The following is a 61553-nucleotide window of genomic DNA, read 5'->3' on the forward strand; positions in this document are numbered from 1 at the left end:
TTCCTCGTCCCCAGGAGGGGGTGAGGTCATGGGGAAAATAGATCTCAGGACCCGGGTTCCATTTTTGAGTGTGTGTCCCTTCAATTGAGCCAGGTGCTGGGCTAAACCCTTTACATGAATCATCGCATTTACCCTCCCAAGAGCCCAGTGGGATGTGTGATATTCCGATCCTGATTTCCCCCAGAGGAGGAAACTGAGGCTCAGAGAGATGAAGTGACTCTTTTCCTTGCTCCTTGAACCCTCTCTCATTCTGCCTCTCCCTTTCCCTCTCCTTCCCGGCCATCATGCGTATGTGCGAGTTTGTGTTTGTTGGGGTAGGGGGGACTACAATCTCCCTGGGACACACACACTGCCTTGGGATTAGGCATTATCATTCCTGCTTGCAAGCTGCCCCTTTGCTGGGGGTCGGGGCAGTGCAGGGAGGACGGGTTCACAGCAGTATTCTGGCATCGGGAGACACAGGACTTAGCTCCCTCACCTCAGCTAAGGTGTGAGGGGAAGGGAAGCTTGGAGCAGAACTTTCTTCTCCTGCCCCACCCAGTGCCCTGAGCTACACCCCCTCCCCACACCCCGGGATCCGGCACCCCACGTGTTCGCTGGGACCCCAGCGCCCCGGGCCTGGCCCTGGGCGCTTCGTGAACGAGCATCTTCCCAGCGTTCTCATCTGTCTGTTCATCCTCCCCTCCCTGTCTCTTTCCTGCCCTCCCCTGTCCTTGCATCTCTCTCTCCACCTCCGTCCTTGGGCTTCGTGTGAGGTTCTCTCACTGGCTCCCTCAGCCTGTCTCTCTGCCCCTTTCTGACTCTCTCCTTCTCTCGCCTTGTTCCCTCTGGGTCTTCTTCTCTTTCCCCTCCTTTCAGGGTTGATCTCTGGGGCTCCATCTCTCCCGAGATCTCTAACCTCACCCGCATCCTCTCCAGCCTCCTTCTCCTCCCCCTCCTCCTCCTTCTCCTCCCCCTTCTCTGTTCCTCTGTGTCTGCTCTCACCACCCCCTTCCCCTCTCTCCCTGTCACTTGTTTAGTCTTCTCCTCCCTGAGCTTCAGTGGAGCCCCGGCTCCTCTCAACCTCCTGTGTCTCCTCCCCGGGCACGTGGGCGGCGGCAGCGGCAGCCCGCGAGAGGCCCCGCTGGATGACAGCCGAGCCCAAGCCTCCCTCGGAGCTGTCACCAAGGAAATCACACACCAGCGCCTGAAATTCAAATCAGAGTTTTGCTGAAGCTGCTAAAACACATCAAATACTATCTTTGAAGTCCCCTAGCAAGCTGGTCATTGCTCTTAAACGAGTCTCTGTTGGAAATGAGTGTTGGGCAGAGGGTTTGGGCAGGGCCACCATCCCCGGGCCTGGAGTGGGGGCCCCTCCCTGCCAGGCCACCCCCAGACATGCCCTGTCACATGGTCCCCCCTGGGGGTTCCCTGGGTCAGCCGCCAGCCTCACCAGGCTGAGATCCCGCTGCCCCATAGGCTCCCCACCTCTCCCCAGGGGATCAGCCCGCGTTGGACTTGTGGAGAGGCAGCAAGAAACAGAGGAAGGAGTCCCGGACGGAGAGCCTGAGGCCCTGGGGGGAGGTGTGATGCGGGCTCTGCACAGATTCTTCTTCCGGGGCCCCGTCCCTCTGCTGCTCCCTGGCAGCTGACTCCACCCCTCGGGGCTTCCTCCACGGGCCGGGGTGAGAGTATTTACCCACACCGTGTGGCAAGGGTGAAATGAGCCATCACATGACTAGGGCCAGCACACTGCTCAATAAATAACCACCATCACTTCAACAGTAAGAGCAAAAGCGTGGGTAGTCAACCAGCATCTTCATCAACTTACGCACCAGGCCTGCCTCTCAGAGCCGTGTCTACGTCCACTCCTTCCATCCTCAGAACAACCCTGGGAGGAAGCTGCTGGGATTATCCCCATTTTACAGAGTTGTTAAGCAGCTCAGGCTCCTCCCCAGCGGCTCTCCCACAGCCTCCCCTGCTGGCCCTCCTGCCTCCCCAGTCCCAGGGTCTGGAGCTCTGTCCCGAGCCTGCCCTTCGCCGGTGGCCTGCACTTCAGTTTCCCCGCCAGCCTTCCACCCGCCCTTGTGACAAGGTGTCTGCGGGCCCCTCGCTATTCCTGCTGCCTGCCTGGTGCACCCTCCCTGCCCGCCGGGCCTGCCTGCTTTTCCACCATTGCTGTCCCCCCACCAGTCTGACCTTTCCCACTGCAGACCATCCTTTGAGTTTGGTCTTGTCACAAACTACCACCAGCGAGGACAGGAAGTTTTCTGCTCAGGAACTTGAAAAGTCCTTGGACTCTTCTTCCCGTTGTCGCTGAAAGATGATCCCTGGAAAGGGCAAAAGTCATGAGACTGAGATGGGAAGATTGAGCCCCGAGGCCCTTGGGAATGTGAGAGGGACCTGCTGTGTTTGGAAAAGGTACCCAGGAGGGCATGGCTGACATTTGGGCACCGGCCCTGTGCCTGGCACTGTAGAAGGACAGTCCCCAGCTGAGTGTGGCTCTGGCACAGGGGTGGAGCCCACTGGGCAAGCAGCCCCATGGAGGGGTCTTGGCCCCAGAAATGGCCACATGTGGCAGGCCCTCGTCTGCCTGAAGAGCCAGGAGGGCCCTCAAATCATGCAGTGGGAACCAGTGGGGGGACATGAGTGTATGCCAGAACCCCGCCAAACCTGAGTTTCCCTTGGAGAGGACACCACCCCAGCTCTCCCAAGTTCAAGGTGGCCGGAGAAGGCGCCCAGCGTGGACATGTCACCGAGATGAGTTCTCTGATGGCAGAAGTTCAGGAGGCTGGGCAGCCTGAGGACGCACCCACCCAGGGCGGGGAGCCAGGGAAGGCGTTTTGGACACCTGAAGTTTGAGTAGTTTGAAGTTGAGTTCCCCAGGCGAAGGGATAGGGCAAGGGGAAGAGGAGTGTGCCAGCCGAGGGACCGGCGGAGGGGCGCTGGGGAACCACGGCGGACTGCGGAAACTGAAGTTCAGTGTGGTTATTGCTTAGTGTGGGGACGGAGGAGTGGTGAGACCTGCGGCTGAAGAGGTAAGCAAGAGCCAGGCCACAGAACTCTCTCTGGGGGGAATTGACACAGAAGAAGGGATTTCTGAACGCTCTTGAAAATTCACTCTTACAGAATTTGGTGGCTGAGTTCAGACTAGCCAGACTTCCCTGAGTATCTGCTACGTGCCGTGTACTTAGCACTATGTGAACAAAGATGATTGTCAACAGAGGAAACACCCCTCACAGAGCCTCCTCGGCCCAGCGGGCCCCGCAGGCTCTGAGATCCCACAGCCGCCAGGCCATCATCCCTGGCCAGGCTGCAGGGGCCACAGGCCAGCCAGTATTCACCACGTGATTCAGACAAACATCACGGATGCTCTGATGACCAGGGCAGGACAAGGACTTTTCAGATAAGGAAACTGACACGAAAAAGGGGGACGCCTTGGTCATACAAGAAGCCAAGGTCACACAGGAGTTAGTGTCAAGGCCAGAACTCAGAGCGCAGACTCCCCATCCAGGGCTTTCAACTCAACCAAATGAGCCTCAGACAAAGCACGAGGGTCTCGGTTAGGAATCTCCCTGATGGCTGCAGCAACTGAATGCATTCAGCCAACACACATCTCCCGGTGCCTGCTGTGTGCCAGGCACTGTGCTGCACGTTCGGAGGCTGTGCTGTGGGACAAGCGGGGGGAGGGGGGAGATATTAGATCACATCTGACCCACAAGAAAGCCGTTTCAGAAGGATGCAGGGGATGAGTGAGTGCTATGCAAATATAAAGTGCTATCTGAAAGAGGAAGAGACCGCGAGGGATGCAGACTATGGAAAGATGCCTGGGACCCACCCTGCACCCCTTTCTCCCCATCCTGAGGCCAAGGGCACTGCTGAAACCATCTGCCGGGGTTCCCTATCCTACCCTGCTGGGCTGCTCGCTGAGCCTGTGTGCGTGCATGCGTTTGCACACGTGTGCATGGCTCGTGTGTGCACGTGTGATGAGCAGGCGCTGCTGACAAGTGCCCCAGGTGTATTTCGGGGGCCGTTAAAGCTCTGTGTTTAATGGCCACAGTGGTCACGGCTGTCATCCGGGATTTCACGGGCTCGTTTACATCTTTAGCTTCCTCCTTCGGAGACGACTGCATCATCCCCAGCACCCCAGCCCCTCGGCAGTGGTGGGGAGAGGAGGTGGGGTCAGAGCGCTGAGCTCCCACGTTGGGGTTCAAAGCTCTGGTGGGGGAAACAGGCTGACAGAACAAGCCCAAAGCCCAGACTGAGGGCGGGGCAGGGCCTTGGGTGGGATCCCCAGCTGCTGGCACAGAGCCAGCAGGCTGGAGGTGGGCTGGGCCAGAGGCAGATCTGAATGTGGAGATGGGGACTGGGGACAAGCGGGAGACGAGATCCGATCTGGAAGCCGGGAGGTCACAGCTGGGTGAGGTCAGGAACTCCAGAGTCAGCTGAGGGGTTGACAGAAATGGAGCTGAGAGAGTCCGAGGAGTGGGCTGTGAATTCCTGGCTGCACTGGGAGGGGCGGCCCCTTCCTGCCACCAGCTAGAGGCTGCTCGGATCTGTCAGGGCCCCAGAGGCCCCGGGCTGCTGGGAGGGGCGGCCCTGGCTACAGTCTGACTTACCAGGGCTACTTCCAGCTAGAGCTCGGGACCAGCCCCCAGAAGCCGAGATACCAAGGGTAGGATGTGAGATAGAACGTAGGTGATCAGGATCCCTGAATTCTTGGCTCACAGCAGCCACTTACCTGCCGGTACCTTTGAGCACATCATTCCCACCTGGAGCCCCCATTTCCTCCTTTATAAAGTGGGTGATCATAAGGCACTCAAGGTAATCATAAGGTGGATGAGACAGACAAACGGGCATTTACCACACTCTGGTGGGTGCCAGGATGGAATGAGGCAACATGGACACAACACTCAGCGCACACCCTGCACACCTTGAGAATTTACCCCAGTGAGCTGTTAGGATGATTAAGGGGTAAGTGCCAGGGACACTGGAAGGGGGGTACCCAACGCAGACTTCTGGGCTTCAGTTCAGAGAAGGCTTCAAGGAGGAGGCGATGTCCAAGCTGAGACCTACTGGAGAAGTAGAATTAGGCCCCCTGGGGAAGTGGCAGGGCGAGGGGTGGGTGTTAGGAGACAGAGGCAAAGGCGTGCAAAGGCCCAGTGCAGATAGGAGAAGAGTGCAGGGTGTGACCACAAAGGACAGAAGCCAGGCCACAAAGGGCTTCGCTTCTCAGGCCAAGGAGCCAGGGCTTTCTCCTGGGACAGTGGGATGGCTGCAGGTGGTAAGCAGGGGAGTGTCGCACTTTAGAAAGATTACCCCGCCTGCGGGTGGAAGCGGGATTGGAGGAGTGGCAAGGAGAGAGGGAGGTGATGGGGTTAAAGAGGGGGATGGATTCACTGGGTGGTCCCAAACCAGAGCAGGGATGGTGGCTGGGCGATGCCTTGGGCGTCTGGTGAGGAGGCTCGGAGAGGCTGAGCCCCTGCCCATCGCTGTCTCCAGGCGAGGGGCCAGCCTGCCTCCCCCTCATCAGCACTCCCTCCACAGCCCAGGCCTGTCACCAGCAGCCCCAGGAAATATCCCCCTGGAGAGGCCCTGATGGACCTGTCACCACAGTGCCATCCCGCCCAGCCGGCCCCTCACTGGGTAATCTGCTTTCACCAGGAACACTGTCCTTCAGCCTCCCCCGGCTCCCAGCTCAGAGCAGGGAGGGCAGGGCGCACAGGGCTGAGAAGCTGTCTTTCTTCCCTGAACAAATGACCTTGGGCCAGGGCCGGGAACAGCTTGGCCGGAATTCAAACAGCCTGGGCCTCCGGCAGCCCTGGGCTCTTACCCCCTCTTCCAGTCACATCCCAGGGAGTAAATCTACATCTGGGATAATTACAAACTAAACTGGACTCTTGGGAGCTCCTTCTAAGTGACCCCAGCCACAGATGGGTCTCCAGCTTCCGAGTTACACTCTGTCTCCTTCCCAAGAACCCCGCCCCAGGGAGTCGTCTGGCTGAGAGTGACATACACTGGTTTGAGCGTCAGGTATCCTTGGGTTCACATCTCATTTCGGCTACTTCCTGGCTGGGTGACCTTGGACAGCTTGCTCTCCCTCTCTGAGCCTCCAGGGAGCCTAAAGTAAATGGTATGATACCCCTGCAAGCCTGGTGTGGGGTGACTGGAGAGGGGAACTGCAAAGCATCCAGCCCCCAGCTGGCACCTCATAGATGACGACCCCTTCTGGCTGCTCATTTCCCCTGCCACTGGGAAGCAGGACATAGATCCACCCCACCTCTCCCTGAGGCTGGCATGTGAGCAAGCCCCCTGCCTGATCCCCTCTCCATGTCCTGGCTGCTCTGTGGTGAGATGGCCTCCCGTGAGGGCCATAGCACTGGACGAAGAGCCAGGAGATTGGGTTCTGGTCCCAGATTTGCTGCTGGCTGTGTGACCTTGGGGAAATCATTTGCCTTCTCTGGGCCTGTGACGCCTCCCCTCCTCCTCCCCACATGCACACCATTACCGCCCTGTTTAGCTCTCCCTCCTTTGGGCTCTTCAGTAGCTTGTCGGTGTTGCCACCATGGCCATGAAAGGATCTATTCTAGGTCTCTCTGTACTGTCAGACAAGCAGTTCCCGCAGCGCCGTTGGTGTGCACCCCCCCTCCAGCCTGCAGCACAGCACCCACTCCTCATCCTAACACTTCTGGGCCTCAGAAAATTGGGTGGAGAGAATGGGATGAAAGTGCAACAGGTTCCTTGCCCGTATGACAGAGGAGCAAACAGGCCCAGGAAGGAGGCCTGGTGTAGCACTGGGGGACACCCTTCGGTTTGGAGCAGCAGCGACTGAGGCTGCTCGGTGACCAAGCAACGTAGGGCCAGGGCTTCCCCTGTTCTGCGGTGACTGTGGTGATGGCAGTGGTCGTGGCAGCTGGGAAGGTGGCAGCCGTGGTGCGGGTGAGAGTGGCCTCCGTGCTGGTCACGACCCTGGCTCGGGCTCCTGTAATCAGACCTTCCCAGGCAGTGAGGGAGCCCCTGCCCCTCCCGTCACACCCTCTGCCTCAGCGGCCTTAATGAAAATCAGACACAGATCTTTAGAGCTGCTTAGCATTTCAGTACATTCAATATTGGGTATTACCAAGTCACCCTCCTAAAGCTATTCCCTGCTCTGGAGACGTGCCATCACTACCCACCCACCCCTAGCCCCACACTCACACCCACCCCCAGCAAGTCATGTCACCCAGGCACTCTCATTCTCCTACACACACACACACACACACACACACACACATAGGGTCTCTCTCTGTGTGTGTCTCTCTGCGTCTCTCTCCCGCCTTCTCTGTCTGACTCTCTCCTGCAAACACCCGCAAACACAGAGAGCTGCTCCCATCTGTCAGAGTGCTGATGTGGGCTCATCTCCTCCCAACAGGCAGAATGATGATAAGGTTATTTTTTAATATCAGGGATATTAATGCTCCTCTTTCTGATAATGAGCCACAGCCCGATCCCTCCTGCTCCCTGAGAAAGGTCCTGGGGCCGGGCGGAGAACAGTGGGTAAAGGGCTGTGATGCATGAGGGCCTCCTGTGTGCCAGGCACCCTTTTAATCACCATACCCCTTAAAGGGCAGGCGGTGGTGTCCCATTTTTCAGACCGGGACCTGAGGCTCAGAGAGGTGAAGTGACCTCCCAAAGACACACAGCTCAGGGAAGGGCCAGCACGCCCCCAGGGATAACCCACAAATTGTTGCCCAGTATGGCATCTGCTCTCCCTCGCTGCCAACCAACCGCGAGTCTGGACCTCCCACTCATCTGAGTACCCCCGCTCTCCCCTGTCCCAGCTGCCTCAAGACGAAGCCCATGGGCTCTGGAACCACAGATCTGGGTTTGAATCCCGGGTCTGCCGCTTTGTAGCTGGGGCATCGTGGACAAATAATGTCCCCGCCACCCCCACCTGATTCTCCTCATTTATAAAGTGTAGATAATAATAGAACTTATTTCAAGGGCTGTTATTAAGATTAATAAGAATAGCGAATACTCTGCCACATCATCCTAGATGTTGAGAGCCCCTGGAGGCCTCCCCCACGTTGAGCAGCGCCCCAGAGAGGTAACGTCATTTGCCTGGAGTCACACAGGCAGGTAGTGGCAAAGAGAATCCAGCCCCCATTCCAGGTCTGGGCCAGGCCCCCAAAAGGTGCCAGGACCAAGGCAAAAGTCCTTATGGAGGTGGTCACGTACGGGATATTGAGGATTTGGAGTCCAGCAAGAGCAGAGGTGGTCCCTGCTCTCACAGGAAGGTGCAGGTGAGTTTCCTAACTGAGCCAGGGTGTGGAGGTTCTGCAAGCGATCTGACTTGGGCCAGGGCTCAGGAATGGCTTCCCTGAGGACGATCAGGGGGTAGTGGAGGTGGGGCGGGGGCCGTCCCAAAGGCAGAGTTGCAGAGGCAAAGGCTGTGTGTGGGAGGGGGCACCACCACCACGCATTCGAGAAAGTGCAGACAGGGAGGAGGTGGTGCCTGGAGAGGTGACAGAGTCCAGACCACCTGGACAGGGCCTTGCAGGCATGGTAAGGATTTGGGTCTTTATCTGGGAGAGTAGTGGAAGGCTCTGGAAAGGTTCTAATCAGGGGAGGGGAGGGCATGGGGCAGGGCCCGGCCATGATATTTTGCACTGACCAGTCTTTCTGGCTGCAGTGTGGTGCACGACTGAAGGGGCTTAGAGAGTGTGCACGGGGGCCAGTGATGTGGGCCCCGCAGTTGTCGCGGTTGGAGCTGATGGGGTTCAGGCCTGGCTGCTGGCCATAGTGAGGGGAAGATGGAGTCGAGATACATTTGAGTGGTAAAATCAAAGGACCTGGGGATGTCCTGGGTACACAGCTGCTGGAGAAGGAGGAAGGCGGATAAAGCTCAGGTTCCTGACACATACAACTGGGTGGATGGTGGTGTCGGACAAGGACCAGGCGTGGGACAGAGAATCACGGAGTGTGCATCTGGGCAGGGTGTGTTTGGGGGACCGTGGAGGTGATAATGGACAAAGAGGAACAGAGAGGAAAAAAATAGAGTCCGTGAGGACAGATGATTCCTTCAAGAAGTTTGCTGGGAAGGGGAGGAGAGAGGGATGGGCAAGGGGGATGAGGGATAAAGGAAGGGTTGGTTCTGTTTTTTCAGGACAGGAAAGACTTGAGCATGAAGGATGGAGCCGCCCAGACCTTTGAGGCCCATCCCAATCTTGTCATCTTTCCGCTCCATTCTGCTGCTGGCCAGTGGTTCCAAACTGTGGAAGTGATTGATTATATGCAAACAGGAGGAAGCAATTAGTCTGTGCATGCCTGGTCATTAATAAGCCTCTTATGTATTTATAACAACACCTCATTTACCCTCCAACCTGAGAACAAACATCCAGAGACCAGCCAGGAATAAGCGGAAGAGACCTCTGAACAGCCACAACCATTGACACCAATCTCATATATTCTTTACTCATGGGAAAGTCCCTCACTTAGAACCTGTTGACTCTTACTTTACATGCAATGCTAATAAACATTCATTTTTTTAAAGTCCACAATAGATTAGAAGCAGCAATTTAGGGGGCAGTTGGGAACTGCCAGAGGTGGGAGCTCTACAGCAGAGAGCAGAGGCAGCTGACAGCCTGAGAGTGAGGGAAGAGACAGAAATGCTATTAAGCAGAGAAGCCCGGGTTCATTTAGTGGACAAGGGAAAACAGGTCCACCCATCTCTGTAGCCCTGAAGGCACCTCTGTCTCCTCCTGTCCCGCAAGCAGTGGCTTGACTAACTCATCTCTAGGTCCTTTTCCACATGAAGATTCAATGATTCTGTGTTCACAGCAATGACTCTAAGCCCCTGAGAAAGGGCTGAATTACATTCGGTATTTTCTACTTCAAGAGGACTTTTTTTTTGAAATATTTTAAATTGTAAATTTTATTTTAAGCTTTGGTGCCTACAGTTCCTGAAATATTCCCTTATGTGGAGGGGGATTTTGTAATTGCCTATTTAATGATCTGCTTCCCCGTTAGACGGAAACTCTGTGCCGGGGGGGCCCCCCCATCTTATTCCCAGCATCTGGCACAGCCCTGCAGGAGGGGCTCAATACATAGCTGTTGAATTACTGAATTGATTAACAAAATTAATATTACATACCGGCAATTGCACTCAACAAATATATTATTACACTTAATTCCACCTATTTTTACTTTTTAACATAGCTACTAGAAAAAAATTAAGTTACATATGTGGCGCACGCTATATTTCTATCTGACAGGGCTGTCTTAGGCACTCTTGCCCTGGCTCTAGAAGTACAAAATTTAAACACCTTCCCCGTGGTCCGGGTGAATCTCTCCTATGTAATGTAAGCTACTTCCTCACTAGTTCCTGGGGGGCTTCCTCCCCTCCAGCCTGGGAGCACATCACAGGCAGGGTACTATCTTATGACCTGGGAACCCCAGCACCAGCCCAGTGGAGGGTCAGCTCCACGCTCCCTTCATGCCCATTGCAATTCGGGAAAATGGGTACAGCAGGCACATCACAGATGGGAAAACTGAGGCCCTAAGCAGGGAAGCAACATGGGTTTCATGTTAGGAAGCCGGCTAAGATCTCCAATGGCTCGTCCAGGCCTGGGGGAGAAGAAGAAGTTTCTATGCAAATGTGAGGAATGCCCACCCCCTCCGGTCCCCTCACAGAGTGAGCCAGGCGGAGGGTGAGGAGGGGCAGCGGAGTGGGGTTTCTCTGCAGGAGTCTAGGCCCTGAGTGGACAGTTTGAGGCAATAAGACATCCAGGGCAGGGGCTAGGGTGGCTCAAGGATGAGCGGGGTTTAACCGCTGGCCACTGAACCCAACCCCACACACTCACGCACACCCACCTCCCGCCAGACACCTCTTCTACCTGTGCCCGAAGTGGCGCCCTGCAGAGCTCATCCCTCGGGATGCAGGACAGCCCGGCTCCAGGCCCCTCCTTTAAAGTACAGAACGCCTTCCAATCCTAGCTGTCTTTCTAGGTATCCAAGCACGTTTGCACCTGTGAACTCACATGAGTCTCACAGCAACCCTCTGAATTGGTGGCATATCCTCATTATGCATTATTCTCGTTATTCTCACATAGTTGGAGAAACTGAGGCTCAGAAAGGTACAGTGAGAAGAAATACTCTTGGGAGAGTATTTATTCCAGGAAATGGAGAGTGTAATGGGCTTGTCAGATGTTCCTGCAACTCCCCTTCCAACTCCCAGAAGGAAAAGACAAGGGTCGGGGAGGGGCCCTCAGGTGGGAAAGGACTGGCTCAGAGGCCTGCCTGCTTGGTCAAGTCCAGCCCTTTCCACCCCACCTCCACCTTGCTCCATAGAGTAAGGTCCCAAGGCGCCAGTGTGCCAATGGGAGCGGGTGAGCGCTGTTCAGATTCACCCCCTGGAGAGTTGAGGTCAAGCTCACGTAGCAGATCCGGCTAGCGCAGCTGTGCAGCGATCCAGACAGCAAGGTGTCCTGTAACCCAGAAACGGCCTTCCAGCAACGACAGCCTCAAGCACTGGGTCAACAGGGTGTGGGCTTCTGCCCGTCTGCTCATGATTTGCTGGATCATTCAGCTAACGTCCCCAGAGCACCTACTGTGCGCCAGGAGGATGCAACAGGACCCAGCCGGGACCCTGCCGTGGGCTTTCAGAACCCAGTGCGGAGAGGAGACACATTCCACAACCGTCACAGATCCCGCTCGTGCGCCTCACAGACTTTCCCACGCCGTCAGTCAGCCCTCGCAAACCTCACTCTCCTTGTCTTTAAAATGGGGTGAAAGCCCCAAGTTGCAGGGATTCCATGAGAGAGGGATGCAGAGTCCAGCCTGGGATGCGCACAGTGAGTGAAGTGAAGTGAAGCTGGCGGGGGCCGGGGAGGGGCGCTAATGGCTTCTTCCTCCCCGTTGGCAGGCTGGCAACTTGCTACTTGGAAACCCGGGACAGGCAGAGGGGAAGGTGTGGAAGGAGAGACCCCAGGAGAGGGTGCACCTGGGCTGGGGTGTCCTGGGAGTATCAGAGTTGCAGAGAGACAACTGAAAGCAAACCGCTCTTGGCCCGCAGAACGTTTGGTGAAATGAATTTCTTATTTTGTCAAAGAGGATTCAAAATATGGAGCAGGCCCCTGACAGAGAGCCACCCCTCACGCTCACCAAGTCCTTCAAGGATTCCCCAGCTTCCTTACCTGCAAAATGGACAAAACCCAGGTTTGGCTGGCTCCACCTCAACCTGGGGGTGCAGAACCCCAGCCCCCAACAAAGCTTCCTCCACCAGCAAATATTTCTGGGAGCCCTGGCCAGGGTGTGGGATGCCCATGAGTGCCGTGACTGCATCCTGCACGGTCTGCATCTTTCTGCCCTACCTTGCCCACTGCCCCAGTGGCCCAGGAGTGAGGTGCCAGCCAGGGACTCTTCTGTCTAAAAGAAGCCAAGAAGGAAGGTCTAGAGTCCTGCGGGCTGTGGCCACCTCTCCACAGCTTTGCACACACTTATTATTAAAATGTTTCCATTAGCTGCCAACTTTAAATATTAGGAGACACCGCATAAAAATTCCAGATATACAGCTTCTCTTGAAAACGCAGAAAATTGGGCTCATACCCCCAGGGCAACGTTGACTGGAGCTGGGAACACTTCCCTTGGCAGGTTTCATTAGCCTGCCTGCCTGTCTCACATGGGCAGTTGAGTTTGCCTCTCCGGGTCTAATCCAATCTGCTCCCCTGAACCCCAGCCCCCTTCACAGCATCCCTGAACAGTCTCTAGCTAGTGTCGGTTTGAACGCTTCAGCTAACAGGGGGCTTACTACATCTTTGAGGCAGTTGGTCTGAGCTGTTAGAAAAGGGCTCCTAATACGAGCCGTCTTCCCCTTTCTGTAACAAAGAAAGACGCACAGGAAAGAAGTGGGTTTTGGAGTCCAGCGGATCTGGATCTGAGCACCTCTCTAGCATTTAACCAGCTGTGTGATCTAAGGCAAATGATGGCCGTTCTGCACTTCAGTTTCCTTAGCTGCACCTCCCCTGCGGGGCTGTGTGAGGCTTAAAGTAGCGCAAGTTTATAAAGCGCCTAAAACAGGGTCTGTTTTACAGCACACACTCCCCAAATGGCCTTTATCATCCCATGTAACCTCCAGCCGTTGGTCCAACTCTTCCCCAGTGAGCACAGGAGTGGAAGTGTATTCAGAGGGGGCTGAGCAGTGGTGTGCACCAGCTGGAAGGCAGAGCAGAGGTGAGACTTGCCCCAGTGGGCACACACTTGCCAGCCAGTCCCCAGGAGCTGCAGATCTCTTATCTGCTTCCTGGACAGCTTGGCCCACCAGGTGCTCACCGGGCTGGAGGCTGGTAGGTCAGGCTTCAGGAGGGAGCCCCACGACACCGTCCTCCGTCTACAGCCTGCAGCCTTCCCAGGATGAGATCTCTAATCCTGGGAACGGAATTGGAGTGAATGAAGTCAGGGGAGGGGAAAGCAAGGAATAGTAACCACCATCATCCAAGCTGGCCACCTGGCTGTGTGCCTGGCAGTATGCCGGGCACTTTACCTGGGTCCTTGAATATAATTCTCAAAACCACCCTAGGACATAGACACTCTTGTCCCTGTTTTACAGACATGGAAGTTGAGACTCAGGGAGGTTAAGAAACTTGCCCAAGGCCAGCATTGAAACGTCTGCCTGGTCCCTGAGCCTGAGCTCATGATCACTGCACTCTAAGGCCTCCCGAGACTCGAGACTCGGGGTGCCCAGTCATTGGGATGGGGGAGGGGAGAGAATGTTTAACTAGAAGTGCTTCTGAGTTTGCCTCTGAGCCTCTGTCCGTGAACTAGTGTGTGTGCATCACCCCACGAGGCACTCTGAGGGGGCGCGTGTGCCTGAGGGTCACGTGTGTAAGACAGAGTGTGCCCGCGTGTGTCCACGCGGGGCCTCCCCGGGTGGGTCCGTGGGTCCCGGTGTCGCGTGGCGTCCGAACCGTGGCTGGGTGTGCGGCGGCTGAGTCCACGTGCAGACGTGGGGCGGGCGAGGGCGAGCGTGCGCACGGGCGGCGGGCGGCGGTGTCCGCGGGTCGGTGTCCGCGGGTTGGTGTCCGCGGTGCGGGCTCCGTGTCCCCCCCCCCCCAACCCGCCTCGGTGCTGATTGGCTCGGCGCCGTGACGGGCCGGCCCCCGCCCGGGGCGGCGGCGGCGGCGGGCGCGGGTGCCCGCGTGTGCGCTGCGAGTCGGCTTGTGCGCCGGTGTGTGCGCCGGTGTGTGCGCCCGGCAGCCGGGTGTGCGGGTGAGCAGGGAGCGCGCCGACGCGCGGGCCGCCGCGGCCGAGCCCAGGGTGCGCGGCGTCCCCGCCAGCCCGGCCCGGCCATGGCCCCCGCTCGGGGCCGCCTGCCCCCGGCGCTCTGGGTCGTCACGGCCGCGGCGGCGGCAGCCACCTGCGTGTCCGCGGCGCGCGGCGAAGGTGAGCAGCCGCGGCGGGGGCGGGGCGGGGCGGGGCGGGGGCGAGGGGCCTGGGGGCGCGGCGCGCGCAGCCAGAGCGAGGCTCAACTTCCTTTCCCTCGACCCCGAATGCCAAAGGAGCTGGGATCCCCGGGTCTGGGGGGGCAGGCGTGGCACCGCGGGAGAGACCTGGGGTCAGGGGATAGAGCGATGGCGATGGGGACAGGACGGAGGGAGAGGGACCGGAGGGCTTGAGGATGAGGGACAGAGACACAGGGTCAGGGACAGGAGGACAGGACTGAGGGATTCGGAGCCGGGGACAGGGAACTGAGGCTCGGACACTGGGGATGAGGAGACAGGGCGGGGGGACAGAAGACAGGAGAAGAGGTACAGGGCAGAGAGGAGACAGGGCAGAGGACAGGGGTGGGGACAGAGGACAGAGAGCAGAGTGACAGAGGGACACAAGGATGCAGGGTGAGGTTCAGAGAGCTGAAGGAAAAGGGGCTGCGGACGGCATGGAGAGATGGGGACCAGGAACTGGGAAATGAGGACCAGAGAACAGGACTGGGTTTGGGGGAAGATGGGAATGAGGGGCAGCGAATGAGGGTCTTGGGAGTGGGCCGGGCTGGAGGGTTGAGGACTGGGGGAGAAGGAGGGACAGCAACCAGGGAGTGACAGCCGGAGGGGAGGCAGCTTTGGTGGGCACAGGGGAGAAGGAGCCAGTGAGGAGGGGGCTGAGGGGGCTGCAGACGGACTGAGGCAGGAAAGGCCCTGGAGAGCTGCGTCTTGTCCGGAGTCAAAGCTGGGGCAGTCCGGTCACTCAGGGGACACAGGGTGGGGGTGAGGGCTGAGCAGTCGGAACCAAAAGGGTCTGGGTGTCCACACACCTACGTGCGAGCGTGCACGCGTGTGCACACACACACATACATCTTAGCCCCACTGGACCCTCCAGGTCCAGCTCAGGATGCCACCCTGGGTTCTGCTCCTCACCCCAGCCCCTGCCCTGGACCTCCTCTGCTTTTGCAGCTCTGCCAGGAGGAGGCTAGACCTGGTGCTCTGTGCAGGATCCTGGGACTGACATCCTGGGTCCAGAGCTGCGTTCTCACCCTGGCAGGATGAACTTCCAGGTTCCAGGAAGCTCCAGAGCCAGTGTTCCTCATCCACGCTCAGATATACCACAGATCCACCCCTCACACACGAACGGCTCACAGAGATGCAGTCGTACCCACAACCAAACATGCACAAACAAACACATGTTAGGATTCACACACATAGACCCAGGCCTGTAGAGACTCATGTGCATGGACAGCCCCCTCCCCACGCCATAGTCAGATGCACGGAAATGCGGCCAGTACACGTGTGCACACATATACATGTAAAGATTCATGCACATGAAAATATGCACATCCGTGGGCAGACACCACACATATAAAAAGACCCTCAAACTTGCATTCATGTCCACAGAAATGCATGTGCACAGAATAAACGCACACAGACATAGATAAACTCATAATCTCCAATGAAACGGGGGCCACATAGGGAGCAGGGACCCTAGCAAGGGAGCTGAGGGGAAGAGTGCACAAGGGGCCTGGGAGCTCTTGGAGCTGTGGCCTGAGGACACAGTTTTCCCAGGGCTGGGTGGGGAGAAGGGGACAGTTTCTTCACCCAGCAGGATTCTGAAGGGCCCACATCAAGGCTCTGGGCATTGGGTGGTGCATCCCCAGCTCCTTGCTTCAACTCTCTTCTCCGGCGAGGAGCCAGCACCCTCCAGAATCCCAGGCTGGCAAACCCCAGAGCCCCTGGGGAGGGGACTTTGACCAGGCTCCCGAGCAGAGGACAGACCATTAGCCTGGGAGAGAGGATGTGTCCAGGGAGGGGCGACAGTTGGGGAAGAGGCAAGGTCTCAAAGAGAGGAAGGGGGGATATCTGTCAAGGGTGAGAAGGAGGGAGACGTTGTCCAAGGGCCAGCCCATACCTATCTGATCAACACAGCAGGGTACCCATGGCTGGACATGGGTTTCCCACGCAGGTCTGACAGTCCTGGGTGGAGACCTGGGGCATGGGTTCCACGTAGAACAGCCAGGAGTCGCTGGGCTGGTGCAGAGCCAGGATCGGCCAGGGAGACTGTTGGAACTCAGGGAGGGGGCTCTTTTCCCAGCTGGGGTCCTGCAAAGGTGACAGTGCCCCAGGCTGCCCAAGTGCCCATATGCCAGGTTCCTCACAGTGCTGGGGACGGTCCTACACCTGCAGAGATGCCCCTGGGCCCCACCAGGCTCGAAGCCTTATCACTCTGTGGTGTGGATTATCCACCACTTAGGGGGTGATCTCCGAGGCATTCACATCTTGGCTGACATTCCCTGGCCACCCCGAACTCTCCAGCCTCACCATCATGCGCTGCGTCCTCAGGGAATGTAAATCAATTTAGGTATTAGTCTCAGCGAAATGGAATGGGGGAAGGTGACAGTGCTGGAGGAAAAAAAGAAATCGCATAATGCCTTCCACAGTCGAACAGGAGAGGCTTAGGAATTATCTGTGCTTCTCAGAGCAGGAGAGGGACCCGTTTGATCCCCCAGAACAGCCTGGCAAGTAGGCCCAGGAAGGATGCCTACAGACATCTTGCTGATGAGGAAACCGAGGCACAGCGGGGTTAAGTGGTTGCTTCGCTGAAGGCCCTAAGAGACCATGGGTCCAATCCTCCCACTTACAAGTGGGGAGACAGGCCCAGAGAGGGTCATTGACCTCACAGATGTCACACAGACCTGCAGTCCAGCCGTGCAAGAGGCAGGAGAGAGCCCAGCCCAGGTGAGCAGAGGGTTGGCATCTCCAAGGGGATTCAGGCCCAAGCTGGATGGGCTTAACGCTGGGATTCTATCCAGCCCTGCTGAGCCCTCCTGTGGGCCTGGAGCTTCCCATGAGAGACACTCTGTGTTCCCCCCACAGAAGGGGACATGAGGTAGGGAAGAAGGGGACAGAGGGGGAGGAGGGGAGGGGATAGACGGAGAAGGGTCTGGAGGGAATTGGAGCAAGCTGCCCTGGAATCCTATAACTCTTCCTGAATCCAATAGAATCGACTTTTGACTTATTTTTGGATTATCTGAGCCCCCTGGCTGACTGATCAAGAAGTAGCTGCAGGTGTGGTTGGGGATTTCCAGAGGGGAGGGAAGGGTCTAGAAAGTGGGGTCTGCAGGCAGTTGCCTCTAGAGTCAGGGTGTTAAGGGGGAGAAGTCCCAGCGAGGGACATTCATTGCCCCTCGGTAGGGGCAGGTCTGAGCTGTATCCGGGTGATGCTGGCGAAGGGCTGAGACCCCATCTGGGATGTGGGTTGGGGCGGGGGAACCCACACGTCCCCTTTCCCCACCCTCTCCCCAAACTGGGCCCTGCTGGTCTGGGGGAAACTGCAGTGCGGCCCCCTCCCCCTCCCCCCAGCCAGCAGGAGGAGAGAGCTCGCCTGACCCAGTTTTCTCTCCATTGCCTGAGAGGGAGGGAGGGAGGGAGGGAGGGAGAGAGGGAGGGAGGGAGGCGGGAAGGCTTCTCTGCCTGTGCCCCTGGCATGGGGCCGGCTGGGCTCGGGGAAGGGAGATCCCTCTGCGGACATTCGCTCCATCCCCTGATCCCACCTGGCCCCTGGGGACCCCGGGGAGGACCTCAGAGGCCCCTTCCTGGTTCGGCAAGTCCTCTCTCCAGCCAGCCTCTGGGGCCCCTGACAATGGGTGGGGAGGGTGAGAGGAGGAAGAGGAAGAAAATCAGCAAATAAGAGCATCTTCACTCCAACATTTCCTGAGGACACTTGTCTCCATCTTTGAGGGGCGGGCGCAGAGCTATGCAAATCTCAGGTAGAAGGACACCCAGCTTCTCTTCGGGAAAGTTCCAGGAGGGCCCCATTTGAACCCTCTGTGACCTGCCGGAGTCCGCAGATTGGGTTGTTTGGAAGCCCCTGGTTGCTGGCTGGGAGAGGGGGTACATAGAAGAGAAAGTGAAATGAAAGCTGTGGGCCTTGGAGCCCAAAGCCCTTTCATCGGCTAGATCAAAGGAAGCAGGGGCCCAGAGAGGTGAAGGGGCTTACCCAAGGACACACAGCAGTTAGAGACAGTGCTGAGATTCAAGCCCTGCTCTTCACAGTTTAGTGCATCTTTATCACCTTAAAGTGAGTGGGTGGCTCCTAGGTCCCAAGAGAGAGGCAGGAGGGCCAGGACTTAGGGAACAGGAACCAGCTTTAGTAAGGCATTGACTCCAGACTTTACAGTTTACCCTCGCCCACCCTTACATATTATTATCCCCATTTTACAGATGAGGAAATTGAGGTTCGGTTAAGTGCAGGTCACCTGCTACCAAGTAGCTGTATTGAGATATGAGCCCAGTGATGTCTGATTCCGAAGGCAGGCTCTTTTCTCCTCTGTTGTTGGTACTTTGCAGGGTCCCCTTTGAGGATCTGGCTTAGAGTAAACTTGGCTTTCAGGCCAGCGCTCCTTCCCACCACAGTGACAGCCCAGAGGTTCTGCTCCTTGGGCTCAAGCTACCAGGGCTGGTGGCCTTGTCTGTCGTGCTCTGGATGCCAGCCCGTCAGCTACACCTGTGGGGCTCCAGGCACGTTCCTGATCTTCACTGAGGCTCAGTGTTTTCATCTGGAAAATGGAGATAAGAATGAACACCTTTCAGCCTTGTTGTGCGGGCCACAGATGAGGCATCTCAAGCTCCCCTAGCAGAGCCCAGCACATAGCAGGTGCTCCCTACGAGGCAGCTCTTCCTCCTCCAAAACCCTCCACGTCCCATGTGCACAGAGGACCTGTTGGTGCGAGGCACCCACTGGGAGACACTGGTGATGGGAAAGCTGGGGCCAGTCCTCTGCGGGGAGGTTTGACCTCACAGCACGAACGTCGGTGGGTGCTTTTGAATGCCATCATGTCCCATGAGTGGCCCAGGTCATCTTCACAAGCCCCTGTAAGGCAGGCATCACTGTCACCCCATTTTAGGGGAGGAAACGGGGGCTCGGGGAAGGGAGGAAACTTGCTCAGGGACACACAGCTTCTGACTGACAGAGCTGGGATTCTGACCCAGGACTCCCGGACTGCTGGGCCCAGCTCTCAGCCGCCCCACTGCACCACCAACCAGGGTAGCCTGGCACTCGGGGCAGCTTGTATTCTGGGAGGTGAGAAGGTTATGTTTTGGCTGTGTTGGTGGAAGAAGGCTTCAAGGAAGAGAAAGAACTTGAACTGAGCCTTGAAGGATGGGGAAGTGAGAAAGGACCCAGAGACTGGAGCTGGCGTGTTTGGGCTGAGAGCAGACCAGTGTGGCCAGGCTGGGCTGGTCCTATGGGACTGGGGAAGGGGGGCCCAGGGGTCTGATGTGCTCTTGTTTCCTGTTCTGCAGTGAATTTGCTGGACACGTCGACCATCCATGGGGACTGGGGCTGGCTCACGTATCCCGCTCACGGGGTAAGTGATGGGCAGTGGGGCCAGTGTTGTCCCTCTGTGAGCAGGGAGAGGCTGTGACTCACGGTCTTATCATCAGACAGATCAAAAGGAAGCAGAGGCCCAGAGAGGTGAAGGGACTTACCCAAGGACACACAGCAGTCAGAGACAGAGCTGCTAATTTCTTAAATTTAGTGCATGCAGACCTTTGGGATTCCAGAACCAACCCTAGTGCCGCCTCCCGATTCTCCAAGTCTGAGACTTGGATGTGGATGCTTATGTCAGTGTCCCAGGCCCATCTGGCCTCCATGGTCTTGGCACTGTGCCTGGCACACGGTGCGCCCTCATTAAACGTATTATCATTATCATTGTTATTAGTGTGTAGTATGGTTACATCTCAATAAATTTCCTCCTGCAAACGTGCTCAGAAACGCACACACACAAGCACACGCATCCCCACCATAGACACAAACGCATCATACACCCAAGACTTCTTTCATGAACACTTTGGCAGCCCCCATGCCTCTGGAGACAGAGGGATAATAATATATTGATGATGATGATGATGATGATGATGATGATGATGATGATACTGAGCTGGTATTTGAATATTTCTTTACTTTGGGGTAAGATTGTCCTCTGGGCTCTCTGTGGCCTGTGACTGGGGTCAGGACGAGCCCAACCCCTCTCTCTCTGGGGGTCTCGTCCCCAGGTATCAGTAAGCTGAGTCTGCTGTCATCAGCCCCAGTGCACCAGGCTTCAGGGAGCTGGAGGGGCAGGCCAGGGGCCCCGAGAGCCCGGAGGACCCCCTTCTCTGCCTGAGAAGGTCAGCCCTGCCTGAGGACAAAGGCTGGGTCCTGGGATGTCCCTTTACCCCCCAGGGCCTCAGTCTCTCCCTGTGAAGCACTCTTTTGTGTGTCCCACGTGGCTGTCTCCCGGGATGAGCGTGGGTGTGAAAGGGCTTTGGCACGGTGAACTGGCTCTGCCAGTGGCAGGGGCTGACCTGTGAGCAGGTGGGCTGGGTCAGCATCTCCCCTGAGACCCAGCAGCTAGGAAGGAATGGGCCTGGCTCCCCGGGTTGGCTCTGGGTGTCTCTGTCCCTCTGTCCCACTCAGAGCTTAGGACTTGTTTTTTAGGGTAACAAGAAATTGGAAGGGTTTTAAGCGGGGGGTGAGGAATATGGCCAGACTTGGGTTTTGGTCGATCACATTGGTGATCTAAGGTTCTTTTGTTTGCTGGGTGCTGTAAAGAGTGGCTCAGGGAATTCCCTGGCGGTCCAGTGGTTAGGACTCCGCACTTTCACTGCTGAGGGCACAGGTTCAATACCTGGTCGGGGAACTAAGAGCCCGCAAGCTGTGTGGCACAGCCAAAAAAAAAAAAAGAGTGGCTCAGAGTTACCTCATTTCGTTTAGGAGTTAGAACAAATAACTTATCTTCACATAGCTCTTCACAGTTCATGGACATTATCTCATTTCATCCCCACTACCAATCCTGCAAGTGGGTGCAGCCACCCCATTTCACGGATGAGGAAGCTGAGGCTCAGAGCAATGAGAAAAAACTTGCCACCGTCAGACAGGTTCCAAGCGATGGATGCAAACGCAGATCTCTCTGGGCCTGGAGCCCATGTTGAGTCCCTTGTGCCACCTTGTGAAGGGGTGGGAACCAATGCTGCATTATCTACTGAGCCAGGGACCACCTCCCATCATTATGGGTCCTGGAGATTGGGCTTGCCCAGAGAGGAAAGAAGGTTTCCAAACTCTAGATCTTGAACCTGTGCCAGGCTGGCGGGTGAAACACACAGATGCCCACATCCAGTGGGTCTGGGGAGGGGCCTGGGAATCCTTTGTTTAATAAGTGTCAGCTGGGTGGAGAGAGATGGTCCTTGAGGTTCCATCCACCCTTCTGATTCTGGAGTCTGTTAAGCACCCTGGGTACCAGGGTCATCCAGGGCTGTCTCCAGCATCACAAAGTTATCAGATTGTCCGGCATGCCACAAGGCCTAAAGCCAGCGGTGCTGGGTCTGAACGAGCTGGTGCTCTGCCACCTCTAATCAGTGTGACTCAGGCCAGTCACTTTACCTCGCCTCCACCTCCTCGTTTATAACACAGGGATGATCACAGAATCTGCTCCAAGCAGTTTTCATCCGTGAGATGATGCAGGAAAAGGACAATCGTACTGGCGAGAAACCAGACGCTCCGAGAGCTTAAGCATCTCTGCTAAGGTCAGGGGAGTCTGGCCCCAGAACTCATGCTTTTTACCAGGCTGCGCCCCTCTCTTTTGACCCCTCCTTCCACATACTCGGTACTGCTCCACCTTACCTGGTGAATTAACAGCCATTTGTGAACTTTCCTCTTTATTGTCTCGCTTGATGAAGTAGATGAAAGGGGCAGGCATTAGCTACCCCCTTTGACCTATGAGAAGCCCAAAGCTCAGAGAGGGAATGTGATATACCCAGGGATGCACAGCTGATTTGCTGCATTCTGTTCCGGGAAGGGGACAGAGTTCCAGAGCGGTGGTGGGGGTTGGGGGAGGAGTGTGCCAGGGGGTAGAGAGGTGGCTGGGGTGGGAGGGCCCCAGGTGGAGAACAGGGCTGATTCCGCCCTTTCCCACCCTCCAGGAACTTATGCCCCTCTGGGTGTCTGCAGCAGCCCCTGGGCTAAGCCAGGCCGTTGGCACTGGTAGAGCGGCTGGAGCAGACTCAGATTGAGCTGATTAATTTATCCGGGTCCCTGGCAGGAAACAGACAGCGAGCAGCTGGCTGGCTCTTGGGTGCTCCATTAATTGTGACAATGACTTTAACCCCAGATGTGACTCAGTGCTGCCCAGAGCCCCGGCTGCAGAGTGGGGTGCAGCGTGGGGGTCCTTCTTGGGGTGGGGGGGTGCAGGAGGCACGCAGGCTTTCAGGTGAGGCTGGCACGCCCTGGACTGCTTCCCCAGGGGTCCCTAGAGGCAGGCACGGGTGGGCTGGGAAGAGGCTGCCAGTTCTGCATCATAACAGTCCTGTTCCTCGGGTGCCTTCTGTGCCAGGCCCAAGCTAAGCACTTTGTAGGCATCTCCTTTCATCCTCTCAAGCCTCACTGAAGTGGGGCCTTTCTGAGCCCCTCTTACAGATAAGGGCACTGAGGACTGGCACATATGACTGGCCAAGACGAAGTCAGACCGAGGGGCTTTCGTCAGGCAGGAAAGACTTGAGATGCCCACAGTCCCCACTCTTGCGCTTGTGGGACAGCTCAGCACCCCACAGTTTCTCAGAGCCGCGTGAGGCATGGTCTTTACCTCCTTCCTCCCCTCCCCCACCCCCTGCTTAAGCAGTAGCATCTCTAGTTCAAGGACAATACACATAGAGGCCCAAGAGAGAAGATCAAGGCACTACATCTCTGGTGGAGCCAGGACAGGGACCCAGAGCCTGTCCCCCCCCTCTGCCCTTGGCCACCAGCCCCTCCTCAGAACCCTCCAGAGTCCACTGAACTCAGCCCAACAGTGACTGCTCCTGGCTGATCAGCATTCTGCAGCTGAGGAAGCTGGGGCCCAGAGAGGAGCAGCAATTTGCCCAAGGTCACACAGACATTTAGAGACTGACCCAGGCCCAGAACCCAGGCCTCTCGACTTTCGGATCATTTCACAACACTGTGTCTTCAGTATGACTCTTCTGTGTCCAAACTGGGCTTGCTGAACATTGCTTACACTTCCCAGCTTCTGCTGGGGCTCGTCCCTCCCGTCCCTGAAAGAGGGTCCTGCTTCAGCCTACAGGAAGTTTCGCCATACCCTACATGCCCACTCCCTTTGGTGTGTCACCCTCCACACCTTGTCTGTGAGGATGTGAGGTGCTTGGGGGCAGGGAGTATTTCTGGTGTATTTCTTTCTTTTTTTTTTAAAAAAAAATTGTGATAAAATACGCTTAACATAAAATTTACCATCTTAACCATTTTTAAGCCTACAGTTCAGTGGCATTAAGTACATTCACGTTGTTATATGACCATCACCACCATCCATCTCTAGAACTCTTTCATCTTCCCAGACTGAAACTCTGTATCCATTAAACCGTAACTCCCATGCCTCCCTTCCCCTGGCCCCTGGCAAGTACCACTCTACTTTCTGTCTCTAGGAATCTGACTTAAGTACCTCAAATAAGTGAAAGCATACAGGATTTGTCCTTTTGTGTCTGGTTTATTTCACTTTGCATAACGTCCTCAGCGTTCCTCCACGTTGTTGCAAGTGTCAGAATTTCATTCATTTTTAAGACTGAGTCATATCCCATTGTATAGATATACACATTTTGTTTATCAGTTCATCCACTGATGGACATTCGTGTTTCCACCTTTGGGCTGCTATGAACGTGGGTGTGCAAATCTCTGTGTCCCTATAAATAAATAAATATTTATTTATTTATTTTTATTTTTATTTATGTATTTTTTGGGTCTTAGTTGCGGCACGAGGGCTCTTCGTTGCAGCGCGCAGGCTTCTCTCTAGTTGTGGCATGCAGGTTTTCTCTCTCTAGTTGTGGCACATGGGTTCCAGAGCACGTGGGCTCTGTAGTTGCTGTGTGCAGGCTCTCGTTGAGGCACGCGAGCTCAGTAGTTGTGGCGCACGGGCTTAGTTGCCCCGCGGCATGTGAGATCTTAGTTCCCTGACCAGGGATTGAACCCACATCCACTGCATTGGAAGGTGGATTCTTTTACCACTGGACCACCAAGGAAGTCCCCCCTGCTTTTGTTTCTTTTGGGTGTACACCCAGAAGACGAATTTATGGTAATTCTATGTTTAATTTTTTGAGGAACTGCCATAGTGTTTTCCACAGTGACTGCACCAGTTTACATTCCCACCAGCAATGCACAGCATTCCTCACCAACACTTGTTATTTTCTGTTGTTTTGATAATAGCTAATGGGTGTGAAGTGGTATCTCATCGTGGTTTTGATTTGAATTTCCCTAACGCTTAGTGATGTCGAGCATCTTTCCATGTGCTATTTAGCCATCTGTGTATCTTCTTTAGATAAATGTCTATTCAAGTCCTTTGCCCATTTTTTAACAGATCTGTTTGGTTCTTTGTTGTTCAGTTGTAGGAGTTCCTTACATATTCTGGATATTAATCCCATATAAGATATGTGATTTGCAGATATTTTCTTCCATCCTGTGGGTTGCTTTTTCACTCTGTTGATAGTGTCAGTGATGGTCACTGGTTTATTTCTGAATCAGTGATTCCCAGCCAGCACCTGGCACAGGAGCAATCATACTCAACTTTCCCACATCCTGGTACCCCCCTTGTGTGGGATCCAGGCCAGCCCGTGAGCCCCCAGCCTTAGGTTGGGGGCAGGGGGAACATCACACACAGCAAAGCAGAGGGAGTCCATGCATCAGACAGTCACTCAACAAGCACCAATGCAGGGGTTGCTGCTGAAGGATTTGAGGCGGGGGGTGCAACATAGTCAGGTTCATGCATTAGAAAGGTCCTTCTGGCAGCTGATATGGAAACTGGACCAGTGGGCTCACTGATTTCCCCAAGCAAGTCACCCCACTCTGGGAGTGACGGAGTAGCCGTGTAGAAATGAGGTCAGAGCTTTGTAGCTTTGGCATCAGTTCCAGTCCCAGCTCCATCACTCACTAGCTATGTGACCCCAGACGCGTGGCTCTATGTCTGAGCCCCTCTGTTCCTCATCTGTGAAAAGGCAGCAAATAACACTTCCCCAGAAGAATGTGACACTCTATGAGATCACTTCTGTAGGGTGCATGGCATCTGGTTGACCGTCCACTGGAAGGTCAGCTCCTCGAGGCTGCAGAACATTCCGTCTTCTTCCCCAGGAAGCCACCAGCACAAGTGCATGTGGCTCGTGGTGAGAGAGGGCCAGGTGCTGCCTCTCATTTCAGCTGGCTGTGCTCTCTCTGCCCGCAGTGGGACTCCATCAACGAGGTGGACGAGTCCTTCCGGCCCATCCACACATACCAGGTGTGCAACGTCATGAGCCCCAACCAGAACAACTGGCTGCGCACCAGCTGGGTGCCCCGCGACGGCGCCCGGCGCGTCTACGCCGAGATCAAGTTCACCCTGCGGGACTGCAACAGCATGCCTGGCGTGCTGGGCACCTGCAAGGAGACCTTCAACCTTTACTACCTGGAGTCGGACCGTGACCTGGGCGCCAGCACACAGGAGAGCCAGTTCCTCAAAATCGATACCATCGCAGCCGACGAGAGCTTCACCGGGGCCGACCTGGGTGTGCGGCGCCTCAAGCTCAACACGGAGGTGCGAGGTGTGGGCCCCCTCAGCAAGCGTGGCTTCTACCTGGCCTTCCAGGACATCGGTGCCTGCCTTGCCATCCTGTCTCTCCGCATCTACTACAAGAAGTGCCCCACCATGGTGCGCAACCTGGCCGCCTTCTCGGAGGCGGTGACGGGGGCCGACTCATCCTCGCTGGTGGAGGTGCGGGGCCAGTGCGTGCGTCACTCCGAGGAGCGGGACACGCCCAAAATGTACTGCAGCGCCGAGGGCGAGTGGCTGGTGCCCATTGGCAAGTGCGTGTGCAGCGCGGGCTACGAGGAGCGGCGGGATGCCTGTGTGGGTGAGCGCGCCTCTGTGCGGGTGGGCCGGCAGCTGGGCTCAGTCTGGGCAGGGATGCTGGGGGCCGGGGAGCAGGGCTGGCACAGTCAGCAAGCTCCTGGGTGGTACACACAGCACCTGGGAAGATGCGTGAACCTCCAGTGTTCCTGTGTCACCAGGCCACCCACGTGTGTGTTGTGTGTGTGTTGTGGGGAGGGAGACACACCACAACCAGGTGGACCCTCCGTGGGCATCGTGATGTACCCAGAGAGGTACATCTCTGGGCACCAGTGTGATTGGGAATACTACTGGGTACATACCTGTGCTAGGGAACAGTGATGTGACCTAACATGTCCAGCATTATTCTAAGCACTTTTCACATATTAACTTATTTAATCCCCACAACCATCCAGCGAAACAGGAACTACTATTATCCTGGCTTTAAACATGAGGGCACTAAAGCACAGAGAGGCAAAGCAACTTGCCCAAGGTGACACAGCTAGGAAGTGGTAGAGCTATGATTTGAACGCAGAAGTCTGGCTCCAGAGTCTGGGCTCAGAACCACTAAACTTCTAACCTGTTGGGCAGGAGGAGGCGTGGATTGGAATCAGGGCTCAGGGTGAATGTGTGGCATACAGGGCCATTGTGAGGTTATGCAGGCAGGGGCACCCCGGGAGGACTGTCTGGGGTGGGTATGTCACAGCCTGCCTGTGTTCAGGGATGTAGGGGAAGGGACGGCCAGGAGCACTTGGGTCATGAAATAGCACCTGTTCCCACGGTGTACTGCTGGGGTTCCCATGTCACAGACCAGGAGCCGGATCCGGAGCCCAGGCTGTGTGCCTGTGTGTGTGGTCAGCAGAGCCCTATGTGGGGGCAGTGCAGCCAGGCATCCTGACAGCCCAGGAACACTGGGAGGGCTGGTGTGTGCAGACAGCTGGTGCCCCAGCAATTAGTGGTCTCCACCTGGTTGCCCTTCCTTGATCTCCCCAGGGACTAGACGCATGGCAGCTCAGCCACTCAGAGCTCAGTGAAGCCTGCTTCTGGGACCATTGGTTCTCCTGAGGGAGGAGATATTCCTGGGCAGGATCAGAGAGACTAGGGTCTGTCCCCAGACAGCCTCGGTGAAAACTGGGACGGGGCCCTGAAAGACACTAGAAATATCCTCTGAGCCCTTTGCTGGTACGACACAGGCCCTGAGACCACAGTTAGAGGGACCTTCAGGCCTCTCAGCACCATCCCTCTGCCCTAGGTGGCAGGAAGGCGCCTTTGTGCTCGCAGGACTGAGCAGGACACAGGCTGACAGTTTCAGGTGATGTGCAAAGTAGCTTCAGAGTCCAGCCTGGTCCAGCTTGGGAGTTATCTTGCCCCGAGATCTCCAGGACTAGATGCTTCTGTCCAGCTACCAGGCCCTTTCTGGCCCCTCTCTGGGGCTCTCTGATTTCCTTAAGAAATCTTTTTTCATACTGCCAACTGCCACGAGTCTTCACTCTCCTGGACCCTAAACCCCAAAGCACCTTCTGTGACATTTGCCTGTTTCTGGATTTGTTCTACCCTCTGTGGCCTAGTTTTCCAGGCTCTCCAGGCCTCCAGCCTCTCCTGGTTCCTTCACAGACATCCCTGTACTTCTCAACTTCCCTCTGGGTAGTAACAGTAACAACAAACATCCCTGTTGCCTATACAGCTTGCAAGGGGATTCCTAGCACATCCATTCATTGGCTCGTTGTAACAAGGCAGGTATTACAATTCCATTTTACAGATGGGGAAACTGAGGCTCAAGAGGTAGTGTCCTGCTTAGGTTCAGAGCTGGTGAGAGGTGGAACTGGGCTCTGAGTCAGGTCTGTCTTACTCTGAGCCATGTGTGTAGGCTTTTCACCTATCCCTGGCCCATCCTGACTGCACTCCCTGCTAGAGCCAGCTCCCAACATCCCCTTATTCAGATGGGGATATAAAGTCCCTTCGTGACAATTTTTTGAGTGTTTGCCATGTGCCAGGCACTCTAATGAGCACTTAGTACACATTATATCAGTTACGCATTCTGTTCAGCATCTACTGTGTCCCAGGCATCAGGGATAGAGACACAGGGCATCCCTGCCTTCGGGGAGTTCACGGTTTCTCATCCTTACAATAGTCCTCTAAGCTAGGTGTTACATCCCCATCTTACAGACATGAAAAACTGAGTCCCCTCAACTTAAGTGGCAGAGTAGGGATCTGATCCCATGTTGTCTCACTCCAGAGCCCTGAACTGCTTCCTCTGCCCACAAAGCTCTCTGCGAAGCCCCCTGGGGTAACATTAAAAAGGTTAATAACCAGGACAGTATAAGCTGTAACAGTCGGGCGGGCTAGCCAGTAGATACCTGCTCAAGGTCAGCTGCCCCCAACCCTGGATTGAGCCAGTGAGCACAGCAGGCCACTTGTTTGTACAGCGTGAATCCTTGCCCTGAGGAGGGAGACTGGTCCTCCTGACTTCGGGGTTGGGGCCTCACTCAGAGGTACTGCTCCAGCCTCCTTTTTTGATAGAGATGGGAAGTGGAGCCCAGAGAGGGAATGCATCTTGCCCAAGGATCCACAGCATGTCAAGGGCAGGACTCTTGGTGGAAACCCCACGGCCTGAGCAGGGAGACCTCCTCAGAGCTGGGAGAAGCCAAGGCCACTCCCATTTCCTGACGCTGCTGGTATGTTAATAAAAAATAATGAAGAAATGCCAAAGCAGGGTTAGGGAATTGCAGCATATTTTGAATTTTACATTTAAATCACAATGCAGCGTAATTATGCCAGTTGCAAGATAATTACAGGTTTTATAAAAAATATTAATTCATAGTGCACTGCAGGCAGTGACGTTTGGGGGCGGAATGCCGGTTTTAAATTGCACGAGGAGAGACTTTTCTTAACCCTGTCGGTGGGCTTCTGTGATTGTCTGTTAACCTCCTTTGAAGAAACAGCACAGGTGCAAAACTGAGGCCCTCCCCGAACGGGAGACCTGGGCCAGCGGCCCTGCAGTGTCGCCCATCCCCACCCCTCCCTAGTGGGTAGCCCGAGAGTAGGAGAGGATGGGGGATGAGCAGGAGCTGGACACAGACTGGGGGTGCCTTTGCTGGGCTACTTGAGATGGCCTCTCAAAGCTGGAGCCCCCTGCCCAGCCTGAGCGGGGCCTCCTGAGACCCGAGGGGCCCTGGCCTTCTCCATCGGGCAGTTCTGTCTGAGCAAACAGGACTGGGAGAGGGATTCCCGGCTTCCCCAACCCGAGTGCCCCCCCCACTCCGCCTTCCTTCTAGTGATAGGAGAAGGGACCCAGAGCTTGAGGCCTGCGGCAGCGGCCAGGCCCATGGCAAGAGCCACCCTCCCAGCTGCCAGGTTCCCATCTCGCTAGTCTCACCCTCAAGGCTCCCCTCAGAAGTGGCTGGGCAGCAGTTGCTTTTACGGAGAAGACAGTAAAGCCCAGGAGAGGGGACCAGCCCAATCACATGGCTTTTTAGAATCCTTATGGAGACCGCACTTGGGCCTCAGGGACCCACGGAAGAATGTCAGAGCCACGTGGAGCTAGTCCAGTTTACCAGTGGGGAAATGGAGGCCCAGAGAGGTGAAGTGACTGACCCAAGGGCACACAGCTAGGAGTGGTTGATTGAATCCCACATCTCCCAACCCCCTGACCAGAAAGCTCCCCACACTACCCCATTCCTGACCCAGTGACCTCCCCCGACACGTGGCTGCATCCCCCCCACCCCCTCCAGAGAGAGGAAGGACCTCTCAGAGCATCACCCAACAGAGCAGCCCCCAGAGTCTCAAGTCCTGGCTGCCGTCCTTTCTGTCACCTGGACACAAAATATAAACCACCCTCTGCGGCCCTAATCATCTTTCTATAAATATCAGAGCATCTCATTTCGGAGGGGCAGCGTGAACAACAAGCTCTTTTGCCTTCCTGACTGTGTTCAAAATCTGATTTAGAATTAATTTCCTTTGGTCGGCCACTGGCAGACACCTTATTTGTCAAATCTCAAGCTCTTCGTGGGGGAGAGGAGAGAGGTGGCCAGGGTCTCCGTCAGCTTGCCGGCCTGACAGGCGGCCTGGGCAAGGTGCCCTCGGCAGGGGCGGGAGCCCCTCCTGGCGCACGGCCGACACCGGGCACTGCAGACTCCGGAAGTGCCCTGGGTCGACGGGCAGGGCCGGGCCCCAGCCCAGAGACGCTCCATCTGTCTCGGCCATTAATTCCCGGCTCTGCCTCCAGGTCTCCGGGCTCCCTGAGGCCTGGTGATTAGTATACTTATTCAAGATTATTTTATTTTCATTGAGCGGATTAATCTAGCCTTGACACTTTATAGCCATATGGATATTAGCGGAGCGTGTGAGAACCGCCCACCGGTGAAGTGGCAGGATGGCGGGGCTGTCTATAAGCAGAGGCCGGGTGTTGAGAGGCTGGTGGGGGAAAGGCTGGGGTTTGCATCCTGGCTCAGCGGGGACCCTGGGGCGAGGCACGCAAGCTCCCCAGCCTCTGTTTCCTCTCTGCCAAACAGATGTATTCATGCTGACTGCGTACAGTGGTAATGACGAGTGCCAGGCGCTGTGCTCGTGTGAATTCACGTGTATTCACTCTTGTCATCCTCACAACAGCCCTCGGAGGTGGGAACTATTATTGTCCCCATTTTCCAGATGAAGACACTGAGGCCCAGCAACTTGCCTAATGTCACTTAGCCTGGGGGAAGGGGCTGGAAAAGAAAAGGAACCCAGGCAGCCTGCTCCCAAGTTTCTGCCCTTTAACACCTGAGGACTAGCAGAACTCTGAATGGTCAGGGACTCAAAAAACAAAGGCTGTCATGTTGTGCCATGCATCACACCAAGATGGCACCGCATGTGTCCTGATCTGCCCCTCACTGCTCTGACAGCTCCTTGAAAGCAGCACTAGCTCTTATTTATGTCCGGTCCGTGGCTCAGTAAATTTGGGTGAAGGAATAAATAAGGAACAGAATAAGCAAACGGTTCCCGAGATGTTGATCAAGGTGGACCCGATCAGTACAGTGAGGAAGAGTGTCATTCAGTTCAGCCACAGGTTCGATAAATGTTTGCTGGTGAAGCGCAAAGCCTGTTTCCCCTGTCTGCTTCTTGGGCTCAGAAGGAAGCTCTTAGGCTGTGCCCCGGGACTGGGCCTCCCCGGGGGGCTTCTGGGAAGAGGAGGGGAGATCACAGGGTGTCAACTAGGACCCTCCCCACAACCCCAAGCACCCAGCCCCCAGTCAGGCCTGAGCCCTCTTGGGGTCTCCCCAGGGGGTAGGAAAGAGGTCTCAAAACTGAGGCACATTCTCGCTGACTTCCCAACCTATAAGCCCCTTCCGGCTCCACGGCCTCTGAGTCTGGAAGCAACTTAAGGGCATCATCATTTCTCCTGATTTCAGGTTTTCTCTCAAGTTTGTAGAATTTTACAAATTAACCTAATTTTAGCTATTATGATAAAGAGGTACAGTCAAATAAATGACATATCTTTGCAAATGAAGCTTCTCTCAAGCACTGAGTTTTCTAGAACAGGACTTAGCGGAGAGAGATCCCAGTGAGTTTCCTGGTGGTCCCCGTGGCAGAGTGGTTCAGTTCCACAGATGGAGCTGGGAGCTGCCCGGCTGGGCGGCATTTGGTCCTCCTGAACCCCTGGGTTGTCTTTCTGCCCAGAGCAGATATTGGCTGGATTAGCTCACTTTGAAAACTCCCACCAGTGTTGACAACTTCTACCCTGAGCCAGACCCTAGGAACTTTGAGATGAATAAGGCGGCCCTGCCCTATTCACAAGGATCTACCCCCAAGGAGAGAGAGTCAGACACACAGATGAAAAAGTACAGCCATAATGTTGCAGGTGGTGAGACCGAACAGGGATGCAAAGATGGGGAGGGGAGGGGTTGCTTCTGTGTGTGTGTGTGTGTGTGTGTGTGTGTGTGTACATGTGGAGATGTGGATCAGTCCAGAAAGGCTTCATCAAAGACACAGTTAAAATGAATCTTGAAAGAATTCGACAGGGTGACAAAAGAGAAAAGGCACAGCATGTGCAAAGGCCCCGAGACAGGAAACAACTCCTGAGTGTGGGGAATGGCCAGTCCTTTAGTTCAGCCTGAAGGAGAGGGAGTGGCACTGAAGGAGGCTGCAGGGAGGCTTTGAACACCAGGCTTTATTGTTTAGGCCATGGGGAGCCTGTGAGGGTTTGGCCCAGCAGCAGTGTCATTTTAGAGAGTCCCTCAACCCACAACATCTGCACTCCCTGCATGGCTGACTCGTTCTCAGCCTTTAGGCCACAACTCAAAGACCTTCTCAGGGAAGGTCGCTCCTCCCACCATTTACCCTTTGCCACATCCTCTGCTTTATTTCCTTCTGGAAATGATCACAGCCTCATTTACTGTGTCTCCCCCTGCCGCCTTGAAAAATGCCAGCTTCTTGAGGGCAGACACTATGTGGACCTTGTTCGTGGCTGTGTCTCTGGCACAGAATAGGTGTTCATAGATACTGGCTAAAGGAAGAGTGATCTCGCGGGCAGTGGGGCTGGGGAGGCGGAGCTGGGGGCCAGGTTTGGAAGCTGCTGTGGTCATCAGGGGCAAGATGTGTGTGTCAGAGGCCGGAGAGAAGGTCAGATACGAGAAACGTATCAGGTCAATCACGGTGAGACTGGGAGGGTCAGGAGCCTGCAATTCCTGGACGATCAGCATTGTTCGGGGCGCTTGTAAAACACAGATTCCGAGGCCCCACGCCTGGCTCTTCTAACTCAGTGGCTGTGATGGGGCTGGGGTCTGTGTTTTTATAGGGATGGTTCCACGTCTGTCCGTGTTTGGGAACCTCTGGTCTCATCACACATGTCTCTTCCAGTCACGTTCCTCCCTCACCCCCATTCCCTCTCTGGCTTTCATGTCCCCAGGTCACATCCCTGGGGTTTCGGCCCCCCTCGGATTCTTAGCCTTGACCCCTGCCCCTGAGGCTGGTGTCTCGCTCAAAGACAAGTGCCCTGTGAACGACAGAGCCTGGGTGGGAGGGGCTGTTGGAGGCCCGGCCAGGGGGATTCAGAGAGGCTCCTCCCTGTGCAGACTATGGGGCTGGGACTCAGGTGTCAGGGTCCCAGCCTCAGCTCTGCCTCCGACTTGCTGTGCAACCCTGTGTAAGTCAGAGGCCCTCTCTGAGCTTCAGTCCCTCCATCTGCAGATGAGAGTAGGAACGGGTGATGCTGAAGGTCTGCACCTCTGTCCCTCAGGGGACCCCCCAGGAGCCCCGGGGCCAGAGAGCTGTCCCCGAGGCCCGTCAGGGTGGCCGGCCGGCTCACCTGAAGCCTCCTTCTCTTCCACAGCCTGTGAGCTGGGCTTCTACAAGTCGGCCCCCGGGGACCAGCTCTGCGCCCGCTGCCCTCCCCACAGCCACTCTGCAGCCCCTGCCGCCCAGGCCTGCCGCTGCGACCTCAGCTACTTCCGTGCAGCCCTGGACCCACCGTCTGCAGCCTGCACCCGTGAGTACCACCCCGTGGCCCCAGAACCCTCGAGACTAGGCTAGGACCCCATGCTCGGCCCCTCAAGCTCCCAGGGAGCCAGGTCTCAGCGGGTGAGGCAGGGACAGGTGGCTCTCATGGGCCAGGGGCCAGTCTGGGGATGGGGGGTGACTCTGACCCCTCAACAATGGCCTTGACCTCTCTGGGCTCCCAGCTTCTTGTCATAGGTCACCTGCCATCTCTCCAGGGAAATCTTTCCATTCCTCCCTCGGTCTCTCCTCTCTGCTCCAAAGGGCAGGACAGAACTGGACTCATGCCCTTCCCAGCACCAGGTGGCTTTGGTCACCTTTTGACCCAACGGTCATGCCAGTGTCCTGGGGGCTGGGGGACTGCCTGTGAGGCAAGGCGGGCAGCAGAGGAGCCGCCCCCACCCCTGCCCCGCATCACTGCCATGCCTGAGAGACTGGTGGGGGCTGCTGAATTCGGGGAGCTGCTTTAGTGGGGGGCGGGGTGCATGATTGTGTATGTGGAGTGGGTGTGGCTGCTGTGTGTCGGATTCTGTGTGTGCCTTGGGAGGCCTACAGCGCTTGTGACTGTGTGTGTCCTTGTCGGTAGCAGTTCATGCAGAAGATGCCTGCATAGAGTGTGAGTGTTCAAGTGCTTGTGCCCACGTGTGTAAAGTGTTCTTAGAGGGGTGTGTGCACACGTGTGTGTGCGTCTGGGTACCTGGAACGGACTCATGAGTCCCCGTGGAGCTTGAACGAGCCTGCTTTGTGAGCTCAGCATGAGCACACCTGGCCCCGCAGGGGAGGTGTGCGCCTGGAGAGGGTGAGGCAGCAGCGCGCATGCCCCGTACCTGAGGGGACGCTGAGCGACTCTGGCGCCGTGCCTGCAGGGCTGCGTGACTGTCTTGGCATTTCTGCTGATGCAGCTCCTGCATGGCCTCCTCTCCGCTGGCCCAGAGGGGCCTCTCCCTCCCACCCCCGCTGGGGAGGAGCTGCAGCCAGCTCAGCCCACCCTGTTCACCAGCCTTGGGCTCTTGTGACGGGGTGAGGGGTACTTTACTCGGTGCTGATGGGTTTTGCCCCAGAATTTACCCCAACCTGACCTCCATCTCCCCCTCCCCCAACTTCCATCACCACCCAGCCCCAGACCCCCTGCACAGGGCAGGTAAGGGCCCAGGTGTATTCACATTGCTACACACACGCACACACACACACACTACACACAGATACACCACACCACACCCAGGCGCACGAGTAAACCCTTCTTCCCTCCCTCCCTCCCTCCCCTGTTCGGCCCAGACGTGTGCCTTTACCCCATGTAGGACCTGCTGGGGCAGAAAGGATTGCTGAGGGGCATGGTGACTGCTCTGGGCTCCTCAGGCCAGGTGAGCCCGGCTCTAGGTCACGAGCATTTGCACTTAGCTGGCTGGACTTCAGTTTCTCTCCAAATCCACAATCCAGTGCACTCCAGTTCTAGGAATCTTAAGACTGTAAAAGACTAGGCTTTTAGTATTCCATACCCTGCAGAGTCTAAGGTTCTTTATGATTCTGAGATTCTACAATTCTATTTTCTTAAGATCTAAGATTCCCAGCTTAGGATTCTGAGAGTTGGAATTCCATCGCCCCTCACGCCCTCCTGGTTCAAATCCCCACCCCCAGGATCCTACCCCAACTCCCAGCCCCCAGCCCCACCCCTCTCTCCAGTGTCCTTGTGCTGCCCAGACTGGGGCTCCCATCCTGGGGCAGTGGGGAGGGGTCACTTGGCACACGGAGCTCTGCTTTTCTCCACCACAGTGTTCGGTGTCATTTACATTAAGTCCAGCCAGGGGGTTAAGGAGTGGAGTGGGGGATGCAGATGACTGGGGCATCTCACACCCAGGGTAGCTGCTATGTGCAGTCTCTCCCCAGCTCTGGATGAAAATTTTGTGAAGCACAAACCCCAGGATCCGGGTGGTGCTACATGGGGTGGGGGAAGGGTGGCTTCTGTGCCCAGACCCTGACTGTGCTCCCAATCTGACGGTAGAGACACTGCCTCTGCCCTCGGGGAGCTTCCAGAGGATGGAGTAGGTGTGCCCTTATCCTTAGGGAGCCCCAAGTATCATGGGGGAACCACAGCCCTTCCCTGATCTGATGGGGGAAACTAGACCAGCCCAAATACGTGCCCTCCACGCCCACCTGTCATTCTCTGCTTTCCAGGCCCCCCCTCGGCACCAGTGAATCTGATCTCCAGCGTGAATGGGACTTCTGTGACCCTGGAGTGGGCCCCTCCACTGGACCGGGGCGGCCGCAGTGACATCACCTACAATGCTGTGTGCCGCCGCTGCCCCTGGGCCTTGGGCCACTGCGAGACGTGCGGGAGCAGCACCCGCTTCGTGCCCCAGCAGACCAGCCTGGTGCAGGCCAGCCTGCTGGTGGCCAACCTGCTGGCCCACATGAACTACTCCTTCTGGATCGAGGCCGTCAACGGTGTGTCCGACCTGAGCCCAGAGCCCCGCCGGGCTGCCGTCGTCAACATCACCACGAACCAGGCAGGTAGGCGGAGCCGCCCATCCCCAGCTCCCAGGCCCTTCGTCCTCCCCGGCATCCGAGCACTGCGCCGACTTGCTGTGGCGTTTGGCCAAGTGCCTGCCTCTCTGGGCTCCGCCTTCCTCACCAGGACTCTGAGCTCCAGGCTTTGCACCCTTAGAAAAGTGAAACATGTTCTATAAGTGGAAGGAAACCAAAAAGCACAGAGGCAGGCTAGCATGGCCATCCCAGGCCTGGGTTCTAGAATTTTCCCTCTCTGCCTCTGTCTCCTCCCTGTTGTAATAGGAGTAATAATACCTGCTCTGTTACTGAGGCTTAAATGAAGGAAATGAAAATGCTTAGCCCGGTACCTGGCCCACGGTATGTGCTCAATAAATGTCATTAAAATATCAAATCACTCTGATTATCATTTTCCAGAACAGCTGCCACTGCTGCCCCTGGGATGGATTTGGTCATACTGGTTTGGACGACAACCACTTATCTCTCTGTTTCTAGCCAGTTGTTGGACTGAAGTTAGCCCCTTTCTTTCCAAATTCTGGTGGGTCCTGCCTGTCGAGTGGCAGCCTGACCCGAGGGCCGCCTGCGGCAGTTTCCCTGCTAACAGCCCCCCTGGCACGTGCCCTGTGGCTCCTCACCCCCGTCTCCTCCCAACACCACGCAGGCCTGGCTCAGTGACTCCGTTCCCACCGTGTCACAGAGGAGGAGCTGCGGCCTGGAGCCAGCCAGGGTCACCACATAGAAGTGGCAGAGTCAGGATTCGAACCCAGGTCTGTCTCACTGCCAGGTGAAATAGGCTTCCCCACCCTGAACCCAGGGCACCCCCTCCCTGATGCCAGGGCTCCATCCTCCCAAGAGACCCTCATTCCTCTGGCACCTGTGCAGCACCTGTGAGATGCCACGCTCTCTGCTCGGTGCTAGTGATGCAATCGGGAGTAGGCCCTTGTGCGTGGTGCCAGGCCCCGCCCCTGCCCGCGTGTCTCTGGGGGGCCGAGACAGGTGTCTGGCTGGTCAGGGGCGGAGGGCGGAGCAAAGAACCTGCAGCCCTCACACTTCTCCGTGTGTTCTATCATTAAAAAGAACAGCCTCCCGTGAGCCCGCACGCCCTTCCAGCCACGAGACTACTTCTCTTCACGTGGAAGCTTCCTTAAAGAGCTGTCTTGCCCTCACATCTGCGTCCTCTCCTCTGTGGGCCTCTTCGGGCACCTCCAGTCGGGCGCCTTTGCCCACCTGTCCCCAGAAATTCAGTTTGCAGTGGGCATTCCACCCTCCCACCCCCCGCTCTTCTTCCCTCCTTCTTGGAGTACTTTTCTCTTGCCTTCCATGCCCAGCCCACCCCCCACTTTCCATCCAGCTCTCCGGCCTGTCCTTCTCCATCTCCACCAGCCCCTTCTCTCTGCACAACTTCCCGAAAGCTGGAGGACCCCAGGCACGTCCGGACCCTCCTCTCTTTCCTACTTACCCAGCTCCATCTTGCCTGAGTGACCTTATCAGGGCCCACGGCTTTGAATTCCACCTTCGTGCTGACGTCCCCCAAGTGTGTCACCAGCACAGGCCTCTCCCCTGAGGCCCAGCTCCCCACTCCCATCTCCACTCGATGTGTTTCAGACACACAGAACCCCCAAACCAGCCCCTTCCCCAGGCCCCCATCTCAGGACGTGGCACCACTGTTCATGGGGTTACTTGAGCCCCCAAACCCAGCCATCATCCTTGGCTCTCCCTCCCTCGTGCCTCGTCCACCCACCAGCCAGTCCCACTGGGTCTCCCTTCAGCGTGACCCCCTCCACACTCCGACCCCTCCACCCCACACGCACACATGCCCTCGGTCCTAGTCAGCTCAGGCTGCCATACACATACCATAGACTGGGGCTTAAAGCACAGACATTTACCACTCAGTTCTGGAGGCCACAAGTCCAAGATCAAGGTGCCGGCCAATTTGGCTCCTGGTGAGAACCTTCTTCCTGGCTTGCAGACGGCTGCCTTCTTGCTGTGTCCTCACATGGCAGAGAGAGAGAAGGAAAGAGAGAAAGAACTCTCTGGTGTCTCTTCTTAGAAAGACATCAATGCCATCATGAGGGCCCCCATCTAAACCTCATTATCTCCTTAAGGCTCCATCTCCAGATACTATCGTGTTGGGGGTTAGGGCTCCAGTAGACGAATTTTGGGAGGGGGACACAATTCTGCCATCTCATGTTGCCTGGACAACCCTGCACCATGATTCACGGGACCCATCGGACCCTCCCCTGCCCACCTCCCCAGCCTCACCCCATCCACTGTCGCCGGGCTCTCTCCCTTCCAGCCACACTGGCCTCTGGTCCTCATCCTTGGACACACCAAGCCCTTCCCTGCCCTGGGCCTTGGCCCTGCCTCTCGGTCGGAATGACGTGCTCCTCCCCGTGACGTTCCCCTCACTGCCTCCTTCAGTCCTCGGTTAGCTGTCCCCCACCTCTGGGAGGCCCACCCTGACCACCTCAGCTGAAATGGCCCAGTTCCCTCCTGGGCCCCTGCAGACGTAAGGTCCTCTGCATCACGGCACCCTCTTCATGTCTTTCATGGCACCTAGCATACCTGTAATTATGCATTGATTTGTTCTCTTATTAACTCTGTCTCTCTTAACTAGACCATAAGTTCCTTGAGGGCTGTCTTGGGCACTGCAGTATCCCCAGGTCCTAGCCCACTGCCCAGCACGTGGGAGTCATTCAGGAAATTCTAGGGGGATGATCCAGTGGACACCCACAGCTCTGGGCTGGGGGCCTGGGGCAGACAGCAGCCCTGAGCAAATGGGAGAGGTCTGTCCTCAGAGACCACTTGCCCCTCCCCTTCCCCGTGCCTCCCCGTAGCCTCTTGCCTACAACCCCCTCCTCCCTGGAGCCCTCTCTGGTGCTCTGCCCTGTTTCCGTCCCACCTCTGAGCCCCAGTCTCCCTCTGTGTCTGCCCCACTCACACAGCACCTCCTGCCTTGCAAATTTGTTGGTTTTTAAGAGGCACCCATGTGTTCCTGGCACTGCTGTCTGTCGCACACGTACAGTGGTCTTCTCTGATCCTCACCTCCGCCTGGCAGCTGGTGCCCACCAGCTTCACTTTCTGGGTGGAGAAACTGCCCAGAGGCAGTCATGGGCCCAGCCAGCAAGAGACGGGCCGGGTTGTGAAGCCAGACCTGATTCCCAGGCTGGTGGGGTCTCCCCTGTACCACACCCTCCAACTTAACTCTCGAGTTGCTTCTTAATTTTTCATGTCAGCGTCATCCAGCAACATTTATTGGGCACCTACTATGTGCAGTCCCTGCCTCAGGGAGCTCCCACGTGTGCAGAGAGATAGGATGCCCAGTTATGAGGCCAGAGCTGGCCACATGGGGCAGGTGGGGGGGCACGGGAGGAGTAGGGCAGGGTCAGAACTCGGGTGAGCAGAGGGGGAAGAGGAGGCCTGTGGCTGGAGGGGTCAGGGAGGACTGGATTGCAGCTCTGAGGGCAGTCCCTTCGGTTTGGCCGTGGCTGGGTCGACATCCGACCCTTCCCAACAGACTCACCTCAGGGGTAATTGCTCTGAGCACAGGAGTGGGGGAGAGAATGGGTGGATGAGGGAGTGAACAAGGGGGCCAAAGGGTGACCTAGTGTGACTTTGAGAATACTTGGGCTCACATGGGCCTCAGGCTCAGCTCATGTCCCTCCAAACCCAGGCAGTGAGGGCATTGGTTCCTTTGATTCTTCCCCTCCCTTCTCCTCTTCTTCCTCCTTCCTCGAGTGCTCCTGAGAGCCTGCTGCACACCAGGCCCTGGGCGGGGGTGGGTGACACGGAGACAGAGACATCAGGTGATGGGGCCTCAGGGTCGACAAGTGCGGCTGCTTGATGGGGCTGGCGGGGGTCCAGCATGCTTCCAGTGGATGGGCTTGGCCAGAGAGGAGGAGGAGACGGTGGGAGTTGGGGGGTCAGGCCCCATCTGGGTCAAGCCAACCCCAGCACCCCAGTTGGGAGCCAGGCTGTGCCAACCCCAGATAACTGACCAGGGTGGCAGCCAGTGACTTGCCAGGAGGAGCAGAGGGTACTGGCTCTCCTGGGGCGGCGGCAGGACAGTTAGTAAGGTCAGTGTGGCCCAAGCCGGCATCCCTGGGCGGGGCCTGAGGAAGGGGCAGACAGAGGCCAGTCCCCATCATCACCCATCCACCCATCTGACCTGACCGAGCTCCCTTCCCTCCCCCTGCCCCAGCCCCGTCCCAGGTGGTGGTGATCCGCCAGGAGCGGGCGGGGCAGACCAGCGTCTCGCTGCTGTGGCAGGAGCCAGAGCAGCCCAATGGCATCATCCTGGAGTACGAGATCAAGTACTACGAGAAGGTACCCACAGGGAGGGGAGAAAGAGGGAGGCCACCAGGCCGGGGACCCTTGGCTGACCACCCCTCCCACGGGCAGGACAAGGAGATGCAGAGCTACTCCACCCTCAAGGCTGTCACCACCAGGGCCACCGTCTCGGGCCTCAAGCCGGGCACCCGCTACGTGTTCCAGGTCCGAGCCCGCACCTCGGCTGGCTGCGGCCGCTTCAGCCAGGCCATGGAGGTGGAGACCGGGAAACCCCGTGAGTGCAGGGAGGGGGAGGGCGAGGGAGCTGGGCCAGGTGCCAGGGCCAGGGCCAGGGTCGTGGTGGTCAGAGGAGGGGAACTAGTGCATGCTGAGCTGGTGCATGGGCCAGATCAGCATTTTTACAGGTGAAAAAACAGGCTCAGAGAAGGAAAGTTACATGCCCGAGGTGACAGAGCTCATAACAGCCCATTAACTGCAGGCTTTCCCCGAGCATCAGTGTGACTTGCAGGCGTCATGGTGCCCTTTGCTAGCAGGATAACCTTATAATCGTCCCAGAGACCCTCTAGTGAGTTGGCAATATCCACATCCCCATTTTACAGGTGAGGAAAATGGGGGTCAGAGCAGTAAAGCGAATTGCCCAAGGTTACCCAGCAGAGCAAGACTTGAACCTGGTCAGCTTGGGGACAAACTCTGTGCCCTTCCCCAGTATCATCCTGCCCTGCACCCCCCGCCTCCAGAACAGCGGTTCCCACAGTGTAGTCCAGGACCAGCAGCAGCTGCAGCCCCTGGGAGCTATCAGAAATGCTGATTCTCAGGCCCCACCCCAGACCTTTGGAAGCAGAAACCCTGGCGCTGGGGGCCCAGAAATTTTGGTTTGATCATACTCTCAGGGTGATTCTGAGGCACATTCAACCTTGGGAACCCCCTGCCCCCATCTCCAGCCCATTGGGGTCTTCTCCTATACTCAGCACCCTCCAGGGGGGCAGTGCTAAGACAGAGGGTTCAAGGCTGAGTTGATGACCTTCCTCAACCTGGCACCCCCTTGACACTTGTGTGTCTCAGGTGCTCTTAGGTCTGATACCATGTTGAGACCGCCCAGGTAGGAATCCTGCCCGGCTCCATCCCATTTACTGTGTGTCCTTGAGTAAGTTCCTTGAGTTCTCTGGGCCTCGGTTTTCTCAAGTGACAACTAACGATAATACTGGGCTATCCCTGGAAGGGATGTGGGTTACTGACTGGAATGTGCAGCTCTCAGTGTATTCAGCTTTGTCACTGTTACAGTAACGGGCAGGACAGGCATTTTTGGATTCATACTACAGGTGAGAAAGCTAAGGCTCAGAGAAGTCTAGTGACTCTGCCCAGGTTACACAGTCCCAGGAAGTGGTGGCACCAGGTTGGAAAGCAGGATATTGAAGGGGAAACTTGTAGAGGGGAGCGTGGGGCAGAGGAGGGTGCAGCCTGGCCCCGGGAATCCTGCCAGACCTCTGGGCCTGAGGCCGGGGCTGAGTGGCTGTCCCCCCAGCCTGACTTCCCCCCACAGGTCCCCGCCACGACACCCGGACCATCGTCTGGATCTGCCTGACCCTCATCGCTGGCCTGGTCGTGCTTCTGCTCCTGCTCATCTGCAAGAAGAGGTGGGTGGTCCTGGCCCCCAGCCGCCCCAAACCCCTCCCCCGGAGCACTGTGTCTCCTGCCTGCCCCCAGCCCCGCTGAGCCAGTGATCCCCTGTGCCTGGGCTCACTTACAGATACACCTGTTCTTCCTTCCTCCTTCTTGGAACTCTTTTCTCTTGCCTTCCATGTCCGGCTCACCCCCCCCAACTTTCCATCCACCTGTCTGGCCTGCCCTCCATCTCCGCCAGCCCCTTCTCTCTGCACAACTTCCTGAAAGCTGGAGGACCCCAGGCTGGTCTGGGACCCTTTTCTCTTTCCTACTTACCCAGCTCCATCTTGCCTGAGTGACCTTCTCAGGGCCCACGGCTTTGAATTCTACCTTCATGCTGATATCCCCCAAGTGTGTCACCAGCACAGGCCTCTCCGCTGAGGTCCAGCTGCCCACTCCCATCTCCACTCAGACGTGTTTCAGACACACAGCACCCCTAAACCAGCCCACCGACTAAGTAGGTGTCAGAACTGGGACAGGACCCAGGTCTGTTAAAACTAAAGACCATGCTCTTACTTACTCTCCCCCTCCCACTCTGTTCCAGAGAGAGGTGGTGTGGGCTTAGGGTCCCACTCAGCGAGAATTGGAAAGATCATCCATAGATGGAGAAACTGAGGTCCAGGGAAGGGAAGGAGCTTGCCAAGGTCACACGGCGGAGTTGGCATCAGAAGCCTCATCTCCCAGCCCCTCTACCAGGGGTGCTTTCGTGTAACATTGAGCCAATAATGCCATAGACTTTGCTGTGAGGGCCAAGTGGACTGACTCTGTAAATTATATGGTGTTTGTAAATGTCAAGAGTGTCACAGTTCAGCTGGGTTGAGAGCCTGAGGTTGGGACTCCCCCCTTGCAGGGGCAGGGACTGGGGTGGCAGAAGCTGACCTGAAAGGGGAAAGGGGGTAGAAGGGAGGAGTTTGGACGTGTCCCTGAACGGGGTCAGGGCTGAAGCCAGGGACGGTCCACCCTCCACAGGCACTGCGGCTACAGTAAGGCCTTCCAGCACTCGGACGAAGAGAAGATGCACTATCAGAACGGGCAGGGTGAGTGCAGGGCCCAGGGATCTGGATGCAGAAGACGAGGTCACAGTAGGAACCAGTGCCGGTCTGGGGGTGGCGCAGGTGGGAAGGAGAAAGGTGCCCACAGAAAAGACTAGAGCCCCAGAGAGAGACAGCGGGCTGTCACAGAGACCCGAGACCCACATACAACTTTGGGGGGTCATATGCTCTTGGACAAGAACCCCTGCTACAGAGAACTTTTTCAGGACCCTGCAGAAACCTCAGAAAACAGGGCAAATATGGGGACGCCTACCTCAATGCCCCACTTCTTTGCCCACGGCAGAGTCAATCATGGTACTGATTCCCATGGAGCCTGAATGCAGTCTCAGAATCCTTCTTAACACAGTCTTCTAGAGAAGCGCTTTCCATCAATCTGAGTTGGCACTGTGATGTGACCTTTTTTGGTCACATTCCTACCCTAGGACAATTGAGAAAGGTCTTAAGGACCCTAAAAGTGACCCCAGAAAAATGACAGACAGGCTCAGAACTCACGAGAAATCCCAAACTCCCCAGAGCTACTCCACAGAGACCCTGCTTTCACGTGGCAAGCACTTATTGGGCACCTACTCTTTGCCACCACGTCCTGGGATTCCCGGAGACACTTCTCACTCCACCCCGAGTCCCATCCCAGGCCCAGGGAATGTTGGGAGAGAAAGTCCTCATGGGGCCCACCGATGGCCCTTCTCTCCTGGCCCTTCAGCACCTCCACCCGTCTTCCTGCCCCTGCACCACCCTCCGGGGAAGATCCCAGAGCCCCAGTTCTATGCAGAACCCCACACCTACGAGGAGCCGGGCCGGGCAGGCCGAGGTTTCACCCGCGAGATCGAAGCCTCTAGAATCCACATCGAGAAGATCATCGGCTCCGGTGAGCTTCAGAGATTGTGAGCGTGGGGACATCACAGGGGGTGCCCAGGGGAGGGACACCCAGTGCAGAGGGACACGGGAGCCAAGATGCCCCACATGGCCAAACACTCGGGTGTGCGGAGTCTGGGGTGAGGGGAGGAAGGTCCCACCGCCCACCCCCTGCCTGCCTCACTTGGGTTCACAGGAGAGTCCGGGGAAGTCTGCTACGGGCGTCTGCAGGTGCCGGGGCAGCGGGACATGCCCGTGGCCATCAAGGCCCTCAAAGCCGGCTACACAGAGCGACAGCGGCGGGACTTTCTGAGTGAGGCATCCATCATGGGTCAGTTTGACCACCCCAATATCATCCGCCTTGAAGGTGTCGTCACCCGTGGTAGGTGCCAGGCGACGGCAGCCTCACCCTGCAGGGCCCCTCCTGCTGGGGTCAGGGCTCTAGGTCCATCCCCAGACCACCCTGCCCTGCCCCATCCCCCTGGCTCAGGTCCCCAGATGACTTGGCAGGGAAGGGGGCCCAGAGCCTGGAACCCCAGTGGAAACCCTACGTTCCCTGGGGCCCTGGGTGCTGGCCCAGCTCCTGGCAGCTCATAGCGGGGGCGGGGGGGACATGTTCCTGATCCCCCCACCAGTAGCCACCTCCTCCCCGTCGCCCTCCCCAGGCCAGCTGGCAATGATCGTGACCGAGTACATGGAGAACGGCTCTCTGGACACCTTCCTGAGGGTGCGTGCCCCGCCCCTCCTTTCACCTGGGCCGGGGGAGGGAAGTTCAGTCTGGGTGGTAGGAGATAATGTGAGACCTCCAGATACTCCCTCCTCCCCAGAGCTTGGACCCAGCAGACCTGGGGAAGGGCGAGCCAGGTGTGGGGAGGGGTCTTCAGGGTCAGCCCATCAAACTGCCTTGCAGCCCCCCATCACGTGGAAGTCCCTCTGCTGCACGGGTCCTGATGCGCTGTCCTGCACACAGGCTAAGAGGGGTGCCTCTGTGGGGACCCAGGGCCCCAGTCAGCTGGGAGGCATGGCGGGTGGTGGTGGAAATCCCTAGATTCCCAGCCCTCGCCGTGCCGTTTATCTGTTGGGTGCTCTTAGGCACAGGGCGAAACCTCTCTGGGCCTCCATTTCTCCTTCTGCAAAATGGATGACCAGTCACTGCCCCCCTACCTACCTCTCAGGGTTGCTGTGAATGTAAATGAGACGTGAGAACAAACCTTAAACAGCAACATGCTTCCTAAGCAGTGAGGCACTTTGTAAACTGCAAAGAGCCTTCCTGAAGCCCAAGCCACGTCCCCCTGCAGACTCACGATGGGCAGTTCACCATCATGCAGCTGGTGGGCATGCTCAGAGGAGTGGGCGCCGGCATGCGCTACCTCTCGGACCTGGGCTACGTCCACCGCGACCTGGCTGCCCGCAACGTCCTGGTCGATGGCAACCTGGTCTGCAAGGTGTCTGACTTCGGGCTCTCGCGGGTGCTGGAGGACGACCCCAACGCCGCCTACACCACCACGGTGCGTAGCCCGCACCCCCTTTCCAGCAGGCCCTGGGATGGAGCCCCCCACGTGTCGTTAGGGAAGTTGGACGTTTCAGGGTTGCCTTCAACCTGGGGCGAGTCCTACCTCTTCTCTGCACCTCAGTTTGCACCAAAGCTTTCCCACCTCTGCTCCGTCACTAACTGGCTTGCGGAGATACCAGGGCCGGTCCCCCCATCCCTCACTCACTGGGAGATTTGGGGAGAGTTGGCGTCTCTCTGAATAGCCTCCACTCCACGTCTGTCTCTAACGTTTGACTAAAAACCAGCATTTTCAAAATGTGTTCTGGGGGGATTTGGGCTTCTCTAGCAGTGCTTTAGGGGCTGCCTTAAGGGCGGAGGGCCTCCACCCCTTCCTCAGTCAGGACCTTCCCTTAGGATCTCGCCCACTGAGCCTCCAAATAAGGTTTCACGTAGAGAAAGGATTTTGTGACCAAAAAAAAACCCTCCAGGGGAGCTGGAAAATTACTAGACCACGTTCTCTGAGCTTCGTCACTTGTTCAGGCATCAACCTGTTGACCGATACTTACTGAGCATCTACTGGGTGCCAGGCCCTCCACCCACTGTCTTTTGTTCAGTCTCCACACCAGCTCCATGTGCAGGTCTCCCCCATCAGAACAGGTGCTCTTGGAAGGTGGAGGCCGTGTCTCTCCAACCAGCCTTCAAGTTTCCCAGCCCAGACCCCTGCCTTCAGCTCCCTGACGAGCTGGGGAGAAGCTCTCAACACTCGTGTGTCCGTCGCAGGGAGGGAAGATCCCTATCCGCTGGACGGCCCCCGAGGCCATCGCCTTCCGGACCTTCTCCTCGGCCAGCGACGTGTGGAGTTTTGGGGTGGTCATGTGGGAGGTGCTTGCCTACGGGGAGCGGCCCTACTGGAACATGACCAACCAGGACGTGAGTGCCGGAGCCTGGCTGGGCAGAGGCGGCCGGGGCCTCGGAGGGAGGGACCGCTCCAGCCCATCGCCGTGTTCCCCCCACAGGTCATCAGCTCCGTGGAGGAGGGGTACCGCCTGCCCGCGCCCATGGGCTGCCCCCGCGCCCTGCACCAGCTCATGCTTGACTGCTGGCACAAGGACCGGGCCCAGCGGCCTCGCTTCTCCCAGATCGTCAGCGTCCTGGACACGCTGATCCGCAGCCCTGAGAGTCTCAGGGCCACGGCCACTGTCAACAGGTGCCTGGCGCCCACCCCAGCTCCAACCAAGCACGGCTACCCTCCCTGCTTGCCCTAGGCAAGGCCCGGACTTAGTCCAGGCCTTGGGATGGCTCTGCCCTGACCCCTGGACCAGACCCAGCCTGGGCCTCTGACCCCTGTTCAGACCTCTACTTCCAAGCCTGCGGTCTAACCCTTCAGACCCTCCTTGCCACTGCCGAGCCTAGATGCAGGCTGAGTGGCTGGTGCCAGTGTCTCCTGGCAGACCACTTACCAAGGGCCCCTGTGCCTCAGGTGCCCGCCCCCCGCCTTTGCCCGGAGCTGCTTTGACCTCCGCGGGGGCGGGGGTGGCGGCGGGGGCCTCACCGTGGGGGACTGGCTGGACTCCATCCGCATGGGCCGCTACCGGGACCACTTCGCTGCTGGGGGTTACTCCTCTCTGGGCATGGTGCTACGTATGAATGCTCAGTAAGTGGTGGGCCCCTGGGGACGGGAGCAGGGGGAGAGGGCAGAGGCCAGAGGTGGAGCCGCTGAGGATGGCAGCTCCAGGGATGGGTATGTCCCCGTCTCCACAGCTCCCAGACTCCCAGGTCAGCACCGCCTTCCTTTACAGGGATGTGCGTGCCCTGGGCATCACCCTCATGGGCCACCAGAAGAAGATCCTGGGCAGCATCCAGACCATGAGGGCCCAGCTGACCAGCACCCAGGGGCCCCACCGGCACCTCTGACCAAACCGAGCCAGCCCAGGGTCATGCCAGCCGTCAGAGGACTCGCAGGGTTGGCACCCCCCCAGGCCTCTGTCCCTCCTCCTTGGCTGCCTTCCCCTCAGGTGCCAGGGAGGCTGAGGACTCCACCGCAAGACCTGGAGTTATCTGGGGTCAGGCCACCTGGGAAGGGACCTTTGGTGCCCAGCAGGGAGGGGACACCTGCCCCCAGGGCAGAGGGCCTTCTCTGTCCCAGAGGCTGGGGCCTCAATGCCACTGAGCCCAACAGCAATGTCGCTCACCTGCCCCTGTGTGTGTGCGCGTGTGCGTGAGGGTGCCTGTGTGCACGCACTCACGTGCTGTAGGGGTGTGTTCTCACGAGGTCACAGGAGCCCTTGTGAACACGTGTGATCATGTGTGTGTGTGTCCACCCATCAGGTCCCCCATGGATGTGTGCCAGTTATGGTGAGTGTGCTTATTCGTTGAGGCTGGGGGCACATGTGTGTGACTGTGGATGGCATGTCATGAATGAGGACGCGAGTCACAGCGTGAGGATGCGTGAGCAGGGAACTCGGTGTGACACTGCCCATCAGATGTGGGCCCAGGTCCCAGCACCCACAGGGACTGGGGAGAAGCTCACCCCCCTCCCCCAAGCCTGGAGGCTGGAGCCAGGGGCTACTTCCAAACCGCACCAGCACCAGGCCCACCCTTGTCTCCGCCCGGGTGAGCCCACCCCCGGCTCTATCTCAGGTCTGAGCCCTCCATCTAGCTGGTGGGGGGCCGCCTGCCTCCTCCACCTGGCTCCCACCACTGCTTCAACAGGAAAACAGGGTTCCTGGCCAGCCCCTCTGGCCACCTTCTGTGTAGGCATCAACCCAGGGTACGTGAGATGCCCTCAGCTGAACTTGGCTACCTGGCCAGGGGCCAGGGGCCACCAACTTCCTTCGAGTCTCTGATGCCGCTGCACAGCCTAGGGCTCCTCACTCGGAAGTCCCTCTGCCAATCTCACTGCTCAGCCCTGGCCTGACCCCCAGACCCACACCTAGGAAAAAGGACCATAACATCCTAGTTTTTCAGCCCCGAGTCCACCCCTCCTGCACCTTCCGGGCAGACCAAGGGAGCGTGCCTTGTCCAAGGTCACATGGCAGCGAAGTTTCGGAGCTGAGCCTCCTCCCGGGGCTTTTTCCCCACGTCCTCCTGCACAGAGGAGGAAGTCACCCCCCACTCAGAGTTGACCCTCCCTCTAACGGCCCACCAGGGTATGTAAATATCTTTTTCTACCATGTCAGAATATTTTTTCCTCACTCCTGACAATGCAAAAATGATCTTCAAAGCACATAAAAAGCACCCAGGGTGAGAAAGCCCCATCCCAGGGGAAGCAGGGCCCAAGGAACCCCACTGGGCAGGATGCTGGGTGACCACTGCCGGCCCCGAGGGAGGGGCAAGCCCAGCCCCACCCCCTGCCCAGCCCTCCCAGTAGCCAGCACGGCTGTTCCACGGAGACACCAGCACTGAGCCCCCTCTCCCTCCTGCAATAATTCGGGGAGTCTCAGCCCCGCCCAGGTGCCGCGGCCAGCTCTCTACACCTCTATATATTATATTACTATATAGCCGAGCTGTTCTTCCTTCCTATGGAAGTCGGAAACATGGTCAGGACACGATCCGGGGAGGACCCTGTCTTCCTCCCACCCCCACCCCACTCTCACCCAGTTCCTGGGCTCTGGATCCTCACAGTCAGGGGGAACAGAGTGGGCCTGGCACTTGGGAAAGTGTGGCCCCTGCCCCCAATGTGAGGTGCCCCTCAAAGTCCCAGGGATCTGCCTCTCTGTGGTCTCCATCCTGAATCTTGTACTTACCCACATTGAGAATAAATTCTGCCTCATCTTTGCCTGTGTCCCCTATTTTTTCCCATTCCTACAACCTTGACCTCTCCTGGTAAGGAAGGAGCAACCTTATGCTGTGCACCTACTGTATGCATCCCATACATTTCTTTTTCCCTCTCTGGTCTTCTCATCTATCCTAGGAGGTAGGATTCATGTGCCCATTTTGTGTAAGAGGAGGCTGAGTCTTATAACTTGCCTAAAGTCAGTTTTTGGGGGTCTGAATTGGAACCCAGGTTTTGTCCAACTCCAAAGCTCATGCTCTGCTAGGAAGCACCCCCAGTTCTTTCTTCTGTGAGGTACAGCTGGTGCTTAACACTGGAGCTCAATCTCTTGTAGCTGGGCATCGCCCTTGCCTCGCGTTCTCTTGGGGAAGAAGGACAGCCCTGGAGGAGGAATGCATGAGAAAAGAGCGTCTCATGGGACAGCTTCCCTGGGAACAAGGGGCCCATTGAGAGACCTGGGTCCTATGGGGCAGGGAAGGGAAGACAGGATGCAAGCAGCTTCCATAGTTACATCAGGAGGCTGAGGACCCTACTCTGCTCCCAGAGAAAGGGGACAGCAGCAAGAGAGAGGGTGGTGGCAGCAGAGCCCAACTGTGCCCGTTTGAGTCAATGGCTCAGACATTTGGGGAAGATACCCCTGGGGTCTTGCTGATGAACAAGTAAATGGTCTCCAGTAGCCCCTCCAGCTGAGGGAAGTGTCTTCGTTCCTGCCTCTCCCTCAATTTGGGAAAGGGGGACCATGGAGAAAACACATTTATGTGTTTTCTACAATCTCACTAATAATCATGCTCAGAGAGGCCAATCCCACGTGGCAGAACCATCATGTAAGCTAGATCTGCCTGAGCTCAAGCCAGATGTGTTTCCCTCTGAAACTCTTAAACTCCAATCTAGGCGCCACCCCACGGAACCAGCTGTTTCCTATGAGGAAGAACCTGCTATTACATAAGTTCTCTTCCCTAAGGACCAACCATCTCAGTAGGACCTACTGAGCACCTACTATGTAGTGGGTGCCACTGGGGATACAAAGCTGAACTCTAGGCGGAGGTACAGAGTGCACAAAAATGGTTCCCTCAGTTGGATCCAGGAGGCTAAGTGTCCAGAAAATGGTGCATGCAGAGGGGTTAAAGGAGGTTAGAGGAGGAGTGTAGGGGAGATTGAGCCTGGAGGGCCAGGGCTGTCACCAAGGACTTCCTGGAGGAGGGAGAATTCAGCTGGGCATTGGAGGATGAGAAGGGTTTGGAGATTCATTTCCTAGGCAGTGCCCTGTGCAAGGATGGAATGCGGAGGAGATAAAGAATAACAGCCACAGGAGAAACAAATCATGCTCGTGGATGGGAAGCCTCCCTGTTATAAAGTTGACTAGAAGCTTCCAATTTAATCTATACATTTTATTCCCAATAACATTTGCAATGAGGTTTTCTCTGCAACTTGACAAGGTCATCCAAAAATGCATATGGAATAAAAAAGAACCCAGAATAGCTAAGACAGTTTTGAAGATGAAAGAAGAGGAAGAGGAAGGGAACTTCACCCTGCCAGATCTCAATAATTACTATAAAGCTTTAATAATTAAAATCATTTGATTTAGTCCCAGGAATAGAGAAACATAAGAAGAACAGAATAATGTCTAGGAACAGACCCAAATATATATGAGTGTTTGAAACATGGCAAGGGGTAGTCAATGAGTGATGTTAGGACAATTAAATACCCCCATGGAAAAAGATAAAAGTAGATTTCTGCTCACATGACTCACAAAATAAGTTCCAGGTTGATCAAAGTCCTAAATGTGAAAAGCAGACTATAAAGCTTTTACAAGAAAACAGGAAAATAACTTTACGATCTTAGAGTAGAAAATAAGACACAACAAGCACAAATGATAAAAGGAAATGATGATAAATCTTATTTCATTAAAATTAAAAACTTCTACATGACAAAAAATAAATTTGTTAAAGCCATGGCTGGGAGAAGATATTGGTAAACTGTACAACCAACCAAGAGAGAATTAGTTTCCAAAATTTAAAAAAAAATTTTTTTTTAAACTTCAAAGAATCAATTTACCAAAACATTCCAAAGCAATAGGAAAATGGACAAAAGCTATGAACAGACAAATAACAGAGGAAGAAATCTGAATGGCCAATAAAGATATTAAAAAGATTCTCAACATCACTAGTAAGCATGGAAATGAAAATTAAAACAAAAATTAGCATATTACACCAATCTGACTGGCAAAATTAATCTATAACACTAGTATTGATGAACGTGGCGGGGGGGAATAGCAATGTTTATAAACTGCTGGTGGGAATGTAAATTAGTACAACTACTTTGGAGAGAAATTTGGAAACAGTAAATTTTAAGATGAGACCCAGCAGCTCTGCCTTAGTGTGTGCCTGTCCTAGGTTAGGTCCCCTAAACAGTGCCTGAGATTCCTGTGCAGGTGATTTATTGAGGGAGGGCTCTCATGTGAAGAGAGAGAGGCAGGCAGATAGGGTAGGAGGAAATGTTAAGTAATGGTGGGTTCTCAGTTGGAGATTAGCTTCAATCTGATCCTGTGGGGAGGTCTGGAGCATTAATAACATTGCAGAGTGCATCTGCCTTGAGGCAAGGGGGCCAGACTTTTGCACCCCCCATATCCATCAGTCATTGGCTATGGGCTGCCCAATGCAGGGGGGCAACTTATAACTTCCTGGATGAGGACATTCCCAAGAAGCTGTGAGCAGCTGTGAGCCCTTAGCAGCCAACACTCACAGCAGCTGGAGGATGAGTGCACCTGCAGTTCAAAGAATGTGGGTGGAGAACCCAGAGTGTTTTCTATGCATCCTAGAGAAACGCATATGAAAAAGGATACATGGACAAGGATATTCATTGCACCTTAGTATGTGATGATAGAAAAATGGGGAGCAGCTTAACTGCCTCTCAGCAGGAGAACAGGAAAATAAGCTGCTTTATAAATATAATGAAATCATCTATCACAGTTAAAATGAACAAACTAGATCAACATGTCCCAGTATAGGTAAATCTCCAGAACATAAATATGGAGTGAAAAAATAAATGACGAAGGAATGTGTACAGTACTATACCATTTATATAAACTTTTAAAATTTATGTAACAATACAATTACAGGTTTTGCATGCATAACTAGATGAAGACAGTACACGTCTGGAACAGATAAACACCAGCTTCAGCTCAGTTACGTCTGGGGAATAAAGGCAAGGAGGAGAGGGGTATTGAACTGTATTGATAGGTTTCAGTTATTTTCTTTTTTAAAAAGAGAGGGCTCTGAAGCAAATATGGCAAAATGTTAACACCCATTTGATCTTGGTGGACACATACCCGTCTGTCACATTATTTTCTGATTTTTCTGAATGTTGAAATGTTTTATAATTAGAAAGTGAAATGTTTTATAATTAGAAAGTAATGAGGGCTGCTTTCAGGAATCTCAGCGTCTCGGGAGAAACCGGAACCAGCCCTTCGGAGAACTGGAGTGCGCTGTCCAGGGTGCTGGACTCCAATGGCTGGGGGCTGGTCGTGCAGCAACCGATCAGCAGGTCCTGTCAGCTCTCTCCGAACTGCATTCTAAATCTAACCATGTATCTCCACTTGCCCTCAAGTCTGAGCCACCACTACTCCCCTCCCCTGGAGGTCTGCGGGAGCCTCCTCATGGGTCCACCTGCTTCCTCTCTCGCCCCCATAATCCACTCTCCATGAATGGCCAGAGGGATCTTAAAAATTTAAAAGAGATCATGCCACTTCCCTAGTTATAAAACCCTCCAAAAGCTTTCTATCAAGTTGATAATGACATCTAAAATCCTCACCTGGCCTAAAACACCCAACATAACCTGCACCAGCTGGCCTCTCCAACCTCCCTCCACTCATCCTCCCCCTCATTCATGCCCTTCTTTTTACTTCTTGAACGTGCCAGGCCTTGGCATTAGCTCTTCCTCCTTCATGGGATGCTCTTCCATGTCTTCAAAATATTCAGCCAGACAGTGACTGCTTCTTCCTGAGTCACTTTCTACCATGTTACCCAATGTTATTTTTTTATAGCCCTTGAAACCTGTTGAAGTTATACATGGTCTATTTACTTATTTTCTGCCCCCATCATTCAATACATTCTAAAAAGCAAGTATGGCATCTAGTTTACTCAATGCTTTAACTTTAGCACACAGCACACTTGTGGCCCTCATTTGTGTGTAACAGGTGTTTGTTGAATGAATGAATGAATGAATGAATGTATATTTACTGAGCACTTCTTCTGTGACAGGTCCTGCCTTGAATCTGTGAATTCTGGAATAAATAAGATAATTTTTGCCCTCAAGATGCTCACAGGCTAGAGAAAACATAGAAGCCAAATCATAGGATCATAGAATGTTGGAATAAGTTCCTTTGTTTTATTATAGAATTAGAGGGCTTTGAGGAACCAGATTGTTCATTCTCCACACCCTCTATGTTTCTTAAATAAAGAAACCCAGCCCTGCCCAGAGAGAGAAAAGGATTCAACCAAGTTCCCACAGCATCAGAGGCACAGTCTGGGTCTGAACCCAGGCCACCTAACTTTTCATAACGTGCATTAAAGGAAGGCTTCCCAAAGCAGCTTTGGACTGTCTTCTACCTCCTGGATCTTGGTATCACCATTCTAGGACCACCTGCAGAAGGGAAAAAAATTCCCCAGAGGAGCAGTTTGATGATCAAAAGGAAATCCTCAGACATATGAACACCTTACACTTTAATCAGATACAATGCCTGAATTTTCACCATTAGTATCTCATCTCTTTGGAGCAAGCCTTGCTCTACTTGGACTCCCCTGAGGAAACACAGAAGCCCCCTGGAAGAATAACCTTCTGGGCCCTGAGTGTGGGCAAAGCTGGCCAAACCCTCCCAGCCCTCTGAGGGAGCTTATGGGGAGAGGAAAACAGATGGTACAACTGGGGGTTAGAGGAGGTGTAGGAAGAGGTGATCCAAGGCACCAAGCAAACGTTCCTTATCTGGCCCCACCCATGTATCTTGTCTCATCCCTTGTGCCCACTCCCCAGAAAACCCACAGAGGACCCTACAGCCACAAGAAAACACCTGCAGGTCCATAAACATTCTCGGCCCTCTCCTATGGCTGTGGAACATGTATGTTTTCCACTAGAGAAATGTTCTTCCCCTCCCTTCCCCTCTGGTTAATTCCTCCCCTACTGAAGATCCCAACCTCTGGTACCCCTCTCCCTAATTTAGGGCTGGATGCCTCCCTTCTCTGAGCTCCCGCAGACCCCCAGACTTCCCATTAAAACACTTATATTGCACTGTGATAGATTTCCCCCCCCCCCTTCCCTGTGGACTGATTAAGACCAGAGCTGTTCCTATTTAGCCAGAGAACCCCAGTGCTCAGCCCAGTGCTGGATCATGGTCAGAATTCAGTGAATGAGAGAGACACAGGCAAATAACCTTACTGGGGCCCTGAGTATGTGCTCTATCTTGGGGTCAGTTTCTTCATCCTTCCCTTCCATGTGATCCTGAGCCCATTACATGGGGTCAATACTATACACACCACACAGGCTTGTCATGAGGATTAGAAGATGATATGAGGGTAAGATACAAGGGATCGTGTCTGGTGTTGGTCACTACAGCTGAAGGAAGGTGGCTGGGTGCCTCTGGGATGGTGCAAGGGTGAAGCTGTCGGTGAGCGTGGGTGAGGTCTTGGAAGTAGGAAGGGGTAGGCTAGCATCCTAGCCCCAGGGAAGGCCCCTCACCATTGTTCCTCTATCTCTCATTTCACCTAGGGGATGAAGGCCCGTGGATCACCACCTCTCAAACTCCATTCCCAATGCCCAGGCACCTCATTAGGACACTTCCATCTCTCCCACCCTAGGTGGCTGGGGAAGGGTCAGCTACTGGCGTGAAATTCGCAGTCCTTGGAGGGTTTGCATTTCCATGTCTTCTGTGTTGGGGCTGGTGGAAGGTGATGAATAAAAGATGGGAATGGGGGGAGCGCCTGTGGCTTTAAGAGAAATGTGATGAGCATTTAGAGTGGAGAGATTATCACAAGAGCTTCTCTCTGAATACCAAAGATGAGGGGTCCAACATCAAATAAAATAAACCAAAATAAACCAGAAAGCCACCTGCCTGCTTTGAGATGGCAGGAGCCCAAGGGAAGAAGAAGGGGGCCCAGGGTCTTGGCTGGGCAGAGGGCAGGGGTAGAGGTGATGCAGACTCAGGTGAAGGAAGCCAGGAACCATCAAGGGAAGGTTCAAGTGGAGGCATGGCCAAGGTGACACAAGGGTTGGGGCCAAGGCGGTGAGGGGAGGGGAGCCCAGGTGCAGTCCCCTCCCTCCCAATGCTGACATCATCTTTGGATGCTAAAAGGTCATTATTCCTCCCCTCCTCCCCGGGCACGCACTTGTGTGAAAGAGGCCGTGAAGAAAAGGCTGTCTGTATGGCATCTAATGGGAACCTATGTGGGTGGCTTATTGTTATTAATACTAATGAGTCACTATTTACCACAATTTTATCATGTGCCAGACACAGTGACAAGTGCTTTCCATGCATGCTTTCCAGTCCTCACAGCAGCCTTATGAGAGTGTTACTGTTACTATCCCATTTTTACCAGTGAGGAAACCAAGGCTCCAGGAAATTATGTAACTTGCTCAGAGCTGGTGAGTGGTGAACCAGGATTCAGACCAGGTCAACCTGACTCCTTGGGGAGGAGCACTGGTGAGGTGTGCTGGAGGGAGTGGTTAAGGATGTGGGCCCTGTCCTAAGCTCAGGAATCACGCAGTCCGTCAGTAGATCACACCTGGGAAACCCTCCCAGGCTCACTGGACCAAGAGGATGAATGATGGGGCAGAACGGTGGGGGGTGGCCCACTGTTATGGATTTGTGTTTTGATGACTCTGAGAGATCGTGCAAATATTTTTGTGCATGTGGTAGCATGTAACTGTGCAAAAGGGTATGTATGGCATTATCTCCAAGGGTATATACGACTGTTGGTGTAGGATTGTATGTGCATGTGTCTCTGCGAGTATGGCTCTGATGAGTAAGTATATGCCATGAAGGTAAAGGCGGCTGTGGTTAATGGATGTGTCTTTGTATGTAGAACCCAGCGACTAAAATACATAAAACACACAAATGTGTGTGATTGGTGTTGGTGTACTATTGTATATGCAGTTGTATGTGTGTGTGTGATATATATGTATTTCCATGACTGTGACATGAATCAGTGCGTGACTGAGTATATGAGTGGTGTGTCACTATGTAGAGGGTAGTAGGAGCATGTGTGTGTGTGTGTGTGTATGTGTCTGTGCATGCAGGGATGCCAAGCTCAGATGGTCACCTCTGATTCCCTCCCTCCCCTAGTCTCTCCTCCAGTGACAGAACTGCATGTTTGTCAAGATGCTCAGAATAGGAATCACTCTGCCTCAGTGTAAGGATCCTCACAGGAACGTCCTGGACATGGAATGTCCAATTTCAGATGCACAGCAGAGCCCCAGAATCCAATTTAACACATGCATTTGACTCCTCCTCTGAGATCCTCCCAGTATCACTCACAGGCCAGGCAGACACTCCTGGCACTATCCTCAAGAAAGGCCAAGTCACAGAGGGATTATGTACCAGGCCCTTTATATATATCTCCATCCTTCTTCCCATCCTTTCACAGCTGGGGAAACTGAGGCTCAGACAAGTTAAGACTCTTGCCTCCAACTTCAGGTCCAAATTGCTTTCCCCCAACGTCCCCAATTTCTGAACTTATGCTCCATAATTTCTCCTAACTCTTGTCCTGCCTGAAACCAACACTTAGTCAATCATTTATTCAACATTTATTCAGCACTTCCACCCTGTGACCAGATAACCTGGCCTGCCAGTCTTTAGCCAGCTGTCTGAGGACTGGAGCCGTCACCGTCCCTGGACTGCACTGAGCCTCAAACCCAGCAGGACACTCTTGCAGCCAAACGCTGTGGAGCTGTCCTTGGTGCTGATTCTGCATCTGCAGGCGCCTGCCTCCAGGGCCTGGGCTGGGGCCACCTCTGGACTTTGAGAGGAGCTGAGGCTGGATTATTGGAAGTATTGAGTCCTAGTGAGGGGAAGTGATTTTCCTGCCGTGCTCCATGTTGGCTTGGCACGTCTAGAGCCTTGCCTCTCGTCTTGCCTAAATACTTCTTTTGGAGTTTCTCAGGCACTGGGTGAGGCTGATGCAGCGTAGGTCCTGGTTCAGTAATATTTGCTAGCCTGTGCTGAAGGAGGTAAACAGAACCTTGGGTGTGTCAAGGGGAGGGTACCATGCTGAAAGGGGGGTCTGGGAACCATGGCAGCAGGAGATTGTGTCAAGACCCTAGTAAGGACAGGGGAGCATCGCCTATCATTGTCTTCAGATCCTGGAGGGGCTGTCCTGGGAAAGGGATTTGGGGTATTTCCTCCCACAATCAGAAGCTTGAGGCTTCAGAAAGGCAGATTTCAACTCTACTTAAGAAACCCTTCTTACGGTCAGAGTGCCCCCAGTGAAGGATAATTTTGCCTCAGGAAGAAATGAGCTCGCAGACAGTGAGAAAGACAAAACATCCCATTTTTCTAGGGTCCTCGTGAGAGCAGACCAGCCCTTAGGCACAATGGCTGCAATTTATTGAACACCTATTATGTGCCTGCCACGACCTATGGGCATGTATTCATTAGCCTCATGTTACAGAAGGGGAAACTGAGGCTCAGAGAGGGGAAGTGACTTGTTCAAGGTCACATGACTAGTAGGTAATTGAGCTGAAATCATGCCCACTTATGTGATTCCAAACTGTGCTATTAACCTCTGTGCTACAAAGTCTCCCTGAACCAATCCAGAAGGTGTGGAATTACTACCTTCTCCCCGACATCCCTCCACAGCCTTCTCTCAGCTCCCTCCCCACCTCCTCCTCATGGGTTAAGTTTTAAGGAAGAAATAAATTAAAAATGGATGAGACGCCCAACACAGGGTGTGGGGTCTGATCCGATTAACACTGATGTTTCTTTCATGAGGGATGGGACAGTGATTCTCACCTGCAGCCGCCCAGGGTGTCTGTAAGTCACCAAGGCCACCTGCCTCCCAGCTCTGCGGGTTCTCGGACCCGCCCTGCCCCACCATCTGCCACCCCCTTCCCCTCCTCCCGTGCTCCCCGTGGTCCAGCCATGGCTCTCAGAAGCCCCACCAAGCTCTGGCTGCATCTCCAATCCTGCCTGGAGTGGCAGAATGAGCCCAGGCTTTGGATTAGACCAGAAGCTAGATCCTGACTCTGCCTCTTACTATGAGAATTTAGAGAAGCCACGTAAGTTTGGCTTTCTCTCCAGTAAAATGGGGAGGATGCCTGCCTCACAGACTCACTGTGAGGTGTGAGTTAACCTACCTAGAGCTTGGAACATAGTTTATCTTCTCTTAGTGAACACTCCATCGAAGGCTGTTACTGCTACTACTGCTGCTGCTACTACTATCATTATATTGATGAATGGAAGCATTTCTCGTCCTGAGTGCTTGATGACCAAAAAGAGAAATGGATGAAAATCAGGGAAGTGGGACTTGAGGTTCCATTCATGGAGGAGCAGGGCACTCCTTAGGGAAGCCCCAAATTTCTCCCCACCAGCCATGTTTACAGAGCAGGGAACAAGCAACAGAGTCAGACTGACCAGGGCCCTGATTATTGGGGGTTTGCCCCACCTAACTTTGCAACCAACTGAGAGGCAGATGGGAGGCCCTCAGATGGAGCCCCAAAGCATCTTGATCACTGAAAAAGCTGATACTGGAGGAAGTGGCCTCTATATGAGGGCTGGGAGGTTTCCTATGGCGACCCCAGGGGCTGACAGACACACTGCCCAGCCACAAGGGCACTGGGTCCAGCAGCAGCCTCAACTGCCAAGGAGCAGAACGCACGTGGGCTTCCTGTGGGCAGCCTGTCTCCCTCCACCTCAAGCTGAGTCCTTGGCCTGGGTGCTTCCCCTATCTGAGCCCCAGTTAGCTGCTCTGTTCAATGGGGTAACACCAGAACCTTCCACACAGAGCTATGGCCAGGGTTAGAGGGTATAAATGAGGCAGAGGGGCAGTGGACCAGAAGGCTCTCTCCAGGGCTTTAAAACGCCCCATGTCCCCAGGGCTAGGACCTTTCACTGGATCTGAGCCCCTACAGACACCTGGGCCCAGGTGACACAGGGAGGGGTCCAGGCACTGTCCTCAGCCCCCAACCATGGAGCAGACCTCAGCGGTAGCTCCGAGCCTCCTGCCTTGCGTGACAGACGCTGCATGTGGCTGTGAGGAGGAGAAGGAGGGGAAGAGGTCGGGAAGCCTGGGGCCCGGGGGAGCACCCGGCACGCCAGTCTCCCTCACGCAAGGGCTTGACACGCGAGAGGAAGGCATCCACCAGGCCTCCTCCTCCCCTCCCCTCCCCCCAAGCTCATCTAGGGAGGGTTAGCAACCCCAGCCTCTGCCCCAACTCCAGCCTCCACTCCCTGCGGCCCGTCAGTCCTTCTGTCCATCTGTCCTCTCAATGGGCAGACTGGCCACCTGCCTCTCCCTTGAACTGCTTCTTGGACTGTCACTGTGCCCGTCTGTCGGCCTGTGATTCTGTCAGTCTGCCTGTTGGTTGTCAGGCTTCTTGTAGGTCAGTCTGTCTATCCATTGGTCTTCTCCTGTGTTTTCCCACTAGGTCTATCTACCTGTCCTCCCAATGGTCAGACTGACCTCCCACCTCTCAGTCCACCTGTAGTCTGTCATCACAATTGTCTGTCAGTCTGTCTGTTCATTAACTCCCTTATCGGTCAGGCCGGCTGCCCATCTGTCTTTCAGCGTCTGTGTGCTTTCCTCTGTCTACCTGGGGGTCGATCAGTCCTGCCCTTCTATCTGTCTGCCCGTCCATCCACCTTGCTCTTCCCACTCATTTTTCTCCATGTGTGGAGCTGGGTTCACTCATCACCAAAACCCACCCCTGTCTGCCACGGACCAGGGCTGGCTGCCCCCAGCGAAGCAGAGCAGACTGGCCAGCCCGCCCAGGAGCCCCTCCAGCCCTCCAGCCCTCCAGCTCCAGTTCCCCCCGCCCACCACCGCCTCCACTGCACAGCCTCTCCCTTCTGTCGGCATCCACCCCCTCTCTCCAGCGCTGGAGTGTTATAGAAAGATTTAGCAAAAGGTATTTAAGGGAGACTAGGTTCAAATTAATGGTGAAAATAAGGTTTTATGATTCCATTTCAGTTTTATTCCTCGACTGATTTTCTCTATTAGCACTGAGCATCAGTTGTGGACGGCTGTTCTCTGCAGTATTTATGGTAACGCAGGTTAACGTCTGAGTTGGAGGAGCTCAGTTAGCAAATTCATGGACAAGGGGGTCTTCTCGCGCTTCTCTTGCGAAGCCCGACGATTCATTAGCCACAGGGAGACTCTGAGTTTCATGTCCGCATACAAAATGCAGGCCGCCGTTCTCCCACGCGTGTGGTGTCTGACTCAGAGCCGGTGCTCAGAGAGCCTGTGGGTCTGTGTTTCCGGCACCGGTCATAGTGCTTGGCACAGAGTAGGACCTCAATATTTGTTTGACACTCTGCACAGGGAACATGGCAGGTGTCTCCAAACATTGAATAAATCAACTAATCACTTTGTCCCCAGTGCCAGGCACAGAGGCTAAAGAGATTGACACACCCTTGATCTCCTGTACCTCACATGGGGTTGCCACGTGGTAAATGCTGGATGAGTGTTTGTTGGGTGACTGCTAACAGATGAATAAATGAATGAGTGAATATCACTGGTCTTCTCCAGCAACAAGGCTGCCTACATCCCCAGCATCCCGCCCTGAGGGGGACTAGAAGAAACAAGATCTCAAGGTCCTAGTCTGGAGGCTCTAGGGCCAGAGGAGACATACAGAGCCCCTGCCCCCACCTTAGGGCCAGACTTTAACAGGAGGGGCAGCCATTTCCAGGTCTGTAGCTTTGGGGTATGCTGGGCTGGGCGTCCAGGTTGAGTAGAAGTGTGGCAGGCAGCACCAACCTGTCTTCTGCTAGTTTCTCAGCCCTCTTTTTCGGGGTAAGGAAGCTGATCAGGAAGAGGATTCTCCTAGTACCTCATTGGAGACTCATCTCATGGTGATGCAAAGCTGGGCAATTACTTCCGTTTTGCAAATGTGGAAACTGAAACCCAGAGAGGGGAGGCTCTTTGTCCAAAGTCACACAGCAAG

At 55.4% G+C, this 61553-nt stretch overlaps 1 protein-coding gene across 1 annotated transcript; it reads left to right on the forward strand.

Annotated features, from left to right (window-relative positions):
* Window positions 1–14303: 14303 nt before the first annotated feature.
* On the forward strand, window positions 14304–49311 carry EPHA8 (EPH receptor A8). Its single transcript, XM_036846380.1, has 17 exons — window positions 14304–14397; window positions 19743–19807; window positions 25673–26336; window positions 33618–33773; window positions 35954–36289; window positions 40485–40609; window positions 40685–40847; window positions 42114–42207; window positions 43205–43272; window positions 43988–44152; window positions 44336–44521; window positions 44805–44866; window positions 45438–45647; window positions 46412–46561; window positions 46648–46838; window positions 47112–47285; window positions 47431–49311. Exons 1-17 carry the CDS (start codon window positions 14304–14306, stop codon window positions 47543–47545), a joined length of 3018 nt encoding a protein of 1005 aa, XP_036702275.1. The 3' UTR covers window positions 47546–49311.
* The last annotated feature ends 12242 nt before the right edge of the window (window positions 49312–61553 follow it).

The sequence above is a fragment of the Balaenoptera musculus genome, chromosome 1, assembly GCF_009873245.2.
Source record: "Balaenoptera musculus isolate JJ_BM4_2016_0621 chromosome 1, mBalMus1.pri.v3, whole genome shotgun sequence".
Taxonomy (NCBI): domain Eukaryota; kingdom Metazoa; phylum Chordata; class Mammalia; order Artiodactyla; family Balaenopteridae; genus Balaenoptera; species Balaenoptera musculus.

Bases quoted from the DNA above. Each gene is read 5' to 3' on its own strand.
- EPHA8 (XM_036846380.1), top strand. From the start codon at position 14,304: ATGGCCCCCGCTCGGGGCCGCCTGCCCCCGGCGCTCTGGGTCGTCACG. The intron at 14,398-19,742 runs GTGAGCAGCCGC...CCTGTTCTGCAG, and splicing joins GTCCGCGGCGCGCGGCGAAG to TGAATTTGCTGGACACGTCG. The intron at 33,774-35,953 runs GTGAGTACCACC...TCTGCTTTCCAG, and splicing joins ACCGTCTGCAGCCTGCACCC to GCCCCCCCTCGGCACCAGTG.